This window comes from Corvus moneduloides, chromosome 3, assembly GCF_009650955.1.
Source record: "Corvus moneduloides isolate bCorMon1 chromosome 3, bCorMon1.pri, whole genome shotgun sequence".
Taxonomy (NCBI): domain Eukaryota; kingdom Metazoa; phylum Chordata; class Aves; order Passeriformes; family Corvidae; genus Corvus; species Corvus moneduloides.
In genome coordinates, this window is record NC_045478.1 from 76,826,734 (window position 1) to 76,898,260 (window position 71,527).

Below are 71,527 nucleotides of genomic sequence, written 5' to 3' on the forward strand. Positions count from 1 at the left end.
AAGAAGTTTAGCTGATAGAAGTAGTTTACCCACAGCAGTGTATCTGTCAGACCATTGTACCTGCCTGCTGTGATTCCTTATCCTGTGCCAAGCCCTGTTTAAAGCTGTCTCTAGCCCACACTCAGGACTCTCTGTGCAGCAAAGGCTTGTGCTGCAATCCTGACTTCTCTGCAGCCACCCACTGATGCTCCAGGACCTAAATGCCACAGTCAGGGTAAAACATGGGTTTGGGAGCTGGAGTCCTGCCAGTGCTTTTGCAAACGTTTTGTAGGGCTGAACCCACATTCACTATTAGCAATGTTAAATGCTTTCCTGTTTTTCTCTGTCCACTTGAACTCACACTGCAGCCCTAACCGACTATTGCATTTTGTTTTTAATGACAGAGCAAAGGTGCCAAAATATTTCAGTAGCTCCCTATGGAACATCTGCAACTTCTTTAGCTAGTATTTTTACAGCTGGCCATAACTTTATTTTATTTTTGAATGCTAATAGTTGTGAATCTGGGACCCTGAAGGAAAACAATGGCTAATTTCCCTTGCCTCAGGATTTAAAACTTATAAAAAGCTACTCTTGTACCTTTGAATAAATCACCAGGAATGGAGCTAAGGGGTACTTTGTCATTTGACAGACCAAGTTTCTGAGCTCCAGACAGAGCTAAGACCAGCCTTCAGGCTTAGGATAAAGTCTGTGTTTGGAGCCACCAGGATCAAATCCTACAGACCCCTTAGGTGACAGAGCTGCTGCTGCTGCTGCTATTGAGGTTCATGCTGCCATGTGGCAGGAGAGCCATCTGATCGCTGCCTCCAGTGCAGTTTCTGTCATCTTTGATGAAAAAGGGAAGAATAAAATATCACACCCCTAAAATGATACCAAAGTCTAGGAACAGGAATTAGGTTTGGGAATTCAAACTTCCATCTAGTAAGAATGCTGCAGACCTTTAATTGCAGCTCAGATTTATTACGTGCTAGCTATGCTTAGTTGGTCTAACGATGAAAATAAGCCTAAGATGTTTAGTCATTGTATCAACCCATCACTCATAATCTTTGTGTGGCATCTCTCTCTCCCTCTACTGAGCTAGAAAAGCATGAAGAGAAAAAAAAAGCATGCTGCAGGGCTACCAATTTTATTTAACTACTGACAAAGAACCTTTAGACTGAGTTTTAGACTGATATTGTCTTTGACTCCTGCTGCAGTGGAGACTGTACCTGACCTCACACTCAGATGCAGCACCAGGCAGCACTTCTTGAGTGTGGCCCCCACCCACCCGTGAGAGCTGCACCCTGTTTCTTGAGGGCAAAATGCTGGGGGCAGGCAGGTCTGCAGCCACAATTTGAACAAATGTACCAGTGGCACTTGCAGGCTGGTGACACAGGCAGGCTGCAAATCAGCACTGGGTGTATCTGCTCCTGGAGAAGTCCTTGATGGTCTGCCTTTCTGGGGAGAGCCAGAGCTGCCAGGTGAAGGATGCCAGTAGTGGAGGATGGTGTTAAGTGTCACTTTCTGAAAGCCACATTTCTTCCCAGTGTAGGTGGACCCATGCCAGCATCCTCAAGCACCGGTGAGATCTGACTGTGAGATTTCCCACAGCTCAGGGGAAATGCTGACGTGGAGTAGGATTCGGGGTTCCTGTTGAGGCTCATTCCCAACACAGACAGGTAGCTCTGGTGGGCTGTTATGGTGCTCCCCTGGGGACAGAAAAGACAATACTCCTCTCACTTGCACTGGGACCATGAGCTTGTCATTCCCTCAGATCCAGCAGTGTTTCTTTCAATGTGCTTCTAAGTGGGAGGGGAGGTAGGCTAGGAAAAAAGTCTTGATGCTTTTTTCACATTTTCATGGACCTGCCCTGTCAAACTGAGTGGCAGCTTTGCTGTTAATTGCAACTCAAGCAGACACAATGTTGAGTGTGCTAAAATCCAACAGAAATCTTTAAAACTCCCCAGATTGCCTCCAGTGCTGCAGTTAATTTTTTGTCCGTGACTTCTCTATGAAACCAGATACATCTCATGCAATTCAAGAAGGCTTAGTGCCTTGACCTAAGTGCTAAGGTATTGCATGATCTGCCTGCCAGATACCACAGCCCCGCTGCTACAGACAGGTAATTGGGTCACCACTTGTGAACTTTTGACACACACAGACTTATGGCCTGATAGCACGGATGCCCTCAAGCAAGTACAGGCAATTCACCTATCCCCATGAATCTAACAAGCACTGAACTCCAGTCATTTAGAATAAGGTGGCTTCAATCCTCTCCGTTTCAATCCTACCTGAAGGCACAGAACTTGTCTATGTGGATGTCTTCCAGGAGATGCTCAAAGGAGCTGGTGGAAGTGCTGTGCTGATGTGGTACCATGCAGGGACTCTCGCTGGGTGCCGTGCAGCTGTGTGTGCAGTGCCCACTTTGGGACCCTCCACAGGGGAAAATGGTGTCCTTTAGCACTTTAACACCACAGAAGGAGGTGTATGTGTGTATCTCTGTGCCACAGCAAGCCCACAGGAGTAATGCTGGACTGCAACAGAGGAGCACGGCTAAGGACTGGGCTTGGCAATGCTGCTGTTTCAGGTGTGTGTGAGACAGGAGGTGTCCTAAAAATGTCCTAAAAATCCACTCATCTTTCATAAATGGAAAAAGCAGAGTTTGGTCAGTTCACCCCCCTCTGTCCCTGCTGTATTTGTGTATTCTGCATATTTTTTCCTCATAATAGATCTCAAGACACTTTCCCATCAGCTCATGCTGTTATGTCACTCTCCAGTGGGTGAACTCAGTATGACTAGGAAACACTGAAGGAAAATGAGATGCAGATGTGGTAACTGTATTAATATTCCCCTTCAATGCAGTTGCTGTTGGGGAGCTCAGGCTGTTAATTTGACTTTGCTCCTCCACAGAGCATGCATACATCAACGTGTCAATCTTATCTGCCTTTTGTTTCAGCCCACCTGCCCCCATGGAACATTGTTCAATGTACTTGCATCCTCCCTGGTGATTCTCCATGGGTGCAGCACATCTGGCGGGGTCCACAGGGGACACTGGAACCTGAGAGGGGCTTGGATCTGTGGTTCAGTTATGTCATGTCTGAGTGGTGCTTGTTTGTGTATTTTCAGAAAACCCAGAGTAAGAAAGGTTTTTCCCCATAAATTAATAGTGACCTCAAAGCTCCCATGGTGGAAAAACTGCTATGTGATGCAATGCCAGTAAAATAAAAGCAACTGCAGCTTCATAGAAAAAGCAGTGATATTCTGATTAATTGCTCTGTTTTCTGGGGTTTCAGTAAAAATGTCTGCTGATTATTTCTGAAACTTATGATGACTGTCTAAGTGCATAACCCCTTCTTAACATCAATTTGGCAAACATAAAAGGAAATATATCATACAATATTCCGCTTGTAGGGCCAAGTTCTGTCATTTATCTGCTTGAAAAGCCTCTGTTGAGTGCCTTGGGATTTCTCCCTGCAGAATGATGGCAGGACATGATCCAGACCCAATATAAATGTAACGTATGAACCAGTATATCTTCAGATGGAGAAAACGTGTGTGGAATTTCCCTGCGCCATCATGTGCATATTTTATAGGCAACTGCATGCACAGTTATTGAAAAGAAGCACAGACGTCTGTGGTTAGACATCAATGACTATTGTGGGAGGGAAAAGAGGGAACTGGAAGGCTCAGAATTTGTGCTTTATTGGTTTACTGAGAAATACAAGGCGAGAGAAATGAAAACAGTTTAGGATAGAACTGTAAGGAGGGGAAATTGGCATTGCTGGCAACACTGATGAAATATAATGTCCTTGCCAGAAGAGTATAAATAATGGGTTTCCTGATAGAAAATGTTGATGAGGCCAGTAGGGGGGAGAGTATGAGGAAAATGTATGCATGTGGAAACTGAGTTTTATTTTGGCAGTGACTGAAAATAACCATGAAGCCTGGCGCTTGTAAGCCTGGGAATCCTGAAATTAATAATTTTCAGAGTTAACTGTTGGAGAGTGACAGCCCCATGAGGACCATTTTCTTTTCAGGTCTTGCATATCCTTGCCTATTTTAAGTCCCCAGACTCACTGCTGGCCACATAACAGCTTGTGAACCAGTAGTTAGCCAAGAGAGCAGCCTTCATTTCAACAGCAGCCACGGAGGCTGCAGAAAGTGCTGAGGGCAATGGGCTGTGTGGTTAAGGGCTCTGCTTTGGGCAGGTTTTACATTGCACACACCTCTGTAGTACCTGACTGATGCCTTCCTTAGGTGAGTTATATACCACCTCTATCTGTCCTGTGCTGTTCTGTTCTAGTCCTCTCTCCACGGGGAGGAGGATGTCCCACATGGTGCTCCGTTTCCATGGAGCTTCTTGCTTAAGTCTACACTGTGGAACACACGGAAGCTTTGGAGGTCTCTTGTCCAAACTCCTGCTCAGAGCTTCACAGGGAGATCAGGTTTTTCAGGGCCTTGCTCAGGCACATTCTGCATGTCTCCAAGGATGGAGATTTCACAACTTCCCTGGGCTGTAGGCCTGCTTCATCAAGTAGGATGATCCTTCTTTATGAGTTTAAGTGATTGGTGCTGATCCAGGTTTTAGGCCTTTACAACAGAGGATGCTGCTATTCGTTGCCTTTGGGACGGGTTTGGGCTGCTTGAGTAGAGGCAGATGAAGGAAGATTTTCTTGGCCTGACAGCAAACCTCAGTATCAGCCCCAAGAAACTGGATCTAAAGAAGTTTCCACAAAGGCAAGCCTTAGGCTACCTGGCAGAGAGAAAGAGGATCCTGCAGGGAATAGTTCAGAGCACCTCTGTGAAGCTTCTCTTTTGAAATGCCCTCAAGAAGTGCTGGCCTATCTTCACTGATAACGGCAGGCATGTAGGAAGATTAGTTTCCCCCTTGCTTCCTATATGCATCTGCTGTGCACGAGCCTTTTTACAATCAAGCCTGGAACCCTTTTTTCTTTGTCTGGACAGAAAACTAAAGAGGTCTGAAAAGCCAGAGGGGAGAAAGGTGCTGCTGAAGGGCATTGATTCAACAGCTTGGTTTTGTATACAAGTAATGATAATGCTGATGATTCATCACCCCTTCACCTCCTTACCCTGTGCATAGGTTGCAACTGCCCTTCAACTGACTTGGGAATTTCTTGTAATAGAGAAGTATTTGTGATCAATCACTATTTTCATCACCTGGGAGCTGGAAAGTCTTGTTCTTATAAAGGATCTTGTGGCCAAAGTCCCAAACTAAATCTACTGCCTTTGAACCTGGTGGCTCTCCTCTACAAATACAAAGGTATTGGTGGTTAAGATCTCAAAACAGCCCATCAAATACATCCGCACATGTTTAGGGAAAAGCAGACTGGTGATCAGTTAATAGACTTGCTACACTGTGCCCCCAGTCCCCATATAGTCAGACCCTGGCAGGTAGCAGAGGAAAAGTGTTCTCCGTGGGTAGGCTCCTAAACTCTTCCTCAGTGCCAGGAGCTGTAGTCTGAACAGTCAAACAACAATTACATTAGATAGGGAAAACCAAAAACGTTAACAATTGTCTAGACCAAGCACAGCTCCATCAATTCTACGCCATGGCATGAAAAAAAAATGCCAGAAGCTTTCTCAGAATTTTGCTTTCATATGCAAGCATGATTCTCTGCTTGAGGATTGCCATTGGCCGAGGAGACGTGTGGTGCAGTGATCCCCATGGTGTGCTGCCCAGCTGTGGTTCAGGCCTCTCCATCCTGGGCAAGCTTGTGGCTGGGAGGATGCTGCAGAAGTGTTTGCTACGTCCTCTTTAAACTTCATCTGTGCTTAGTTTTCCTGGCAGATAGGGCTGAACCTCCTAACTATTCATCTTGAAGGAAAAATATAAATAGTGTGCAATGGCAAGATACTGCCACAGGATGTTTCATTTTGTGTGCAATTCTTGCTTTGGTCCTTTGCTCCACGTTGGGATTTGATGAGGTAATGAAAAACCACAATGTGCTGCCACGTTATTGGAAAACAGTGCAGGTCACCCAAAGATGGTGGGCTACAGGTTACTCCTAAAATTCCACACATGCCTACAGGTTGCTGGGTGACTGGTGAGCCTCTCTCAGACTGCCAGTGCAGCAGCATTCCCCTTGGAATAGTGCTTCCCTTCTGCTGCACTTACAGTCTGGCTTCTCAAGAGAGCAAGGCTCATGGGGTCTTGCTTCACATATGTGTGAAAGAAAGTCCCTGACAATATCTTTCAGTATTTGGCAGATTTCAATCAAATTCGTCAGGAGAGTGGAGACCTCAGCAACTTTATGCTCTCTTAGCAAGTTTTGTGAAAATAAACAGCCAGGTAAAGAGGAGACAAGTCCTCATGGGTATTCCTATTGTGGGAAAGGCTGAAGTATGAGCTTGTATCTCCTTACAGCATCTGGATGGGAGACACAAAGCTCCAGGGTTTTCCCTGGTTATGAAGCTATGTTTTCATTTCCTCACCCCAAGCCCAGGCGAAGCACTGCATTGCGAGAGGCGGGGCTGGGGCTGGTTTCCCATCTGCAGTAAAGATGGAAGTGCTGCAACCTCTGCACTTTGGGCTCAGTCAAGAGACAGCCTCTTCCTGGGCCCCTTTGGATCACTGTCCACTGTGGCAAAGGCCGGTGTGTGAAATGTGTGCACGTCTCCTTCTGGCTGCTGGACATTTTTTTTACAACGGAGCACAAATGCTTACCCAGAGTCAACTGTCTCTGGCCTCCTGTCTGCAGAATCTCTTTTATGAAGTAAATGTTTATGCTTTCAGACTGCCTCTAGGCCTCTATACTCATTCAGCACATGGCTGCAGTATAAATCTGTTCTTGTAGTTAGCAAAGGAGTAAATGCATTCTCCAAAATCCTCAGTGAAACCATGAGAATTGGAGGGACACCAAACCCAAACATTCTTCTCATTTATGCTGTTAGAGCTGCTGGGAAACTGGATATTTTGCAAAGGAACTGGCTTTTCTCCCTGCCTTCACTGCTCTTTTTCCTTGAAGTCTGCAGCAATGGAATGAGTGAATTATTTCCTGGGGCAGCTGCTGTGTAACATCCAATACTTTATTCTTTGAGCTCATAAAAATAAGCGCATCAAGAAGAAGGAAGTGGCAAGTTGCTCAGTGTTCCAGAGGATAGGGCGGCTCCAGAGATTTCATGTTTGTTTTCTTGACATGTGCTAGATATGTCCATCTTTTCTCTTTCAGCTTCTGCAGGCACCACCTGCCCCTTGTTCTTCTTCAAAAATAGATGAAATAAATCTGAGACACAGGGCCTCGAGGGAGTGCCTAGGGAAGGAGAATAGAAAGTAGGAAGAGAGAGGCTTGCATCTCTCTTGAAGGGATGGAGATGATAGATTTAAAAAAGCCTTAAATATCTGAACAGTTGTTGGTGAAAACTGTCAGCCATCACGCCTTACTTGCATACTTACATACCTCTACAGGCAAATTTCCATCCACAAATTAAAGGAACTGACATTATATAAATGTATGGCCTTGGCCCCTCTTACGGCTCCGTTCCTCTCCAAGCCATGCAAGGTGTCACAGTCCCATAGCAATGGCCAAAGCTTATGGCAAACAACTGGCCGTTCCAAATTGCTTTGCTCATCTTACAGGATCCCTAATCCAAGCTGCTGGGGTGGAAAATGCAACTTCTTTCCCCTGGAAACAAAGGTTGAGCAGGCAGTAGCCAAGGTCTTTGCTGTGGGATCTGAAACATCCAGGCTCATCGGAAGGAGAAATCTCTCCCTGGCTTCTGCCTGCAAGGCAGGCTGGAGGGAAGGGGAAAGTGTAACCAGCCAGCTGGGGAGATCAGTTAAGATGTGTAGAAAAGGAAACCAAAGCCTGTGTGAACCGTGCACATCAAAGTTATCAAGGCATAAGCTCATAAGCTTCCTTTCATCCGAGGCACGCTTCTCAACCGGCTTCCTATCATAAATGTTATTGCAACATGCCTATCCAAACAAATAGCAGAGGAAAGAGCAAAGCAGCTCTTGGCTCAAGGGTCACTTTTTAAGGAGCTTGCACCCAAGAGGCACCCAGCACCACTGGGGTCCCACCCGTGGTGTTGCCTGAAGTGCCGAAGACAGGGGATCCACATGCAGCACCTGCCCAGGGCAGCATCCTTCACCTCCTCCCCTCCCTCTCTGCAAGCAGACACAGCATCAGCTGAGGCAAAGCTGTGCAACTTGTGAAAGTCCACATTGCTATGCTGATTCACACTCTCCAAGGATGTGGCCTGTCCTCACTGCCTTGCTAGCTGGTCTCCAGATCGATATTATCCTAGGGATTTTGGACACTCGTGCACAGGAAGCGGCTACGTGCTGCAGCTGATTGCACTTCAGAGGAACACTTGCAGGCCATATTTCTCTGCTCCTTGAAATACTGGAGTGGCTTCCACTATTTCATACATTTTACAGCAAAAAAAATCGTTCCCTCCTGCTTCATCTTAGATGCAGGAGTGGCAGAACACACCCTTGGAACATGCTTTAGGCAGTTGAGAAGGGAACAAACTGTACGGGGATCTCTTTCATCCATCCTGTGCCGTTCTTTAGGCCTTGATACACCCTGATCTCACTGGGACCTTCTTGGGCATAGAGAAGGGTGAGTGTGAGACCCCATGAGTGTGTTGAGCAGCAGCAGGGTGTGCTACCCTGCAATTCTCACAGAGAATTTGGGCCCTCACCCCTCCCCAATCTCTCTGCTCCTCATCTTCCCTTCTGTGAAATGAGACATCTCTTTGCCTTTGGAGAAGGCTCTGAGATACTTGGAGGAGTTGTGCTTTTTTCATTGCTATGTATTTCTGTTTATGGGGTCTTCGGGGTTTAACGGTGTCAAACGGTATTTAGTATTGTCCTAGTTATCTGTGGAGGTTGGGAAGAATGAGAAGGACATTATTTGAGGTGAAGAAAGTCTGTCTGTGACCTTCTAAGGCCATAGCTCAGAGCACATTAAGAAAATGTACAGACAGAAACTTTCTGGCTAATATATTTTCTTCCTTATAACAATATATGTGAAGTGTTTTGAAGTAGGAAAAATACACACATGACAAAAGTGATGAAATCAATAAATTAGTATCATATTAATGAAAAACCACTTCATCCACAGAATGAAGGTTTAAACAAACATTAAATAGGAAAGAAAGTTGCCTGGGAGGAAACCAGTGCTGGAATTAACTGTAACCAGATGCAAACTACCATTATCTTTCTGAACAATGTGAATTTATCTCCAGCAACAGTCCAAAGTGCTGCCACTTACTACAATGCTAGCACAATTGTTGGGGAGTCTGCTTTGGCAAGCTATAGGCTTTTTTAGTTATAAAAGGACAAATTCTTACATTATGGGAGGGATATGCAATGAGACATACGTATTTTTTAAATTACGAAAGTCCTTTCTTCTCTTCGTGTGGAATTAACAAAAAAAAAAGACAAACATGGAAACTTTCTTGCAATGCAAAGTCCTGAAAAGCCATGTAGAGGAATTCAGAATGTCCCAGTTCCTCACCATGGGTCTGCCACTGCTTTACTGAACAACCTTGAACTAGTCATCTGCCAACACTGTCCTTTTACTTCCTCTGCAGAAGGGATAAACTATCCTGAAGCAGATGTTAGTATGTTAAAAGTGGGATCCAGAACTGGCTACAGCAAGGAAAGTACCATGTTATTACAAGAGGGTGACCTCCTCCAGGACAGAAGCATTAGTGATGGTCTGTGTAATGAAGAGGAGGTGAAATAATTAAGAGGGAGACCAAAGCCTTACCAAGGACACTGTCAGTGAATTTGCATGGGCAACTGTCAACTGAGACTGATTTGAAGATAAAGTTCACTGGTTCAGCATCCTGGTAGACTTCCTAATCACGGTTTGAGTCTCCCTCTGCTATTTAGTTGTCCTCCACAAGTAGTCCCATGAACACTGCTAGTGCTCCTGGAGCACAGCACCACTCCAGATGTGCTAGGTTGTAAGAGTCTCCTCCTAAATCAATCTTCAAAACAGGGATAATATGCCAGAGACTTTTAGTGTATTCACTAAAAGTAATAGTTTTCAAATGCTTCCATAAAGTGGCACAGCTGGAGTTTGAGAAGGCTTTTTATGGCTTGGTGTTTTGCTTTATAAGTAAAGAGCAGGAAGGAATACACGCTATGTATGGCTGTGTTTATAGGAGTGGAGAGATCTGGGTGTGTAGATTGAAATCCTGTGTGGAAGTGTGTGAAGCAAACCAAGTATGTCCTTGGGAATTAAAATAAAAATAACCCGTGACCTTTCCCTAATGAGCTGTGTGAAAGGTTGGTAGTGATGGCCAATAGACTGCACTTGTCATAACAGCATCTCATCTGCTGTTTCACAGTGGGAGTCACAGCAAGAGCTCACTACTCCTGATTTCTCCATCCATTTCCAGCATAGCATCCACTCTGTGCCAAGTCCTTTAACTACACTCATCCTTGCAGCTACAGATTGCTTTATGTGATATACGAGTGCTCATGGTATGCTCAGATCCATTTTCTTTCAGTGTGTAGTTTGTCCCATCTGGTTTCCTTTCCCTATCCTGCATTTTTACATGGAGATGTACGTGCCATCATGAGCCTTCTATTCATGGAGCAGTTCATTCTGTGCTGCCAGAGGGGCTGGAGTTTTAGGAAACATTGTGTGGTTGTCCACTAGCTTCCAATTCCCAATAAGGGAACACTGCGAAGTCTGTCCTTGTGCATCTAATTTAGGTTAGAGATGAGTCTTTGACCCACTTTCAGACGTCAAGCAAATCACCTCCAGTGTTTCAGACCAGTGTTAAGTGAAGGAAATCCATGCAGTCCTTATGAAGGTAATATACTGGCACAGCATCATTAATAACAGACTTTTACCTAAACTGCCAACGTGTACTTGGTTTTCATTCTTGATAGTAATTCTTTCTCTCTCCACTCCAACATGGTAGTATTTCATAACTGTGAGAGCAGTAGTAACTCCGGGGCCTTCTGGCTTTAAAGTAAATGCTTTCCTCAGTGGGAAAATGCCCTCTGGTTCCACAAGAGCATGCCTACCAGACTGAAAACCAAAACAAGCACTCATCAGATCTTCCTGCAGAAATTTGGGAACTTGGGTTCTCATGTTTGTGTGCGTGTGTGTGTCTCTTTCTTTTTAAAGACTGATGAGGTTTAGTAGGGAGGAAAATGGCCAGTGTGAGGGATTTTGCTGTTTGCTCAGTGTGCCTGTGGGAGGGTGTGAGAAGAGGAAGGAAGAGTCTCCGGGCACAAGCACCAAGTCTGACCTCACCCCACACCATTGGAGGTGGATGGGGTGCCTGTTGTAGGAGCAGAGCAGGGTGGCTGTGCTGGCAGCACCAGTGACAGCAGCAGGTTTGCTGGAAGCAGCGGCAAGCAAGGTGGCTTTAAACAAACTGAGCAAAGAAGTCTGTCGGAGCAAATGCAGCTCTTTTGCTGTGTAAGGAACTGCGGTCCATCCTTGTGCCTCTTTGTTTTTCTTAGTGCCTGTTGAGTATATTTGCACTGGTGGCACCTAAATATGTCCAATTCAGAAGGCAGTGTGATCTTTTGTCAGATGAGCCAGGGGCACCGTGCTGCCTCATGCAACCTCTACATTCACCCTCTCCCTAGCTCCCTCTGATCCCCAAATCCAGTGTGTTTTGCTCTTCCTGAGGTCCTGGGGCTGGTGAGGAAGGGGCCTGTGACCAGGCAGCCTGGCTAGGGCTGGCTCCTGCTGGCATCCTTGGATGCTCAAGGCTGCCCTAAGTTGTCTGAATCCTAGCCTTTGATGTGGGAGTCTCTCTGGTCCCCTCGGAAAAGTTTCAGGACTTGGGTTTTCAGCCTGGTGTCCACAGTATGGACCCTGGTGCCACCAAGTCCCATCTCCTCTGTGGATGTGCTTTTGGAGTTCTCTGCATGAACAAGCTATGTTTGACCAACATGGCCCAGTTGTTCCTACTTATCCAAATAACAGGATTTCAGTGTTTCAGCAGTGGCTGTGTCTAGACAGTCAATTACTCTCTGCTCTCATGTCTCTTAAGAAACTTCAGTGCAAATGTCTTCTTAGACCTTGCATGTATAATTATTTGTCTCCCCTATAAATAATGGATTTATTTGTTGCTGGTTGGTACCAATTCATTAATATTTTGTTACCTTCTTGAGTTTCAAACACACTTAGCATCTTTCCAATCTACTCTTGCACCAAAGCCTGGTCTTTTGCATGGTTCCTAGCCCTTCTCCCAGATGCTACTTCCAAGTTTTCTATAATCCCATTCAGTTTAACAGTAGATCTTCCACTGATGTGTGCTATGACATCATCCTATCTTAGCTTTTTTCATGCAGAATGGGATGATGTTTCCCTCTGCTCATGTATTCAGACTCAGAGTATCTCCTCTTCATTTTTATCATCTCCATATCAAACCCAGGAATCTCAGTTTTGCCCAGTGAGGGAGAAGGAAAGATATGGGGCAAAGTGGGACCAAACCTTGGGGGAGTGCACTATACATAATACGGAGTAATTTCCCAAGGCATTTAGTAGCAAAGCCCCACGGAGGGCAAACCCAAAATGAACCTGATGAGCATGTGGAAAGTAAATTCCTAGAAGGGTTGCAATGACACTGGCTTTGCTTCCCAGGTGATAGCTGGCAGTCACGGTTCTTCAATTTTCCCTTTTGAAAACCAAGCCAGGTCAGGTTAGCGCTTCTGGGGGCAGGAACAGCACACACGAAGCTTGGCGCGGCAGAGCTCCAGCTTTGGTTAAGGCCCCCTCGGGCGCTCCTCTAATTGAGATGCTTAGCATGGATAATTAGTAAGGGCGCTAATTGTCCGTTTTTAAGATCTCATCTTTCTCGCAATGCGATTTGGCTGGTAGAGAGGAGAAAAGGCACAGGAACTGTCAGTACCTCTCTGCAGCCAGCTCACTGCACTTAAGGAAATAGTCTTTGAGAAGTGCAGTGAGTTTACTGTAATCTGCCCAAAGGCTCTGTTGCTAAGTCAGCACCTTGTGAAAACGATAGCAAACCACCCTTTTCTCAGGCGGGATAGGAATTCACAGTGAGCTTATCGAGAGGAACTACAAACCTGACAAGGGCTATACCGCTCGGACGGGATCAAAAGGGCACGGGAAGGGGGATCAGGGCGGGCAAGCGGGGCCGTGTGCTCTCAGATCTCTTGGAAAGATCTCTTGGAAAGAGCACCAAGACTGTGCTGTTAGGATGCAACTCACTCATGCAGAGCGAGACGTCCTAGCCCCACGTTTGCTTTGAGTCCGCTGCTCCACTCCCCCTCCCTGCATTTGGAAGAAGAGCTAGGTGACTGCGTGGTAAGTGGCAGTGAAGGAACCCGCATGCTCAGGTTGCCTTCCCAGGGTGAGGGACCCAGGTGTGGTGTGTGCGAGCAGCCAGTCTGTGTACACAGCTGACAACATTCAGGATGGCCCAGGCTCCCCACCCTTTCTGTCCCGGGTGCCTTACCCTTGGCGATGAGCCATCCATCCCTGCTTGCCTGGGGGCATAGGGGCAGCACTGCAGCACCGGGCAAAAAAGGGCAGAATTGGGTTAAAGTGGTTGGGGCAGGGATCTCACTGGCTCTGCACGCTGGTACCTGCTTACCACAGCGAGTGTGATGCACCCCAGTGCCTGTAGTGGTTCATACTTGCTCCCACCCTCCTCGCACTGCAGAAACCAGGAAATCGGCTCTTTGTGGCTGTTGGTGGGGGTGCTGGAGTGTTCCTCCCACTGAGTTTTGCAAAATCACACAGCACTCCCACTGCTTCCCTGGGAGTTAAAAGAAGCTGAAATCTGAGATTACTGAGATCAGCAGGAGACCAATACACAGAGCATCAGCGATGCCTACCCTGCGATGCCAATGAGTTCGGTAGCAAGGAGAGCTGTGTCAGTGGCAGTCATGTGCTAATCATGTGTACTCCCATCAAGATATGGAATTTCCTCCCACCTGCATCTTGCTGCTTACTTGGGCTCTCCAAAGCTGTTGCTGTTTCCCACACTGTGTGTGCAGCCCCGATCTTATAAACTGTCCAGCTTGCAAATATCAAAACTAACAACGGTGGGGAGCAGTGAGTACTTGGTTCTGAGCACTGCTCACTGGGTCCACATCCCTGATGAGGCTGCTGGACTAGCTGGTGGCTGGTTCCCTTCTTCTCCAGGGATGGTAGGAATAATTAATTTTTCCTGCTTCTCCTTATGCTGAGGTGTTGGTAGGCTGATGGGGGGTGAACAGTGCATCACTCTCTGTTTGACATGAGCTGTGTGAGAATGTAGCCCACTGGCAGACAAGTAGTCTGATGTCTTGGGAAATAGTCTTCATTTGGCTCCTGCAGCTGGCTGGCTAGTCTGAAATGCTGATGTTTGCATTGCTTACAGGAGGCCCCAGCTGCAGACTACAATTTCCCAAGATTCAGGGTATTCTAGATTTGTGGGTTTGGTTTGGACTCTTGTTGAGAGGCAGTGACCAGTTGTTTTAAGTGGAGAGCTGACTTCACATGATGAATCCGCTTCCTGCAGTTTTGGGCAGTAGCTGGATTCATCCAGTGCATTTGTGTACGAAAACCTAGATTTCAGAAGTCTACCAGCTATGGAATTTAAAACCCCCTTTTTGTTACACATTTGTGTCCTTGGTGTTCTGCACCCCCACTGAAATATATTTGCTCTGCCATATCCCCCGTGGCTTTCTCCACCATTTAGTATTGTCAGCTCCTTCCCATGTCTCTGTCTCCCTCTAACTTTTAGTTGTCTTCTACCTTATAACTGCTGTCACCTCAGCTCTGTTCCATGCTCCCATGTCCCTGTTCCCAACATCCCCTGGCACCTCTCACGACCTATTCCCTTGGGAAATCTGTCTGAAAAGCAGATCAAGGCTAAGCACTTTAACTGGATCAAAATTGTATTTTTACATTTTCTGCAGCTGTGGCAGTGTGGATTTTACTGGGAACTAAGCATGCTTCATAAGTCTTTGCAAGGCCACGCACCACCCGGATCTGGTGCTGCACCACTGCAGCAGGGACAGGGCATCCTTTCCCATGTGCAGGCCTCAGGCTGCAGTGTTGGGCTACAATCAAGCTCACTTAAAACCATGCTGCCATCACCAGAGGGTCTTTCTGCATTTTCCCTGGTTCACGTGCCACAGAGTGTGGGTGAGCACTCCTGCAGCCACACCATGTGTTGGAACAGTTTGTTGTTCCAGGTGGAAATGAGTGACTTAGTGGGGCAGTACTCAGTCTCCAGAGGGTGGGTGAGCAGAGGCAATTCACCCCACAGCTTCAGGAGCTCTTGGTCTGACACCAGGCAGGTGGCAGGAAGGTAGAAGCAGGGATGAGAGGCAGGATAAGACCATAAGCTTTCAGCAGTGATGCTGTATTAGGTCAGTGTTGGGTTAACCATGACAGAACACACCCTTCATTCCAGCAAATGTGGGAATGACAAGTGCTGAATGCAGTAGGCTAACATGAGCTTAATGCTTGTGGGGGGAGGAGGAATAGGACAGGAGGTCCCTGTTTGGGGGCCTGTTCAGGCAGCGTAAACTCCCTCCTCAGAGCAGGGGGAGCCACCACACTGTAGATAAGCTACTGCATCCTTTTAGACCCATGCAGTGCCAGGAGATATGTGCCCTTCACTGTTAATACTCTCTTTGTTCCAGAGCAGATTTCATCAGTGCCACTGGATGCCTCTTTTCTCTTTCAACAGAAGACACCCAAGTAAACCCAAACCCCCAAAACTTTCATTGAGCAATGGTATCATATTAAAAGAAAACAAACCAGGGTGAAGAAAAGCCCAGTTATGGCAGTTTACATCAAGATATGAAGACATATCTCCAGAAGGTTGTGTGCACAGGGATTGCAGAGTGATTTGGTGAGCAAGCCAGTGCTGTCAAAATGGGAGGCAACGGTGTCAAAACTATTGATGACAGGAGCTGTGCTCACACAAGGGAGCAAATCCTTCCTAGTGCAAGTCCAGGTGCCTCAGAAATGTTCTCAGCCTATACCTCTTTTCCTCCACCTTGGACCAACTTGTTTTTTCTTTTCTACTTCTACAAACCACAGAGAGCTCATCCAAAAACCTGTCATCCTTTTTAACAAAAGGGTGAAATAAACATCCCAGCATCATCCTCGGCAGCCTGCCACAGAGAAACTGCTGCAAGATATGACAAGATGAATACTGCCTTTAAATGTGATATGGAGAGGAAATGAATGACACCCACTTGGAAGAAGCAACACTGAAGCCCTGCAGAGCTGATCCGATGGTGGCAGGATGGGATGCCAGGGTCTCCTCCCTAGCACAGCATGTGGTCCTCATGACCGAAAGAGTCCACTGGTCACACCTAGGGCCCTGTCTTGGCTGTCCCCATCAAATCAGGATGGATTTATATTGGCCTGGGCAGATAGCACTGCCAGGGCTCTCCCAAATGGTGTGGAGACAACATCAGGGCAGCTGCACCTTGTTTTGCTAAGTTGGCTGTAAAAAAGCAATGCCCAAGGCAAGCTGATTTTTTTTTTTTTTAAGAAAAAGGTAACGCTTGTGGATCCAGACTGAGGCAAAAGGAAAAGGCTAACTTTAAGCTTGCTAAAGAAAACTCCTAGAAGAAAGGGAGCCACTAGGGAAATAAGTGCAGTAGCAGGGAATGAGAAGAAAAGGTGTGCAGGGCTGCCAGTCTGGAGGCCTTTGAGCCTCCCAAGGGCTGTACAGGTGCTCTGCACCCAGGCACTTGGCCTGCAGGAATTTGGTGCAGAGCTGTACCCACACATCAGCAGCAGGAGACACTTGCTCCCAGAGATGGGTTTAGGGGTGATCTGACTGCTGAGCTCTCTGCCAGCAGTTACCCTGCTTGTGTCTGTGTTCTGTGCAGTGCAGCTCCTTCTAAGGCAACAGAACAGCAAGTGTAATGCACCAAAATGTAGCCATTTAAAGGTGATCTATGGCTTGTCCTTCTAGTTCTTTGCTTTTAAAGCTTCTCGCTGCCAGGGACCCACCATAAAACACAAAAATGTAGCATGCTCTTCATGGACAGACTTGAGTTATTTTGACTCAGTCTCTCTAATCTCAAAAGCACATCAGACAAATGTATAAAGGATGTAGTCTTTGCCCCAGAGATATGATCTAAACATAGATAAAGCATAAGTAGAAAGATGACATAAGAGGAGACTAGAGGGAAAGGCACTGAGATGTTGTATCTGGGGTATTGCAGCCTTTGCTAAGCTTATGGAGACCAGCAATGCAATTCTGTGTGTGTCTATGCATATATACACACATGTGCATATGTGTATTTGCAACCACTACTTTAGCTCTAGTTGCTAAACATTTATCCCATAAATGATTTGAAGTAAAAAAGTCCTTAGTGATGCATGGTGGTCAAAGGGGATGAAGACAAAAAGAGGTTAGAAGTGTAAGAGTTTTCCATGGCCACCTTGTTTTCCCTCTGAACCCTCCAAATGCTGCTGAGCTCTGTGTACTGAAATTGCAACTCCCACATACTCTTACATGTCTTCCAGGAGCTCAAGTCCCTATCTCTACCAGTTTGTTAGAGGGCATTAGTTGCAGTGATGGTAAAAATTCTGCCTGGAACATGTAAATCTTTGGCTTTCACAATGTCTGTGCTCTGGTTCACTAACTCAGAGCAAACCTTGGGCAGCTCTTGTAACCATGTCTTGTTACAAAAATATTTCTGTTGTCTGGAGAATGGGGATAATGCCTGGCTATATTTCTGCCAGGAGTTCTGATAATTATTTAATCTTTCTAGAGCACTTAGATACATGGATACCTCTTGATAGAATCACATATTCCCTTAGCTGTCAAACCACAATAGCACCTTTTCAGCCCTACTGGTGATGCAGAGAGAGATAGTAAAACATCCCAAATGCCTGAACACACCGAGTGACTGGCTCTACCTTTATCAAAGTAAACCACAACAGGTTTCACTACTTGAATGAAATAAAGACTGAAAGGAGATATGAGAAAGAGACAGTGAGGAGATTAATGCTAGTCTTGATGGAAGATTTCCTGGCTGGCTGCAGTTGCCCAGGAAGTCCCTTAGAGAATATAATTAGTGGGTTTCATGCACACATTAGCAACATTTCTTTGTCCAATGCCGTTCATGTTCTCTGTGCTCGATTCCTCTCTTGTGGCTCTGCGTGCTTCGTGTTCATAGTTTTGTAGCCTGGGTCACCCTTTCTTTTGTGTCTGTGTGGATGGGCTCATCTGCAATGTACTGCAAAGGTAGAGCAAGGTGGGGGAAGCACATGATACCCAAATGTCACTGCTGTCTGGATGGGTGTTGGTCTGTTGGAAGGCTTATAGGCTGCATGAGAACCTGCAGTGCTCAGAAATCCGGTTTGGTGGCACCGAGGGACATCCCGCGGGCACTGCTGCCATGTGCGCCCGGGCAGCGGGTCCAGGCTCGGGTCAGCCGGGTGGTGAAGCAGCCAACTGGGTCACTTGCTCAATAATTTCTAGTCCTTGTTAGCAAATGGTGATGGTGCAGTGTTCCTCCTGGCTGTGAGCTGTGTCAGTACAGTGCCACCACAGGTGACCTCCACCTTGTGCTGCCACGCAGAACTTGGAGCAAGGCAGGCTGTTTTTTCTCTTAGAACAGGCACAAAATGGCAGATCTCAGCACTTTGAAGCAAAGCTGGATTTTAGTGCAAGTCAGACTTTGCAAACTTCAGCAGATCTGAGTTTGATTTAGTATCTCAAATTCAGGCATGGATCTGTTCTGGATCTTAGAACAGTCTCTGTTTACTCTTTGGATGGATTAGATAAACTGAGATCATTGTGATTTTACCACTAGAAAGAGTCACAAAATCTACGATTTTCATCCAGACCATGCAGAACAGACCTTGATGACTTCAGATATATTGAAACCCAGCTTTAATCTGTTTATGGTTTTTCAGAATTATAATACAGGTTAACTAAACCTGCATGAACTCAATACACAAACTCTTCATCTCATCTTGGTTTCTGTTACCTATCTTAAAAGTGGGATTTTTTAAAAAGTCACATTGAAGTACAGCTTCAATTACATCCTATTAATAACTAATAATTTAATTGCTACTTAGTGCAAGATCCCACCCCACCAAGGATTGGCATTTAAAGGATTATGCCTGCAGGGTTGAGGACAGTTTGGTTTCAGAGTTGTATCTCCTTGGTGTGACTGATCCTGATGGATTGTGAACAAAATTGTATTGTGAAATACATGTCCTTATTGGAATTGCTGTTAACTTCATAATTGCTCTGTAATTACTAAAGAGAGAGTATCTTACACTTCTGACAGCCAGGTGCATGTATTGCTTAATCTGTCTCCATTATTGACTTGGCTCAGTTCCTGGGGGTGCTTTCCTATTCTCTTTCAGTTGTGCAATATCAAAACTGACTAAATGGTTTGTCTGCTGTTTTGTTCCTGCTTTGGAGCTAACAACAGGAGCAGAGATGAACTTTGAAGAAGCTGAAGCGTCTGGCCAGTCCCGAGCTGCCACTGCTGCCGTGAGCTCCTTCCCTGGCTGGAGGCCGTGCTGCTGGCCCCGTGGCAGGCTCCACACAGGGCAGTGGGGAGCAGAGCCTGGCTCAGCCCCATTGCTCCTCCTGCCCTGTAAGCAAGGAGCAATACTGCAGCATCTGACAGGCAGCTTTGCCAGCAGCTGAGAAGGCTACCAGGAGGGAGGTCAAGGGTCTTTCTTCTGGAGATCTTCAAGCTGGAATCTGGGTTAGAAAAAGTTTCATCTCAAACAGTGATTAAGAGTGGGACTGAAACGAGATAAACAGCGAGTTGTCAGCAGCTTCAGAAGTTATTCCTGCCCTAGGGGAAGTGCCATTCATCTGTTTTGCTGTGTACTGGGTCAGAGCTTATGCTAAAATATTGCAGATTGTCAGCTTTGTCTGTGGCTTTGGGAATATTTCAGTGGCCCTCGCTGCATGCACTGGCATTCTAATGGAGCTTTATGAAAGGGCTTTTTTTGGTGTAATCCGTCAACAGATAAGCCCAGGGAGAAGGAGAAGGAGAATTCAGTGCCTCTCCCAAGAGAGGCAGCAATGAAGATGCATGCATTAAGCATCCTCCTCTCCCTTTGGTACACCCCACATAGCAGGGCCTCCAAGGATCTCGTCAAGCACAGTGCTAGCTGAGTGGGTGTCCTGCCTGACAAAAGCTTTTCTTAATAACCTTTTTCACTTACATGTAGAGAATAAAGTTCTTGACTTTTCTTTCCCGGGGAAAGAAATGTTTCAGGTATACATGACCAAAAAACAACAACCCCATGGGGGTATTGTCAATTTTTATTGACTTTCCAGTAGAGCAGAAATCAATGAAACAGGTTACTACAGATAAAACTTGCTTGTTACGCATGTGACAGCCATGCAAAGCTCTGACCAGGCAATAATTTCTCCCAACACTGATGTTATACCTCCAAGGCCACTAGTAGTGTTCAGTTCCCAGGCAGCAGGAGCCCATGGCAGGCTGCAGAACACCTCAGTCCATCTGTGGGTCTACCCTCTCTCTCCTGACAGGCCCATGAGCCTGCAGGGCTCAGAATGTGCTTTTGTTGGCATCTAGCTCCAAGCAGCTGCTCCTCAGGGGGCTGCTTATGCCCAACACCTTTGTTGCCCACAGCCCAGGCTGCCTGTGGCCTGTTTTCTGGGCTCGTTACTGGAAACCTTTTGCATCTCAGGCTGACAAACTGGCTTTGTGCTCTCCTCTGCCAGGAAGATGGAGGTCCCCTTGGGCTATGGAGGCAAAAACTGCCTCTTTTTGAAGATGTTACGAGTGTCATATTTCTCTTCAGTCATTGTTTCAAGGTCAGATGATGCCAGTGTTTCTTTCTTACCCTCAGTGGACTGAAAGCATATGAAGCATCTGGCTTCCCCTGCCCTTTTTTCAGTTGTCTGCTTATCCACATAGAGTAGAAGTTGTCTTTCTAGGAGCAAAGAGTGCACTTTGTGTTATAATAGATGAACTTTTCAGCTGCCACAGCTCCCCTTTTCCCATTTCCTCTGTTGTTAGTATCCCTTTTCTGCTGAGAAACTTTTTAGACACGAGACACCCAGCAAAATACTGACGTTTCAGGAGGTGCTGCAAAAAGAAAAAGGAATTTTTAATTTCAGAAAACAGTTGTGTCTTCAAGGCCTCACAGTCGGTGCAGTTCTAGGAAACACTTCGAACTAGAGAAGGATATGAGATTTTTTTGGAGTGACTCATACTTTTTATAGATTACCAGTTTCACAGCCTTGGAGGCTGATAAGTCTGTCCACAGAGCAGGTGCAGCAAGCACCCTGTGGAGGCCTTACCGTGCGTGCAGGGGGGTTGTGCCAGTGTTGCTGCAGGGAGATATGGTTGTGTGGATACCCTTGACTTCTCAACCCCGTTGTGTGCTTGCTGTGGGGGCTCCCAGGGCTTTAGGATGCACAGCCATCTATACAGGCACTGCAGGAGACTGGAGAGGATGGATGCATGTCTCATGCTGCAAAGTTGCACTCTTTGAGGGTGCAGGGAAGAGAAAGTCGATGTGGGGAGTTTTGAGGAGAGACCTGCACAGAAGGAGCTGCTTGCCATGACATGGCAAAATGAATTCCAAGCGTCCACAGGTGCATCGTGGCAGTGGCCAGAGTGTGTCTGAGTGGGCACTGAGCTCTGCCCCTCAGCATCCCAGGGTCTGAAGGGAAGCTTGAATGGGCTTTACATACAGCCCACCTTGTTCATGGTGTGTTGTTATTGCTGCTGTACCTTCCTTTCCAGCAAATTTACAGCTCCTTTTAAGACTTTTGCCAGTAAATGGAAGTTGAGGAGAGATGTAAATGCTGCATGACTGTGCTTTATTGGATACAGGCACTAAACAGTTACTGGTGCAGCTTGGGGTTAAGGCCTGAATCTAAATGTGAATTTGCAGTAATTCACAACACACTAGCTTTTGGAGCTGCAACACTTTGTTGTCTTTTCCTCTGGCTGTGGCATGTTCCTAAATGTCCTCCCTCCAAATACTGTGTCCAGGTGCTTTCTACACATATGCAGAGCAAATGCAATGTCTGTTTTATTTCCAGGAAGGCATCTTGGACCTTTGATTCTGTCATCAGTCAGATGAGAGTCAGCTGCTCTAGGCCTGCTCCTATTCCCAATCTGCTCTGGAATTCATACTCTCCCAGATGTTTGGTTCTCACTGGAAACAAATTTTACATAGAAGCATTTTGTAATAAGGTCCTGCCAAAATTTGGTCCCACAGGTGGGCTAAGTGATGGCACGAGGTCTCCTTCTCCCTGAGTGCTGTGTCCTGTGCTGCATGGCTCTGTGGGGCGTTGTTGGCTCAGCATTACCCAGCAGTGATGCAACTCCTGGTATCAGGATGCACCTTGGCCCCGGCAAATACAAAAGGCCCCATCCTGCTGGCCTTGGGATGAGTTACTGGCAGGTAACTCTGTCTTTATAACTTTCTTTATAATGTTTGGAGGCAGTGGCTTGTGTGGAGGTGGGAGGATGGCACACATTTGTCACTGCCTCTCAATTATCTTGAGGCAGGTTAGCCAGGTTGTAGATTAACTGTACACAAAAGCCTGGAAAATACAGAGCCATTATAGATACGCCATTATGTATATCTTTATGTTTATGACTTCATTCTTTCTTAACCCTGTTTCTCAAAGACAAATACATTGAACGTGTGGTGTTTTCTCAGCCTGGGCTGACGCAGTCTTTGTGTGTCCTGCCTTACTTCTGAACGAGATGTGCACTCCTGCCTGCCCTGCCTGCTATCTGCTGATCCACCCTGGGCCTCAGCAGGATGACTGGGACTGAGAGAGATCAAGGATATGCCCATCAGAGCTGCTGGGCATGGGCTGTGGAAGCAGAGGGCCTTGTTTGTGCTGCCTGCAAGCACCACATGCTTCCATGCGCCCTGTGAGCTCAGCTGAGAGCTGCCTGCCCTGCTATGGTCACAGGGGCTCAGCCCCACTGGGGCTTGTTGAAACCAAAACACAGCTTGGTGTCAGGAAGGAAGGCACAAGAATAGACACTGTCTTGAAACTGCTGAGCACTGGCTGCGGAGGAAGAAGGGAGTAAACAAACCCTGGGCAGAGGGAGAGCAGGGTGAAGCCTGGATCCTTGCATCCTCCCCATGGAGGTCCCCTGCACAAAAGGCAGGCAGAGTGTGGTGTGGGGATCTGCAGGCACACCATGGAGGTATTTAGATTCCCCTTTGTCTGTGAGCTGGCAGGCTGTGTGCATGAGATTCATCTTGGCTTGACAAGGGGAATAGCCACCTCTCCTCCCTGCTCTCTGGCTACCATGCCTACTTTTGCTGGGCCTGGCTTGCTGCAGGCAGCTGGGAGCAGGGGCAGACTCTGGCCTCACAGGGGGGGCACGGGTGTCCTGGTGTGTGGGGTCACTCCTCTTGGCTGTCAGGGAAACCAGCGCACTTCAGCCAGCAGAGCTGCTTCCAGTGCCTTCTCATTAGCTGACTGATTTCTCTCTTAATGCACACATTATATTGGCATGGCTGTTGAATGAATGCAGAAAGTGCTGGGAAATGCATTTTGACTTATAGACAGCTGGAGATTTAGTGATTCACAGAAACACCCATGGCTGAGAAAATACTCATAAAAGCAACCAGCCACTTACTCTAGCTTAACGCTTCCACTTCTGGCTGGGACGAGGAAGTGCCAGCTCCTCAGGAAAGCAGTGGGCAGGCTCATTCAGGTGTGTCTGAACTGAGGGAGGAATTTGTCTTGAAAACACTTCTGATTCAGCCTCATAAACCTAGTCCCTCAGCCCTTGTGCTGGCTCAAGTGGCCCAGGTCAAACCCATTGATGACATCAGGCAAGGGACTTTTGGCATGCTTGGGAGAGTAGTAAGAACAAAAGGGGAAAGACAAATCCAGACCTAGATTTTGCAACACTTTTGAAAAACCCCACCAAACCCCAGAGCCAAACATGGCTAAGCTGGGGAATACCGTGAGCACAGTTTGCCTTTTGGGCCTGTCTCCCATGTTCTTCTTTCTCTCCAAAGGTTTGCCACTGAACTTGCAAACAGAAAATAAACTCAATGTCATTGACTTCAGCAAGTCTCTGTGGATGTGGCAACGGTCCCATGTGTATCAGCAGGACTGCAGTGCTCAGTAAAAGTGGCTCTGACATACGCTGAGGCTGGGAGGCACTAGTGAGCCCTGGGCAGGGTAACCTCCTGGCTGTCTTTAGTGCCAAGCTCAACCCATGGCTGCCCATTAGAGTGGTAGACAGGGCAGGGCAAGGGGGGCTTCAGAAAAAATAGCTTTGTGGGAAATCCTCTGTTCTTCTCCCTGGTGTTGTGCACTGCAGTGGGGGCAGGCTAGCAGATGTTTCACTGATGATAGCCTTCCACGGTTTCAAATTGCCAAGTTCTGCCCTTCTTTCTCCCTTCTCCCCTTCAAAACTAAAAAAAAAAAAGTTCACCTACTTCCTAAAGTTTAGAGATTTTTGAGAGGTGCAGAGTTAACAGGGGGGATTTTGAAATAAGATGGATTTTAAGCTTGAAAAAAAGCAGAAAACACAGGACTGAATACTGAGTGCAGCCTTTCTGTGGCCCATCCTCACCTGCATCAGGGCACCCTGCTGTTAGAAGGAAACACTCCTGCGCAAAGCATACACTGACACCCTCTACCTTTGCAAGCAGAATTAATCATACTTATGTGCCATATTCCGTTTTAATTTTTATTGCACAGTCCAAGATTAAAGGTTAATGTAGTACATCTCCCCATCTCCACTCCCATTACAATGGAGTGCTTTGAATAACTATTAACTTCTCGGTTAACCGAAAGAAAATTGTTAATCATCTACAAGCTTATGTTGCATAAAAATCGTTCTCTCCAACTTTCTCCTGACTGTGGGAGAGCCCTTTCCTCAACTCTGACCTTCAACGACACCTGGTACCTGCAGCCTGCAAAGCAGAGGAAATCATGCTGCATGGGCTTATCTGCCAGCCAAGGTCATAAACTGCATGAATCAGTGGAGTGTAACTTATGTTTCTTGGTGTTGATGTTGATCCAATATCCAGTTCTTCTGCCAGGAAAGATACAGCTCTCCAGGTCTTCAGAAAGCACCTAAAGAGTTGCTTTGTTTTGTTTTGTTTTTAATTTAGCAAATTAAGGCTAATCTGCGGAGTGCTGGGTGTTTCTGGGACACACACAGGGACAGTACAGGCTGTCCTTGCTGCTGCACGGGACGTGTGCAGGTCGGCAGGCGTGTGCACTCTGCATCCCCCCGCCAGAGGAGCCTGTTGGCACCGCAGGCAGGGGGTGGTGGCTTCTGCTCCTTTCTGCCTCCTCGTGCAGCTCCTGCAAGTGGCCAAGTTTGGCTGCAGAGGTGCAGCCTCCCTGTTGAGCGATTACATGGAGGAGGCTTGAGTCCAGCCATTTGGGAAATAAATCACCCGCTGTTTGTGAAGTAGGAGGGAAGCACTTGGGACGGTGAAAGATTAGACTGTAAGCCTCACAGAACTCCCCTTCTGGCTGTAAAGATGGGCTGTGGATGTTGTGTTTTTCAGCTCTTTAAATGATTATTTCTGTGCCAGACTTATTAGGCAAGATATTGTTGGGATCTTGGCAAAGAGATAAATACGGCTGCAGGCTCCGCAGTTGCTCCTCTCCACATCTGGTCACTGTCAGGCCTTCAGCTAATAGGCTGAAGACTGTGTGCTACAGTAAACAGCCTCTGCAGCTGCTAGGGGCTAAATGTAACTATATATTGCTCCAAACACAAACATTTCCACATTAGGCATTGCATGTCCTCCCCCGGCATAGAGCTGCAGCCACTGACCTTGGGAGCCTGCACTGCATCAGCTTGCCCTGGCTTCGCCTTGGCCAGCAAATTCCGTCTCTTTTTATGGCTGTGGCTCATGAAAGTGAGAGCAACAGCCCCTGCTCGGGTCAAGCTGAATGTGGCCAAGCATTGTGCAACCTCCTGCAGATGGTCTCAGTGCTGAACAGCCAGGAGCTTGGCTAGGAGAGACTTGCTGGGGACAGAGGGAAAGATGGGGAGAAATGGGTAGTCCCAGCATCAGGGAGCTACAGAGGGAAGGGTTTGGAGGAAGGCACAGATAGCTCCAAGATCTCCTGGGACTTTCTAGGCATCTCTGACTGGGTGTCCCCCCTGCTCCCAAGCCCTGCCGAGAACTGGGAGCTGCTCTTGGCTGGACTTCAGACAAGTGGCCTTGCATGCAAACATGAGGTTTCTGTGTACAGTGGCCGGCTCCCCCAGTAGTGTGCTTCCTCCCCTCTTCCTCCTCCTCTGTACTTTTCTGTCCAAGGCTGGGAGCAATTTGGTCAAGACTGCTTTCAGCAAGGTGTTTGCGACACTTGTCTCGTGAGAAAGACAAACATGTCTCATCAGCTGGAGCCTTTGTTCACCCCTATGATAAAAATAAAATCCACTTCCATCCAGTATCTGCAGGAGAGCTCACTCACACGTGAGGGAATCTGTGAGTGGAGGGGGTTTGGTGTTGCTGTTTTCAGGTCTGGCCGGTTCCCAAGTTGTTGCAGAGTTCAGTCCCTCAGTGCCTGCTCTGGTGAACTGGATAGATGACAGGGCTCAGGGAGGCTTTGCCCTAGTGCAGCAGTTGGGTGTCTAAAGCAATCTTTCCAGAGAAGACTTTTCCAAGACCCGGCATCCAACACAGCAGGTGCATCCCAGGCACCAGCCCCCAGTCTGGAAATTCAGCATTGCTGAATTTCAGTGCTGACCAGGCCCTGCTTAAAAACCCTCTGATTAATTAAGTGTTAGCCTATTTACAGCAGCCCTCCAGCCTGCTTGTCCACTGCACAGCACTGCTTGGTGCTGCCGGGAAGAAAGACGCCTTTCGCTGTTTGGTTGACTCCAGGCTGGATCAGCTGGCCAGGTGCACAGCCAATTTCCATTGCCACTTTGAAGCTGAGAAGTATTTTGAAAAGAATAGAGCCTTTAGCCTTGTAAGTAAAAGCCATTTATCTTATGATGGAAAAATGCTGGCATGGAAAAATTCCAATGCTATGAAAGTCTCTTTTCCTGAATGTCTTGGATACTTGCTGGATTAGGTTCACTGGTAAGGAGCTCCGAGTTATGAATGTGTCTTTTACAGAAATGAGCTGCAGAAGGAAAAGGCAAGCACTGGCATGTAAGTGGGACAGAGCGAGATTCCCTGTGGACCAGACATTTCTGAGATTGCTTTTAGACGTTCAGTATTGCTGCAGCGAGCTGAGGTGGTAGTAAATCCCCTATTGTAACCAAAGCTGTTACCATTTCCCAAGGGCATAGTATCAGCAGAATACCTTGCATAAACAAAAGCGAAGCACTGTTGGCTTTGCTCTGCGTGGCTGTTTAACAGCGCTTTGTGCTCCATATGGACAGCGTCAGAGTGTTTTACAGACGCTAATGAAATTAGCCTCATGATGCTCTGGCAAGGTGGGGATGTGTTATTAGCCTTTCCCTGGGCTCAGTGTGTGTGTGGTGTAGGATTCCCAGCAGCATGGGGTGCTCACCTCTGTGCCTTCCAGCAGGAAACACCTCGTTTGGATGGGACCTTCTACAGCCCTTGTTCTGCTCCACCACTCCCTCTCCAGATAGTTTCTGACTCCTGGTGCCAAGGGTGAGTGTGAGGGGAGGTGGTGGCAAGTGTGCTGCCATGTCAACCCCTGCTAGGCACAGACTTTCTCCTGGGTCAGAGCAATCTTCCACCACTCAAGGTCTGCTGGCAGGGACAGAAAATTCAGATCTTCCTCTCGAGTCACTCAGTGTGTCTGATACATTTCAGGACCTTATGTCAGTTTGCAGTGGCTGAGCTCCAGGACTTTTCTTACGTGGCCAGTGTGGGATAGTGGAGATGCTGGAGAGGAGCTCTCTTGCTTGCATTGTGCATGGCTCTGACCTCTTTGGGTGGAACGTGGGATGTTGTCTGCAACAGCTTTGCAATGATCCAGCTCTCCTCATATGCAGTAGCCCCAGTTTTGTCACAAACACCAGTGCTGACCCTGGGGTTGTATTGAAGCTACCACTGATGCATTGCTTTAAATAGATCCTAAGCAAACCTCTTTGTTTGTTTTTCTTGACATGGTACTGACTGGTGCTTTCCAAGAAACAAGGAAAAAAAAGCTGGATTCACAGTGGTGACTTTGACTCCATCTGGCAAAAGCAAACTGATCTCCTAAATGAGAAAGGCACAGCCATGAATAGAAAAAGTAAACAGGTCACTGTGAGAAGCAGCTTGTTCCTTTCAACCCAGTGGCTGCCAGTGACAAAATTATACTGGTACTTGGTTCGAAGATCCCCTCACTTTAGGATTTTCTCTGTCACGAGAAAGCCAAAGGTTTTTCCAGATACATGAGATCTGCATATGGAGTTTAGTATTGGATTTCATAAAGCTTGCTGCACTTTACCCTGCTCTGCTAGGTAAATATTTTGCTTCCAAATCATCATTTGCTTTTCTGGGTCCTGTGGCCTGTGAGGCTGGACCAGACTGGGGAACTATCATGCATTCTGCATGGAATAAACTTCTGTGAACCCCTCAGAGCCTTACTCAGACACTCCTTTGCTGTGTTACTGTCTTCTACCTCAATGTTCAGCCTGCAGGAGCTGAGAAACCCCCCTGCCTGTGCAGTAGTAACACACGGGCCACTGAAAGTGGTCCCTGTAACTCAGAGTGGAGGGAAAATGCCGTGTTCAGGCTGTGAAAACACTGTGCTGGAGGTAATTATTTTAATGATGGGCAGAGCCAAACCCCATATTGCAACACAGGCTTAAATATGGATGTACTTGACCACTTTGTCAGGTCTTGAAGACTTTGACAGGTCTGCATCTAAATTTCGTGACTGATTCTGTCTTAATGACTGGCTGGGCCGTGCATTCCTGAAATCCAAACTGATTGTCCACCTTGTAAAGCTCCACTTCTGAAGAGAAGTTGCCAACAGCATTCCCTATACACAGCACATTGGGTGGGCTTCTCGTTGTGGGGGTGGTGGTGAAAAATGCACTTCAGTTTTATTTTATGGCTATGTCCACACATCTTATTAGGTATACTAGCACTGAGAGGGAGAGCTTGGGGCAGGTTTTGTCTTCCATGCCAGCCGGTGAGCTGTGGAGAGAGCGTGAGCACCCTGGAAAGGCTCTGCCCTACTGGCCCTCCCCTTCCCTGCCTGTTGCTAATTAGAGCTCAGCTTAAGCCATGAAGCTTGAGTTTAAGGACCACTTCTACAACACTCTTATCATGACATATAACATTGACACCAGCAGGCAGTCTTGGTGTGTAGGTAGAAATTCCATCCGCGTCCGAGCTGACTGCTGGCCTTTTGCAACTCTGCTTGAAATTTGGGCTCTTTATAATCTGAACGATAAATCTCTGGTGCTTCCCACTTGGGTTTTTTTCTGCTGCCTGTAGTGCCCAGAATATATGTTAACAGTCTACTGATGGAAATGATAATTAGGGGATTTGTCATGAGAAATGTGCATGAACTTTTCAAGCTGTCATTCAAAAAAAGATTTTTTACAGTCAACTCTTGATTATCTGTGGGTGCATTCTCTGAGCTGCAGATTAGATGTGCCATGTTTAAAAAATGCAGAACTCTTTCAGAGCCATTATAAAGTATAATGTACAATGTTTTTTTCTTTTTATTTATAAACTCATGCTGCATCTTTAACTTGTTTTTTCAAAGGTAAAGGTATTAAAGTATTACATTCCTGGGGCCTTATTTACATATATTTTGTATTATTAGTTTTGCTTTTCTTTCTTTGCCCTCATTACCCCGGATACTGAGAGCTGAACATATCAGCTTATAGCATCTGTGGAGGAGGGCATGTGACATGGTAACCTTTCCCCAGCTGTTTTCTTTTCTTCTGGTGCTGCATAAGAGTTTCTGTAGTGTGATGCTGCACAGCCAGATGGGCTGGAGAGGAAGAGGAAGTGCTCTGCTGTGAAAGAAAAAAAAAGGTCTGTACCTGAAGGAACATGAGTGAGTGACAAACAGCTGAAAGAGAAGGGATGTCTTAGAAACCATTTGTCAGGCTGAAGAAGCGTCAGCTTGTTAAAAACATGCCTGTTCAGTTAAAAGGATGAATTGACAGACGAAAGCTCTGTGCAAATTCAGCTGCCATCACTTCAAAAGCCCTCACAGCTGAATCAGCAAATTTCTGTTTCCATACGTAATGGATGCAGCCAGCGTGCCATTATGATGCCCACAAGAAAACTTGTGTTAAGCTCTTTAAATTAGCTGTTTATGATAGTCACACTCTATAGCTGTAGCTTATTTTTTCCTGGGCCTCCTTCTCATCTCATGCCTTTTGTTTTTGAAGCCCTGGGAACAGATGCCTAAGCAAGGGTTTAGGGAAGGGAGTGGTACTGACTCAGTGCTACCATGGCGAGGTTTTCAGCCATGCCTTTCATCTCACTGGCCTGTGCATTGCCTGCACATCCCCCTGACCCCTGCTGGTGCTGCCGGTCCCACCGTGAGCCAGGGACCAGGGTCCAACAGCGCCACTGGACCGACCCGCAGGGAGCTGGCCTGCAGGAGCCTGCAGCTGCAGCACTGGGCACTTTCTCCCGACACTCGTACCCACTCCTTCCTTGGCATCCCTCACTGCCTCTGCTGCCAGAAGCACCTTTCCTCTGCCACCACCTCCTCTCGAGGGTCCCTGTGTCACCCCAGCCTGGAGCTGCTGCCCTGCCCCCCTCCGGCTGGCTGTGGCTTGGGGCGTGTTCCCCTCCTGCCTGGCTGAGCCCTGTCCATGTCAGCATTGGGTACAGCTAGTGCTAGAGGAAGACCCAAATTAACCCTACCCAGACTTTGACAACTTTTGGGTCTGGATCCCTGGTTTGGTTATAGAGTTCTCTAAGGATTGAGACCTGTCTTTTTTCAGTGTTGCTTGAAGAGTTTGAAAGTAGCTCAGGATCTTCACAAAAAATCCTGCTGAGTAAAGTATTATTGAATGATTGTCAACATTAATCCAAAACCTACTGCCCTATGATAGATTTACTCTCCCATTTTTGAGGGTTTTTTTTAAGCTGAAGGAATGAAGAGGAATAAAGAGTAAAAAAAACCCAAAAAACAAAAAAACCCCACTTTTTCTGTGAAAACCTAAAAAAAAAATATCAAGTTAGCACCTTTTTATTCGAATCAGAAGATTTTCTGAAAGCAACTTCTGGCTGAATTTTTTTCTAAAGTGTTGGTTGAGAAATGTCAACCAGCTCTAGTATCTGATGAAAGATGTTGCACTTAATAAAACTGCAGGCAGGGAGGCAGAAACAATATACCCATTCATCTCCCTTAGCCCCTCACTCCCTTCCCCTGCTGCTCCACTCGCTCTGGAACACACGAGCCCTATCAGGTGATGTGAGCCCTTCCAGTGGCTTCGGTGTGATTTCTAGGCTAAGCAGGCATTTTGTAAGCCACAGCTGCAGGGCATCTAAGGGAAGCACACATCCCTGCCCGGGGGGATGCACGGCATCTCTGCCACGGGGCAGTGCGAGCTGTGACACCTCCCGTGGATGTGCTGTGTGGAGGCCAGCAAAGCACAGTGGAGCAAGCAGCTGTGCTGGCTAATCCCCGTTTCCTTACACAGGCTTTTTTCCTTCTCTTGACCCTGGGGAAGTGTGAAAGCTGTGTTGCTGGTGGAGGAAGGATGGAGCAGCGGGAGCTCCATACAGCACCCTTGCAGTGCCAGTAGCAGGGCAAAGCTGCCTCCGGGGGCTTCTCCTTGCTGTCCCTCTCCAGAGGTGGGACCAATGGGGACGGCAAAGTGCTTATGGACCCCGGAGGCACAGACAGTGTTTCTGTTTGCTGTGCTATTTCGGGAAGGTTTCATAAGGTAAACAAGGGCCTCCTCTTGATTCATTGAGGTCATTAGTGAGCCATAGGATGGTATTTACATTGCTAAGGTATTCGCACAGGCTCTGTCCCAGACGGCAAGTTCACTGGGGAGGAGGTGACCTTCAGCATGTCTTGTTTTGCCCTGTATCTGGCATGCAGGGGGCCTGCCTGTTTGACTGGAGTGCCTGGGTATTGTAACCAAAATAAATCATCCTTATCGTGGCTGGTGGCAATACTGCAATGGAAACAGATATAGGCACCTACTTTGCAGTTTGTGAAAATGACATCACTGCGAGGAGTGGGATGGGAGGTTGGGGGATGAACTCCAGGCAGCTGCAGCCACCACCTGTCCTGAGCAGGGCTCTCCTTTTTGGGGCCAGCCTCCCAGCTTGGCATGGATGAAGCACTGTGCATGACAGGGGAACTGATCTGCTGTCCAAATTAAAGCAAATAACAACTGGGGAGTATTTCTAATGAGAGAAAAGGAGAGAGTGTGGTGATGTTCTGGTTCTGTCTATCACAAATTGACAAGGGAACCCCCCCCCAATCCTCTGTCTCCCCCCTCCCTGGGCAAATCACAATACACAACTTTTCATTTTGGTTTCCCAATCCGTTTTGATGAGTAGTGGAACCATTTAAGACTGTTGGGTTTTTTTCTTTGGATTTATATGGTTCTCACAGTGCTGAGAGCTGACTGACTGGACTGTCATAGTACTGAAAAAATGAGTGCTTGGAGAATCTACTCAGAGCAACAGTGCTATGAAAACCATAATCATAGGAAAAAACTTTACAATTTGCATTGCATAGAGTTGCATGCAAACCCAGCAACTCCATATACAAGTAGGCCATGAGCTGAGGACTGAATTCTCTGATGCTTAGTAATGTGTAATAATTCTTTCCCTTTGAAGGAGGATTTGTAGAGACCCTGTCCAGCTGCATATTTTCATGAAGCTTGTAGCAGCAACTTCCTATCTCAGAGGCCAAAATGTTTCAAAGATGATTTTTCCGGTTGGTGTCAAGGAAAACAGATGTGGGAAAGGTGGGGAGATGTGCAGGGAAGAAAGGGTTTGTGCTTGAAGAAATGCCAGGTGAAGCAGGTCCTGCCTCCTACCATGAGCAAGGCACACACTCTGCTTATGCCTCCATCGCCTGGCCACAAGGCAGGATGAGCATGAGTGATGTGGGCATTCAGGCTGTTGAGCACTTTGGTCTCCTTGGGGATGAGATGTCACTCCCTTGCTGCAGGCCCTTCAAACCCCAGGCAAAGGCTCTGGCTCCATCACCTAGGAGATGGAAATCATGGGCATGCCAGCTGCAGGATCAGCCAGGGAAAGTTTCCTCCTTGAGCTATCCCATGTGATATCCCTGGTGATGCTCTGCACCCTGGCAGAACTAGGCAAAGGGCTTTAAGATGAATTGCTTTAACGCTTCCACACTCCTCCTTCTCTCCCTGCCTCAAAGAGACAAACCTTAGCTTTGAAGCCTTTGAAATTACATCAAAGGATGAGATTTCCAGAAGAGCTTAAGTGAGTTGGGTGCATTTGTCCCATTGATGGTCAACAGGAGATGGGGAGATGGGTGCTTAATCCCTGGAGGCGCTTTGAAAATTTTGTCCTATGTGTACATCCTTGCTGGGGAGGAAGTGAGAAGCAGCTGGCAGCTCCTTGGCTTTGTAAAAGGCAAATCTTGCCTTTTTATTTGAAGATAAAACATGATGGATTTGAAAATGATGTCCAAAACTCAAGTTTGCTGTGAAAACTTCCGACTGTTTTTTAAAGAAGAAGGATCTAAAAGCAGCCTGTGATTTTGCCTGATACAAAAGATGGTGTCTGTTGATAACTGAGGTGCTGTTACTTTCTCTCCCTTCGCATCACTGCGGGCGTTGTGTAACCTTGCCGGAATCCTCTCAACATAGAGGCTGTTACCCATGCAGGTAGTGCCACTTCCCTGCCTCTCTTGATGTCATCTTTCAGCAGTACTTTAGTACTGTGTTATTTTTTGATGAGTGTATCACCACCAGTTTGCTTCTGCTGGTGAATATTAAACCTGTGTGGTTTAACTCGTAACACCCTGGAGGGGAAACTGCAGGAGCAGCATGCACTCTTGCGGTCTTCTCACTGCTGCCAGCACCAATGCCAGCTGTAAGTCCTGTTTTGGCCAAGCCAGCTCAGAGTGCTGAGCCACCAGGCAGACATGGGAGGTGTGGGGCTACTGCTGGTGCCTGTCCCTGGGGCTGGTGATGACCAAGAGGAGAGGTGGTGGGAGGAGGCGGTGGCTGGGAGCTGTGGCCAAGGGCTGGTGTTGACAGACTCTTGCAGAAAGGCAAAGGAAACTGGGCTGCAGCCTTGCTGTTGTGCTATTTTTGTTCAAGGTAATAACAGGAACTCCACCGTAAATAAAAATAGACATGTGAAGAATTTCCTGAGTCTGTCTCTGCTCATTTCTTTCCTGATGAGGAATTATCCCACTCCAGAAGAGTAAATCCTTTCTGTCTGCTCCTTGGAAACTGGGACAATAACACTGGAAGTGAAAGAAGAGATTATGGAGTTGTCACGAGGGCAACAGCAACATATTGTACACTGGGTGCCAAAAATGCATTCTTTAAAGCAAATAATAGCCGTGCTCTGTGTGGTTCATCCTGACAGCGTGAGGGCAGGCAGAGCCAGTCTCTGCCGCTCTTGGTGCCAGCCGCCTGCCAAGGCTGGGCTGGGTGAGGGCCCCATCTCTCATCTGCCCGGAGGGGCCCTGCCGTCGGTCACTCTTGGCTTGGCTCCACCACATCCCTCCCCGCCTGCCTGTCACCCACACTTGGTGGCACCTCACCTTTGGAAGCACATAGCATTCCTGCATCAGCTGACAATCAAAGAAGGTGTGGGGGGTGTGACCTTCTTTCCCTGATGATATCAAGTGCCTTTTTCACAAAAGACAACATTTTGCTGCAAAGTCTGAATTTCTGGGGTGCTTTTTTCTTACCATATGATCCTGGGCTCTGAAAGTCTCCCACTCTAAGCCACTGAATGTGTCTTTTGCTTAATCATAAAAGTGCATTAACTGCACTATTCCCACAGAGTCAGGGGACTCTGACAAGGATTGGACTAAGTGACCTTTGTCACAGTCTTCCTGCCCCTTTGATGGTGCTGAATGGTGCTCGCTTGCTCCTTTTAAAGTGTCCTTCGAGTTTGAGGAAATCCCAAGTTGTCAGGAAATGCAAAGGCATTTTAGCAGGAATCCCAGCAGATGCTTTGGGGAACCTGCAGATGTGCTGCAGACCACAGATGGGATACGGCAGAGTCGGAGGCAGTATCACACAACCCTAGGTAAATTCTCCCTGCCGGAGGGCTCTGAGCAAAATGCGTGCTCATGCTTCCCATCCCAGACGGGGTTTGTAGAGAGAGTTAGTGACTCACTAGGAGTGGGAGTCTTGTTAAAGCTGTCATATGGAGGGAGCGTCAGAAGCTCACCCAGTTTCAGATGTTGATTTTTCCATTCTCAGCTATTCATGGCTACAATAACGAGATGGATAAGCCCACTGTTATTGTCTGTACAGAAATTGAAGGACAAATGACATCTACTTTCAGAAGCAAATGCAGGAATGTTGTCGGATTTTTCTCCCCCAGATTGCAAGCAGTGAGATAGTGTTTTCAAACCCCTTATTTTTGAGAAGTTTGATTATGCTTTAACTAAAACCAAAATGTCAAAACATTGAAGGCGCTATGTCTTCTCTGAAAGTGTGTTACCCTTTTTTTTATGAAAACCAGTCACTGATATTGATGGATAGATGCTTTGAAGAGAGGGGAGGTTCTTGTTTCTGCCCCCAAATCTCAGCCATCCTATGATCAAACTTCTGATCAAAGTTTACAAAGTTTGAAACTGCAGAGTAAAGAGAAATGCAAAGCAGCTTGTGAATGGAGAGGTGTGAAACCGAGGGTGTGAAACAGCAGATCTGATCTGCCAGGTTAGCTTTCGCTCTCTACTGAGAAGAAACCCACAAAAGATCAGGCAACTCTGCCGTACAGGATTTGAACTTGAGAAGATTTTTAAAAGGCCTGTATGAGGTGGATACCCAGAGAAAGTGGGATTTGTGTGCGTGTGAAACCCTGCTAGCAGAGATAACTAGTTCTGGGAAGCTGAATACAGCCTGAGAAGCCCAGGTTCTGTCCTTACTTATGAATACACTTTTTGTTGACAGCTGTAGATGTTTGAAGGATGAAGCGCACGGATGGTCTCACCCCCTCTCCACCTCCTGCTGTCTACATGACTGACAGAGCAGATCTGGGGCTAAAGTTTTTTAAGCAAACATGAAGCTCCTCCGTGCCTCTTACCCATGTTGCCTTACTGAGGAGCAGAAGATAATTGAGACTGACAGTAAAAGCTGCAGGAGAAAAAGTGGGTGATGGTTCTAATTTAGGGATGCTCTCTAATTTTACCCTTGCTCTCTAATTTTACCTCTTTTCTCTCTCAGTTAGGGATTCAGTGCACATTGTTTGGCTAAAGCTCAGTAGAGACTATGCAGAAATTTGCTGTATTCATCCACTACCTTGCTGAAGCCTGGATTTTCACAGCAGCCTGCTAGCAGCACTACTGAGGAACAGGATACTTACTCAGAATATTACTTCTGTGCTTGTCAAGAATTTCCAGAAAAAAAAATTTGTATTTTAAGATTTTTTTTCTTTTTTCTTTATGATAAAAAAATATTTTTACTTCAAAGTTTATCCCTCTGATGTTTTTTCATCATGGCATTAGTCTAGCCAAGAACTTACATCCACGCTTAAGTGTAAATGCATAGAGTTAAAAGGAGCTTCAGGAGTGTCCCTTGCTGCCCTGCTGAACAGACATAGGCAATGTGTAAATGTAGGTGTCTTGCTGAATCAGAGCTAAGTGGTAATACGCTCTCACTAGCTGAGACAGACCAGTGAACTGCATGTGTTAACAAGATGAGACTTCGGAGTGGAAGTGACAATAGAGGACAGGGGAACCAGTTTTTAATAGCATCCACTGCACCTTGACATTGCTGCAAGACAAGAGTCTGAGCTGAAACAGTAGGACTTTGAGACATAACTTGGAAGTGGTCTGGACATTTTGCATCTCTGTTGGCTTTCTGTGTGGGCATACAGTGGGGAGGATTTCTTCTGTTCTCATGTGTGGAGTCACACACCTTACTTTCTCATGGTAGGACAAATAGGCCACCAAGAAAGTAGGACACTTGGCCTCTCTCCTCTATGGGAGGTGCAGTGCAGATTGGCTTCTGAGAACTAGGACAGTGCCTCCAAAAGTAGAACAGCTGGTCACCCTGTTCGTGTGTTTGTTGACTTACAAATGTATCCTTTAAAGCTCAAGATTTAAGAGACATTTTTGGCCTACTTAGAGAAATGTTTTCTGAAAATAGGGACAGATACACTGGAACAGACCCAAACCTATGCTTTTCTTCTGGAGCACTGAGCACAGCTAGCAACTGGAGGATCCACATGCTGGGCAAATAAACCCAACAGGTGCTCTGTGTCACTTCTTGCATATCGAGTGATACCACAGTGACAAAGCCGCTCTCCTTGTCTAGGAGGTGTTCACTTTTCAGTAGCTGAACATGGGCAGAAAGACTTGCACTGCAATGTGAGATGATGCTTTGCTGCAAGAAAACTGTTACCAAATCAAACTTGTGTTCGTGTGGATGCTATATATATGTGGTATCTATTAAATCAGAAACAAAAATCTGACTTCCATTCAAGTACATAGAAAGCATCCACAGAGGGTTTCCTTGTCCTGCACTAAGGTCTAAGTGTAATTAGGTCCAGGATGTCCACAGTCCCACTGGAGTTCTAACAATGCCAGTGGGATGGTAGCATGTTGTCCTGGTCAGTAGAATGTGCCCGGGGACCATGCAGCAGCCTGTGTGGGTAAGCAGGAGCAAAGAGTACAAACCAGGTCAGCTGACATGGTTCTTGGAAAGAAGCTGCTGTCCTCACTGGTTGAGAAAACCCCCTCCATGTCTCCTGTAATGATGGCCATTAATATTTCCACCTGGTTGCGACTTGGACTAATCCTGCGTGAGCTTCTCACCTTGAGCCAGAGGTTACTCAAAGTCATTGTGCTGCTCTGAAGTCTGGGTTCACTCTCTTGGGACTCATCATTAGTCAAGTCAGGTATGAGGCTGAATCTTAATAGTTAGAGAGGGAGGCTAATAGAAAGGGAAGCCTTCCATTTTTTTATATCCAGTAAGTGTGCTGTGGTAATGAATTTGGAGCCTAGTGGCTCCAGTTAGAGTGGGAAGCTCACTGCCTTGAGAGCAGGTCTTTAATCCACATAAAGAGGTGTTTCATAAGCCATATGTGATGCCCTGCTTTGAATATTAATACCCAGAGTACTTATTCAGCTCACAGCCATTTCATGGAAATGCCATGCCTCTATGAGGCCAGACAGAGCCCTTGGGTGCTCCAGTTCTGGCTTTTTTTGCAAAGACAGTTTCAGGTTGTTCTGTGCTCTTAATTCAAAATTCTCATTCAGCTTAGAGTCTGTGAAACCACTGCATTTATATTACATAATATTAACTGATTTTAGATTTAATGAAAATGTGAAGGAGACTATAGGACAGCAGGTTTGGTCTACTTAGCCAAGTGACCTGTTAGTTATACTTCATGAAGTTACTTAATCTTCTACTGGGCAGGCTCTTCTAAAGTGAAATAACACAGGAGGCAGGGACTGTTCTGGCAAGCACTCGTGTTTTTAAAGGCCTTCTGCAAAAGCTGGGGAATGAATATTCAGTGTGAACTGAGCTGCATTCTAGCTGTGTCAGCCATGCAGCTTTTGTTTTTTACATTTATACCTGTGGGCAGAGCTGGGGAAATTACAGCTACAGAATCCCTGGTGTAGCACTTGCTGCCACCAAGTGCCACTCATCCAGACCTGGGGGCACTGCACCTATGGCAGTGGCAGGCTCAAAATGAAGTGGAGCTCTTAGAAGTGGACATGGACAACCCTGATTGTTTTTAATAGTAGCATATGCCTGTGCTAATGCCTGGGGAAGATGGTTTGGGCTGCTATGCTGGGCCTTGGTCATACTCCAGCTCAAGCAACCAAGAGTGGAGCCAAGCCAGCTGCCTTGTGGGGGATCCTTCCCACAAAGCCAGACTTAGTGAGCAATGAGGGGGTTGTCACTTCTGTGCATTGATTGTTACAACTGTTTTTCTCTCCCAGTGCTGGAAAGGGAGGATGTAGCACGTATTGCTTTTCTCTGCGGGTGGTTACTGCATTTAAATGTGCTCCCTATTAAAGAGTATCATTGTTATTTGCTAGTTACGGCTGCAAAGCGCTCTTGTTCTCTGGTGACCAGCAGGACACAGCACATACTTGCAGTGCAAGAATCCTGCTCTGAGGCAGGGCATAAACTAATCCCAGTCTTGACATTGATTAAGAAAATAAGTGAGAAATAGTTATGGAAGGGAACATTTGTGTGCAAAGCTCAAGGACATGGACCGTGCAAACTGTGCGCATCAGCAAACCATCTCATCCTCTTTACCGTATTCATTCATGCATGAGGCAAGAGGCTTACTTAATGCTTTGGACCAAATCCTTCTGGATTTCAGTTTTGTAGCCTATGATAGAAGTGGTGTACGTAGGATCACGCAGATCAGGTACCTTCCAGTGACTCTTCCAGATGACTGGGAAGGGCACAGCCACACCACTGGCCTGAAAGACTTGTGCCTGGGTGGGTAAGTGCTTGCAGAGATGGGGGCCTGGAGCTCCTGTGTGAGCAACCACAGCATTACTCTGCTAAGCCTGATAAGAAGTCCTACCTGGACCAAGGACAGCCACATAATACAATAAGGAGAGACAGGAGTAGCCTCCGGGAATTTCTAGGCACACAGCATGGTGTGGAGTTGTCCTGGGTATCTTCATTTCCTAAGCAAGATGAAGCTGTAACTTGCAGAATACTGTATGGGGTGAGAAAGCAGAAAATAAAGAATGAAAATGTGTACCCAAACCATAACTATGTGCTGATGAATTCAAGGAGCATCAAACACCATCCTGAATTTTTAAAGCATGTCAGATAACCCAGGTTGAATTTCAACAGGACAGTAAGTCATTCACAGCAGAGAGGGATGAAAACCTCAGGTGTGCTGCAGGCAGAGGGAGTTTCAATGCCCCTATACCTCAGGGAGGCAGGTGGGAAGGTGAAGTGGGTGCTGCGTGTCATAACCTTTGGAAAATCCCTCTCCCCTACCTGCCACTGCCTTGGATATGATCCTCTGCCCCAGCAAGTCCCTTCTCCTCACCTGGAGGGTGTATTTCAATTCTTTGCTCCTTGGACTTGTCTGGGAGATAGACCAGCGGTGCTCTCAGGAGGCAAGGAGACTGTGCAGAGACAAAAAAGAGGCAACGGAAGTTTGAGGGAGAGGGAACAGTGATCAGAGACAGCTGAAAGGCTGCTGACGCCCTGAGAGGGAGGGTCTGACCTCCTGGGGCTGAGAACTGCTGGAAGGTCAACAGCTGTGTTCTTTCTCCCGGCTCATGTGCTATCAGCTTGAGAAAATAGCCAGGATTGTTTGTCTTATGGCTGTCCCTCATCTGGACATGCAGAGGAAGCCATATCAGGTGGAACAGAGACGTTGCCCCCAGATAACTCCCCCTGCCTGCAGTGGGCCAGTGCCCCTGTGGCTTTGCAGCACCACATGGCATCCAGAAGCTGAGCCTGGGGTGGCTGCAGCATGAGCAGAGTGGCTTCTCTTCTCTGTTACGCCCAACTACAGAACCTGTTCCCCCTTCCCTGTCTGGGGTTATCTGTCTCTGTGAGCTTTTTCTGGGTTTCAGGGGGTTTGCTCAGTTCTGACCACAAAGGTATTAAAAAGAGATGGCTGAAAAGGCTGCTCCTGGTGAAGGAGAGAGTAAGGTGCTGGAGGAACTGATGAGCAAGGAGATTGAACTGGGTGCAACAAACAGGTCTAGGATGGTGAAAGGATCACCTCTTCAGTTAAAGAGAATTTGAGGTCTGGGAGCTCATTTAGAGGGTGTGGGACTGCGACAGGATGGCTGTAAGCCCAGCCTTTAGACTGGAAAGGATTTAGGTCTTTCTCCCTTTACTGCTCCAGGGATTGTGTGCCATGCATAGGGTGGGACTGGCAGTGGGAGCACTGGGCAGGGAGGAGAGAGCATGGATTTCTAGCAACTTGCCTCTGCCTCTGTGAAGGCAGTGATGGAGCTTCCAGGAAAGCAGAGGCTGTGCTCATGGTGGCTGGATGGTGAACTGGGAAGTGTCAGGAGCTTACGAGAAGCAACAAATCTAAGGAGAAGAATTCATTTTTCAAGACTGAAGGAGGCACAGAAAGTGGCACAAGGGTGATTTATGTACTTAAGCAGGGTTTTGGCATTTGTGCCCAGCTTTGTGGTTCATTTCCTCATTCACTCAAATGCATAAAGACTGAACAAATGTTTGGTAAACAGGAACCCAAGGTTTCAGTGATGAAAAGCTTTAACTCTCACCCACAGAGCTGCTTGCAGCATTGGCTTGGAAATGTTTTTGAGAAGATGATGATGATTTCCTCCTCCCCACTCTCATGACTGGGGTAGCTGCAGCTGTGACCCCCCACACTGCCTCACGGCTGTGCCCCACCAAGCTGCCAAGGGCTGCAACGAGCAATAAAAGTGTGTGGTGAGGTGGGGCCCTTCGGGTCAGCCTCCATCGGTGCTGGCAGGGCCAGCTCGGAAACTTGCACAGCTGCTGCCCAGGCTTGATTTGGGCTATGAATAACTGGAGAGCTTTCCATCACCAGGGCTGTCGGTTCAGGTATTTGCAAGCACTTTCTTTGGTGGTTTCTTTTTAGTGTGGTTGCTGGACAGGGAGGACAGGATAGAGAGAGGAACCTTTCATGCTTCAGCTTCTACAGCATCCGGCGTTTTCATGAAACCACAAAGGACGTTAAAGAAAAAAGAACAAGTGCTCTGTTTATAGGGATTTAGACCGTCAAAACAAAGAGGGGGCTGTGTTGTTCAGTGATCACTCGGAGTCAAGGAGCCAGAAGACATAGGTTCACAGGAGATGGGCTTCCAGGCTGAAGCCCACCCTCCCTGGGCCACAGTTTGCTGCCCCTCGCTTGTGCCGCTAGAAAGGTTGGCAGAGCTGGCTGGCACTTCGTATCCACTCTGCTGCCCAGCATTGCCATGCATATTAAAAGGTCTCTCAGGATGATGAGTCTAGCTTTCTGCAGCTGTCTGGGAATTTGTCTTGTGCAGGGCTTTTCCACTCAGAGCCCCTTGCAGGACATGTTGGACGCAAAGGAGGAGTGTGCAGCACTCAAACAAGGAATGCATGGGGAAGGGAGTCAGGCAATATGTAGTCCACACACTGACATCTGCTGCTGCACTGGTTGAGAGCAAATGTTTCTTTTCACCACCTGTGTTCAGTGCAGATTTTTGTGCAATCATGATAGTAGGAGGTAGCACAGAAACAGGTCTGATGGCAGAAGCAGAGAGACTTCTGCTTCCAAAGGTAGTCTGGAAGCTTTTTTTAGGAGCATTGCACCAGGACAATGGCAGTGGGAGGAGAAGGGTGATGACAGCCTGTGATTCTTAATCCCTTGTTCGTCTCTCATCAGTGTCCAAGCTGACTGAAATGCAAAATGAAAGCAATTGTGCAGTATAAATCAGATGCTGGAAGTCCTGTTCGTGATCTACACCCAGTGTCGCCTCCACAGCTCCTGGGCTCTGTGCTGAGGCGGCCAACAGGGTGTGAAGCTGCCCCAGCCCACCACTCACCCACCACTTCAGCCCTTGGAGGAAAAATTTGCAAATCAAGAAATGGCCTGTAAGCATCCCAAGCCACCCTGTGCTCTTTGGTAGGTATTTGTGGAGAAAGGCATTTTGGAGGGATGCAATATGAATGGCTGTAGTGCCATTGCAGACTGAAGGTCTGTCCAGTCAGTCCTGGTGGTGGCTACAGGAGCCTGCCTGCTCCTGCATCCCAGTGGCTGGCATAATTCCCAGAAAAACAGTGGCAACACAAGGGTGGAGCATGAGAGAGGCACAACTCTGCCCAGGCGTGGGTGCCCTGCGCCAAGGAGCATCCACACTCTGCCTCCAGCTTGGTGCGTCAAAACTTTCCATCTGACTAAAAGTTGCTCTGTGTTCCTAGATAAAGAGACCCCTGCACACTGCCAAAATTCCTGGTTTCTCCTCGCTGCTGGAGTGCTGGTATCTCTTAGGAGAAAGAGCTGCAGGAGGCAGAATAAATAAGTAAGTTCTCACGCATATTTTTTAGTCACCTGGTGGCCACTGGCCACCTCGTTTAAGTATATTATTAGCAGCCCAGGCATTTCAAACACAAACAGCAAGCAGGATGGTGTGTGTGTGCTGCCTCCAGACGCTGCTGGCACGTGTCTGATGCATGGGTTCCACTCATCCCAAAAGTGCCTCCCAAGCCAGTGGGCAGGGACAGCCAGGAGGGTGCCATGCAAGAGCCCTCCTCTGCTTTGCAGGGAGGGTGAGCACCCACTTCTGGACTTCCCCAGTGCTCAGCCCCCTTCCAGGGTTCAGACTGCCCTGAGTCAAAGGGTTGGCCATGTGTGCTGCCCTGTTTCAAATGAACTGTGTCCAAATCATCTCCTATTAACCTGCGAGGAAAATATTGGGCTAAGAATATTTTAGAAGCCTTTGGAAGGGCAAGGGCTGACTCAAATGCTTCTGTTTCATTATTCAATTTTCTTTTAACAAGCTGTCCATTCATGGAGTGCCAGTGAAATTTGGAAGTCCTATTTTGGGTGTGGAAGAGACTTCATAATTTCTAGTACTTATGGAACCTGTGAAAGTTATTTTCTTTTTGGGTTTATGTAAAAACATCCCCAGAGTTAAGCATTTGGGGATTTTCTGAGGAAAAGGTGTGGAGATGAAGTATAAGTAGTCTCCATGGTTTTCATCATCTTGGTAGAGAAAAAAATCATGTGTTTTACAAGGGTATTTTTTCCAGAAAGTCTTGATTAGGAGTCTCCACATTACATAAGTGACTTAAAGCTGAAGATTCAAGCCAATTAAACGCATTTTTGGTGTACCATGCTGTCTGTACAGATACTAATTGATCTAGTCTAAGACTTTTCAGCCCCTTTGTAGTCAGGTATTCTTGCCAGGTGATTTTAGCCAATCAGATGTGAATTCTTTTCAGCACTGATTTTGTGAAAAGTTTGAATTTGCTCCTAGAGGTTTCTGTTAACTCATGGACAGTCATGCTGGTCCACAGTACTTCCATGGAGCTATCAGAGTAAATGTGCAAGTGAGTTTTGGATGTGTACCCCACACAATTGTGTCACCTAAGTGCATGACTTGGAAAACACACATAAAGGCAGAATCTTTACCTGAGGTTCCTTTACAGTTAAATTTCCTCATTAAATAGCAGATATTCCTGTCCACCAACAGCACATACCAAATCATCAGCCAAAGGAATTCCTAAAAGGCTGTGGGACTGACCACAAGGTAGCCAGAAGGTCAGTGAGGTCTCTCAGGTTAACACCAGGATGGGAATGGTAACTCCAAATTCAGCAGCATCATCCCAGACTTACATGCTAGTGAATCCCACCCAACTAGCCAATACTTCCAACAGATTAGTTTTCCAGACTTTCCCACCAACACTTTTCACAGCTAAATTTCTGTGGATCACATCTTTAGTGTTATCTTGAAATATGTTTTGGTGTCATGTAAATGTGTTATCACTCAGAGACAACACAAAGTGCCTTCAGACACTAGGCAGAGAGCCAAAACCTGTCCTTGGGTGACCATTTGCAATTCTTCTTGGCTCCATGTTATCTGAAGGTCAAGTTGGACCCAGACTGAAATGCTAAGTCAAAGCCAAAGAAGTTTTAGGAGGACAAAAGTAGTTATCGGCAGTTTCCACTTGCTTTTTTTCTGGTGATGGGGAGGTAAAACATGAGTAAGAGGAGGCAAAAGGAACATCCCAAATGCATCTTGTAGGATTCTATGACCCCTTGGTTTCTAGCTGTTAAAGTGCAAGGTATTTTGCTCTTACCTTATAATTTGTGCTGAGCTCTTCCATAGCCCTTTTTGCCAACACTGAGCCCAACTGTGTCTTCAACTGAGTGCATATTTTTTGTTTCTTCTACTGACTTTCTCTGTTTGGTCCATCTTGCTGGGTGACACTCCTGTGCCAGGATAAGGGTGCTTGCAAGAGGCATTGAGCTGGGTGCACCTCCTCTCTCCCAGTTTCAGGAAGGCATAGCCAAGTGTAATCCTATGTGCAAACATCAGTGAGGCAGTGGCACTAAATGCTGTCTGCTAAACACCGATGCTGCGCTTGGCCAACATCTTATGGGACTCAATCCTGTGCATGGAGATTACAAACTAGAGAGCTGGGGCTGCCCATGGTTCCCCTTCGTGCAAGCCCTGACAATGTGCCTCTGCCTGGGGCTGTCACAAGGAGAACCCCACTGCTTCTGTCCCCATTCATGGCTGGGCTTGCTCCCGCACCCCATGGCATGCCAGCTGGGGAGGGCCTCTCTCACCGGGAAAACACCTCCCTACCAGTTGCTGGCCTGGGGCCACCAGCATGTTCCTCACTGGTCTTGAAGTCATCACCAAATGGCAGTGACTCCTCTGGAGTGCACTAAATGAATTTGCTCTTTACAGATAACTGGTTAGCACTGGGACCTAGAATATTACCTTGTGGTTGCTAATAACCTGGGTCAGAACTGAGCGGTGATTTATTCAGGAAAGGCTTTATATCTGCCTCCTTAAGTGCCTGCCTTGCTGCTTTGCCTCTCTCCCTGATCTCTCTTCCGATCCCCTTACTCTCACATTCTGGGTATTTCCAGCTACCTCTGAATGAGGCATTAATGCAGATAAATATTACTGCAAGGAAGTAATGGCCAAATACTCTCTGCATCATCTATATGCATTGGTTGGGGAGTGATTTTTCATTTCATACATCATTTGCTATTTCAGCATGTGGCAATTCTGCAAAATAAGGAGGAGAATTAGAGAGCTGAAGAGCCCACCCTTTGTTCTTGCTGTTCCCAGCACTTGCAAGCACAGGCACAGGGTGACTGCTGTGCATTTACTGGCCTGAGATGCCTGGCCTGGCCTGAGATGCGTTTGGATGAGCTCATGTGAAACTTGTCTGGACCTTGTATTAGACACCCTGCACAACTTTATTTTTGTTTTCTTCCCGTCTTTCTGCCTCTCTCTCTCTTCTTTTCTGGGCTTTACCACAGCCATGTAGTTTTAATCTCTTCTCACTCCCTAAACCTCCCCTTCGCTGTATTCTGCATTTTTCAGTGTAATTGGTCCCAGCATATAACACACAACTATCAGCTCTTCCCCCTAACTCCAATAAGAGCTCGTACCCCAGTGAAGTAATCTTTCCCACCTGGGCTGCTCCAGTGGTTTCATATCACTTATTTCTCCCTCATGAGCTGAGGACAAGTTCAGGGTAACATCTGCTCAGCTTTATGTTGGTTGTGTTTATACTGGGGGGTCCGTCGGTTCCCATTGTCAAGCAAGTGAAAGGAATGGCTTTGCTGGAGGCCCACATTTTCTGGGAGCATTTTCTGGAAGATAACCAACTCTGCTGGGCTCACCCTGCTATTAGAGGCCCCATTAAAATCAAGGATGTATGTTCAGTAAATTTATTCTGCTGGACTGCTGTGCTTGTTCCACCTTCCTACTTTCCCCTTGAGTTTCTTTGTGAGTTCATTTCTTGCCCGCTCTGTCCCTGTTGCTGGTGGCACTGGGCTGTGAGACAGGAGCTGAGCTGCCTTGCCCTTGGCAAGCCACAGGCTTTGGTGGCCCTGCACCTTGCTGTGGTCCCGCAGCTGGCAGCATTGGCCTGTCGGCCATGCTATGGAGTCTCATTTCAAGTCCTCTGCTGGAAAGAGATACCAGATTTGCTTTGTGGTGACTGCTCCTCAAAGGCAACGTGCACCCTCACAAAACACTCTGCTGGCAATGTCTGCAGTCCCTGCAAAAGCTGTGGGCAACAGGGTTCTCCTGCAAAGCATTTCAGGTGCCTGTTGATCCTGGGGATGTATCTGAAGGTCATCTCCTCTGCCATATTGCAAGTGTGGTGGGAACTAAGGGGTGTCTATCTGAAGATCTCTCCTCCTCATGGTCTCAGACGCCATGCAGAGCTCATTCATGTCTGCAGTGTGCTACTGAACGCCTTGAAGTGAGCCGTCATTTCATTTTCAGTGACTTCCTAATGTGTTTGTTCCTTTTTTTCTCCAAGCAACAGCAGAGGCATTGCTGCGTTTGGCAAAAGAACAAAGCCTTATTGTTCAAAGCCTGTGCGCTCCAGTATCAGCTGGGACAAACACGCCATTGCACTCTTAGACCTCCATCTCAAAAGCCAGCCGGACAAAGAGTGAAAAGGCTCAAAATCACAAGTTAGAAAAGCCTTTACCTGTATTTTCTCACTAAAGGACTCCGTCAAGTGCAGTCTTATACCTGTGCTTTCTTTTTGTAAGTAATACCTCTCTAGAAACCTGAAAATAGCATCTCTTTCTCTATTGATTTGTCCCCCTGAGCAGCACAGATTTCTCCCCCTCCAATCAACATGGCTCATCATGTTGATTTTCTTATGCAACTCTGTTATCAATGAATGTCAGTGTGGCTCTGGTCACACAAAGTGGACACGTTATCCTTTTCTTTGCAATTGCCTGGCAGCAACAGCCCTTCCCAGGAGTCGCCCCTGCCTCCTGAGGCAGGTGCTGGGGTGATGCCTCAGCTCTCACACAGCTCAGTGCTAACCTGGACCCTGGCAGCCAGTGGTGGACAAGCCCCAGGGGGCTATTGTATAACTCTGTGCCTGCTTTGTGGCCAACCAAAACGTGCAATGCTAGTATAACATATCTTGTATCGATACAGTGCCCAAATTTCCTATCAGGATTATGCCTGGTAAAAAGGGCACCTTTCCTGACATACTTATCTACACCTTAGAAGTGTGAACCTGATGTTGCTTTGCCACAGAGTACCTATATAATTCTCTCTCCATAAGCCAAGCTTCTCAGCTTTCAATTATTTTCGCTGGTTTTCCCAGCTCCTCCCCCAGCCTGGCAGCCACGCTGGTCAGGAGTCACCCAGAAAGAAAGCTTGCACAACAGCGATCAGACGGTTGCTTATCTCTCTGCCCTGGGGTATGTCATGCAGCCCAAAGCCACACTGAGACTTTTTCTGTTGACGTGACAAATTGTAAACTCCTGCTCAATTTCCTGTATGCTAACCCTGCAAAGTGTTTCATTGCATTTGGGTCTCCTTCTCCCATACAGTGTCTTAATTTTGGACTACTTCTTTCCTAGACATATTATTCTGTGTGTCCTTTGAGCTAGGTAATTTTCTCCCCAGGTCACATATCTTTTTTTGTCCTTTTGTGTTATTTTCCACTCCTGGCTGGTGATTGCATCTCCTCCCCACTGTAGTATCAGTTGCAGTTTTAATAAACACACTGTCTAATGCTTTTTCTAGATCATTAATGAAGATGGTAAATAAAACTGGAGTTAACACCAGTTTCTAGTAATAGCCCTACTGGATGCCTCCCCACAAGCTGACAGTTTTGTCGCTGATCACTATTCATCACCAAGCCCGAACGTCAGTGTCCCTGTGTGAGGTAATTTATATTAATTTAACACCATTCATCACAAAATTGGAGAAAAACATGGCTAGAAAGGACCTCATGAGGCTGATTTCAAAAATATTCCAGAAGTTTCCAGCCTGCTTTTAAACACCGGCATGGATAGAGGTTTTATATCCTTGCCAGGCAGGTGGGTTTAGTGTTGGTTCGCCTTCCCCTTTGCCAAGCATCTGACTTTAACCTCTCTCTCTGCAATCCAGGCACGTTGTTTCTTACCACACTCACAATGGATATAGAGAACTGTCTGGAGGACGTTTATTCCCTCCTTCCCTGAAGATAGTATTGTCTCTCCCCTTCTTCCCTTCTTTCTGGAGTAAACAATCCCTGTGAGTAAGTGTTTCTTCCCAATTCCTCTTCTCTAGACCACTCATCCCACTTCCTTCCAGACTTCCCTGAACTGAACAAGGATTGTAGCAGCACTGGGTAAAACAGAGGGCACAGCTGTGTGTTTTACAGACAGATCTTTTCTCCGAGTGCACTGATACGGTGACTGCCTTGCGTATGACAAATGGCACTTTTTATTCATTTCTGGTTCCTGCATTGCTGCACTGCTCCACACCTGCCTAATCATCTGTCTCTCATTTTGTCCCTGTGCAGCTGACTATACCTACCTCTGTGCACAACTTTGCTTCTCTCCTTATTGAATTACACCCTTTTTTTCAGACCTTTTCTCTAACACGCCAAGATGATTTTTGATTCTAATCCTCTTCCAGGTCTTTGCAAATCCTCTCAGTTTGGTGTCATCTGTGTATCTGATAAGGATGCCCACTATCTCATAATCCAGTGGCTGGACCTCTGTTGAACCATACTCAACCCTTTCTTGTATTTTTACGAAGACACTTTCTTTCTGAGCATGTTTTTCCAACCTGTTTCGCACTCCTTACTTAGGGTAATTTCTCTAGGGCATGTTTCCTTAAATTTACCTCTTGTAACATAAAATGAGATGGTACCAGAGATGTACCAAAATCAAGATACAAGAAGTATCCTGCTTTGTCTCTATCCACAAGACCTGTTGCAGGATTAAATTAGGCTGATTTGACATGATTTGCTCCTGGCAAATCAGCACTGGCTGTTCCTCTTCTCCTGGTTGTTTCCTAGGTGCTGATGATTAATTTGTTTAATTATTTGTTCCAGTGCATTTCTAGGAACCGAAATAGAGCTGACTGGCCATAGCTGCCTCACTCCTCTTGTTTCCCCTTTCTGCAGCCAGGCAGGGTGCTGCTCTGCCAGGAGCCTCCCTCCCACACGTTGCTCCTGAGGGTTCACGGAGGGTCCCAACCTGGGCTGACCCCTGTGTGGGGTACTGCTGCAAAGCCATCAGACTGATGCTTTCCTCAGCCTCCCTCTGACCACCAATCTACAGCCAGAATGCTTCCCTGCTCGCCTTCCTGTCCTGGTTACGTTTCCTTTATGTCTGTCTCAGTTTTATCCACCATAGTACATGCTGACCTTTGATGTCAGCCCTGAGCCATTTGCATGTATCTCAGCTTTTCTGTCTGCTTCCTTCTTCCCTGTGAGACCCTTGAAGACTGACTGACACAGCCAGTTGATCTTTCTCTATATCTTAACTTTCAATTTTGCATCAGCCTGACTGAGGTTTGTGCCATTGCAATTTGCTCCTGTAGACAATTCCAACATTCCTGCAAGTCTTTGTCCATATATCCCTGAGTGGTTGCTTATCAGTGCTCTGTGTTGCTGAATATCTGTGGTGCTCAGCACAGCCTCTCAGTGGGGAAATGCAGAAACTCAGACTTTCAATGAAATGATGAACTTCACCCACTTCCAACTGGACTTTCCCAACCTGCACAAGACTTCTTGTTTTCAGTAACTTCCTTATCTCTTAGCAAAACTAAGCACAGTGAGCCAAATTCTGACCTCATTTACACCAGTAAAATCTGGATCTGTGCCAGCAAACTGCTATAGTTGTTTTGGGCTTACAGTGATGAGAATAAAAGCAGCATCTGCCTCATTAATTCCCCCAATCCACAGAAAGTAAATGATTCCAAGAGGAAATAGCTCCACAGAAGGGAGCCCTGGAAAGAATTAGAGACTGACTTAATGGGATTAAGGGGGAAAAATGCTTAAGCAAATTCAAATTGATCCTCTCTTCAAAACATTCAAGGTGCCAAAATAAATACAAACACTATTTTGGGAAGGAAGGGTTAAAAAGCTACAAAAACAAAATATCTCAGCCTCTTCTAATGATGTCCTATAGCAGAATGAGCACAACCCAGAAAGGGATGCTGAATCAGCAATACCTACCTTCTGCTTGGTGCTTATCCATGGGACTCTGAAGATGGAGACTCATTTCCCACTATATCCACGGGGCTCATTCTGCATTTTCATGTTCGATAACATACCCCTGGAAACCAGATGGTGTTACAAGCAGGGTTGGGTGAACAGGCCTGGCAAATGGAAGCCCCTCTCAGATGCCTCACCCACCTGACATCCAGCCCCTAGTGCCATCCTCCAGTTGTTGCTTTGGCTTTTTGTTCTGCATTTAATTACCATCTTTGCACATTTCTTCACCCATTCCACACTGTGCATGGCACTAGGATCAGATGGGCCAAAAAATAAATAAGTATGTGCAAAGACCCTGCTCCTGATGTGTTGCTAGATATACTAAAGGTGCACTCATTCAGCCTGCTTTTGTACAGTGATGTGGAAGGGGAAATATCTTGAGCAACTGGCAAAAGCCAGCATGATTCAGGCAGGCAGGTGGCCCTGCATGCTGGCAGGGAGAAGGGCAAGAAGGAGTGCGAGACTCACGCTGCCTATTAGCAGTAGCTGGAGGCAAGCAGGAGCTGTGACCCATACATGCAAACTGCCTTCTTGCATCTCCTGCCAGCAAGGTGCTGTCCCCATTCACACAGCCACCCTGATCTATTTGCCAGAAGAGCTGAGGGAAAATGATTAGAGAATGGTCAAGACCTCTGAGTGACATGGACATTTCTTCTCCTTTTAGAGATGAGAGCACACCATTGCCAAGGGCAGTCAAGTACCAAGGACACAGACTGTCTGCTCTGACGACTTTTGAGGGAGAACAGGGCTTCATGCAAAGACCCCTTACACTGCAAGGTGAGCTTGGCTAAATGGAAGCACATAGAGAGAATATGTGAGAATGTACAAGGGCCATGAGGCACTCCCTGTGATGGGAGACTACAGAGTGATCTACTTCACATAATTCAAAAATTATAAGGCAACTTGTTAACAGTGCTGCAGTAGTAGGAAAGAGATTTCTGAATGGGGACTCCCATTTAGGGAAGTTTACATTACAGTCCAGTGGCTAGAAGCAGAGTCAAAAAACAGATGCAGAAGAGAAAAAGAGGGTCTAAATGTTATATGAGGGTAACAAAAAAAACTAACAACAACAACAAAAAAGGCTTTTCTAACGTCCTAGTTAACTCTCCAGACCTTTCAGTCTTTATGCCAAGACTAGGTGACATTCTAACAGATGCATCTGCAAATCTGAAAGAAATTGCAGGCAAGCCTCAGAAATGACTGGAGTGGTACCCTGGATCTCTTACGCAATAGGTTACACTTGATGATCATAATGGTCTCTCCTGACCTTAAGCAATGAATCCCTGACATTCAGCTTTATTGTACAGCATGTTCAGATCAAAAATAGCTGTTATCAGTGAAGTAAACAGAAAAATTAACAATGCCGTTGCTCCAGCACCCCTTGTGCTCCTTAATTTGTTGTTTCTTTATTTTATGTTGTCCTTAAATTTTTAGTGTGCTGTAGATCTACGTACTGGATATGCAGAAGCACATTACAGGGGTAATTATAAGGCAGCTGGAGGGTTTTGGCAGCTGGGAAGGGGATAACAAGCACTCTTGGCTCTTTGAGAGGCAGTGTGGGTTTGTGGGAGAGGGATTTTAGCTGAATGATAAGATTGTCAGCAGGGAGAGTCAAAGGGGCTGACAACAGTATTTGTATCATTTTGGAGTTAACCACTTCCAGAAAAGAACATCAGTTTGCAGCGAAATAGAAGCTATTGTTTACCCTGCAGACTGGTAATCTCTTGAATCTTGCAGCAAAGGGCTTTTTTCAGTGCAGCTTTAAACCTGAACTGTAGGGTGTTTACAGAGGTTTAAGGCCAAATGCTTCAGGAAAGCCACTGTCACAACACGCGGCTCTCGGTGCTGTGTGTGCTGTAGGAGTCTGCCCTGGTGCAGAACCAGGGCCCACATCCATAGCAGTGCACAGCTGAGGAAGACCTTGCTTCACTGGCTTCACTTTGCCACAATGACTCTAGCTTGGGGTGTTTGTTCTCCTCCTCAAAGCATAGATACCACTACTCTGCTCCCGTGTTGCCTGTGAAGACTTCAACCTTGCACCTAGGGAAGGGTGGTCCATGTAGAAACCTGGCTTTAGGGAGGGTACAAGCAAAGCTGGGTCCAGGGAGGCAGGACCAGGACACATAAGGTGCCTCTCACTAGCATTTTGATTTGGATGAAAGAAACACATCTCCTGGTCAGGCCACATAACTTTGGTTTGATGATTCATACCATGAACGAGGATTGCAGCAGGCAAGCTGGGCTCTTCTGTGCTGGCAGAGGAGATGCAGGTGTCCACCTGAGGTGTTCCAACCTGCGGCTGCTCAGTCACAGGTAAAAGGGACTGAGAGCACACCAGCACTGCTCTTGTGCTGCTCTGCTTGCTAAGACTCAGAGAGCCCTTACCCTCTGTGACTGTCAGACAAAACACCCTAATGTCTCTTGTTCCCCAAGATCAGAAGTGATTAAGTTAATTTATATTTCAGAAGGACCCATCAAAGGAACAGTCTTGGTCATGATGTGATCATCAGGAAGGCCAGAGTGTCTAGCCTCTCTTCTGTGACTGAGGATGTGAGGTTGGCTTTCTACTGAGAACCAACTCATGCCTCTCTCTCAAGTTTTCCTGCTTAATATCCCTGCCCTAAACCAAGGCTGTGCTAATTTTTCACTAATATCTGAGTAACAATGTACGGGAAATATGAAGTGTTGAGGTTACAGAACAGTCCTGGGCTTGGTTGTCAGAAGCCAGCATAATCTTTCACTCTCCCTGGTCAACACTGCCACGGAGCTGATTTCCAAGGTGTGCCTTAACTTCACCTTTGTAGGACCATTAGCTCCATTTATTTTAGCAAAATCCTCTCTAAGATGATCATACTTCTCCAAACTTAAATTTTCCCTTTGGTTTTATGAGTATAAACTGTTGTTTGAGTTGCTGAATGTTGTTGAAGACTGACCCTCCCAATTCATGACAATGATTGGCAAATCAGACCCTAAATTGTATGTCATTTCTCCACCAGAGAACAAAGTGCTTTGGCAGTCTGGATCAAAGGCACTATGTAAATTCAGGATTACTGTTGTTATAGTGAAATGAGTTCCTGGAAAATCACGTTGACTTCTCTTTTGAGATTGCCTGCAATGTGGAGACGTTGATGTCTAATGGCCTGGCACTGTACCTCTTGTAGGTATAGCCTATAAACAGAAATATATAATGAATAAGTAAATTATTATTGTTTTTAGGACCTCAGAACACAAGCTTATACACATGACACAATGTACATACAGGGCCCAAAGGTGTTAGAAAGAGACTAATAGGTGAGGTGTTCTGTTTAATCCAGCATGGACATCTCTTATATACTCTCCATCCCATTGTAGATGGACATTCAGTCGGGAAGATGAGGTGTTAGTTTGGATGGTACATCTTCAAATTTTTTGTTGTTGGCAAATCAATGTGAGGAAAAATGATGTTCTGTGTGAATTCCACAAAAGGGCTAGGGATTATGGTCGAGGAAGAGTCAGGACTCCATGAAGGCTCTGAGGGAAACTTCCAGACATCCAGTATTTGAAGGGAGGCCACAAGAGAGCTGGAGAGGGACTTTTTACAAGGGCATGTAGTGATAGGACATGGGTAACCACTTAAAACTGAAAGAGGGCAGGGTTAGGTTGGATATTAGGAAGGAATTCTTTACTGTGAGGGTGGTAAGACACTGGAACAAGCTGCCCAGAGAAGCTGTGGATGCAGCATCCCTGGAAGTGTTCAAGACCACATTGTGTGGGGCTTCGAGCAACGTGGTCTAATTGAATGTGTCCCTGCCCATTGCAGGGGGCTTGGAACTAAATGATCTTTCAGTTCCCTTTCAACCCAAACCATTCTACAATTCTGTGAAATTCAGTTAGCACTTTACATTATTCTTTCAGGCCACAGGAAAACTCACGTGAGCTGTGAAATGCCCTTACGTATATTCCTGATTCCTCCTACATCTGTAAAAGACTTGGGGAAAAGAAACTTTTTAAATGGGTTGTTTTTTGTGATCACTCTTCTGTGCAAGGTCCCAGCAATGGTGCTTCTGCCCTGCAGCAGCTCAGCAGCCCCTGGTTCACGGTAACCTGCCACCAAAAGCCATGCTGTGGCTGGCCAGCTGTGGCTCCTACAGGGACAGAGCCAGAAGAAACCTACTTCACCTTCTTGCTTAGTCAGGCTCCCCACCTTGTGACTGTCACAGTGTGCCATGTCCTCACGTTTGTCCTTGTTTTCTGAACCTCTGTGCTCCCCAAATGACTCCAACAGGGATGAGCATATTGCCATGGCAACCAAAATACAGAAGCTGGGCAAGGTTTGTTCTCCTGACCATCCCCAGTCTGTATCTGTGGGAGCATCTCTGGCACTGGTACAGGGAATGGCTCTGGGAGGGGACCTGTATGGGGTTGAGTTTCCCAGCAGGAAGCAGAATGTGCAGTCCTCATGAGGCACCTCTCATTAACTCTCCAGGGTGTACAACAGATGAGAGGATGGAGAGAAGGTTTTTTTCTCTGCCTCTGTACGTGGGCCAGCATGGCACAGGTGCTGCATGCAGGACACAAAGGCTGAGGCCAGCCTTGTGCCTGCCATCAGTACTGGGGCACTGGTGGAAAACACAGCTCAAAGAAGAAAACCAGCACCAGCATGGGGTTCCAGGAGGGAACCAGATACTCTTGCAGGGCAAGTTTCTTAGCCCAGGCTGATGGGGTAGGTTGGATCTCACATCTCATTTGTTTGCTCGCGACATGAGAGACAGTGGAAGGGGCGTCCTCCAGCACTTCTGGAAGCCTCTGCAGACCCTTCATCACCAAGGCTTTGCTAGGAGGTTGATATGCCCCCAAAGGACTAAAATCCAGGCTTGGGATATGGCTGGAGCAGCCCTGACCCTCCCTCTCCAGGACCAGCTGCCACTGCACATATGCACGTCAGGAGAGAGGAAGTTAGCGGGGAAACATCGTGAAACTTCTGAAGGTGCTAATTAAGCAACTTTAAGTTATAAACATTTTTAATTGGACTCATTTTTGGTGTCACATACTATCTCTTGATGAGACAAGTCCTAAAATTAAAGCTGTTTTAATCTCTCTTTCTCTGCTCCTCCTCTCTACCCTGGTTGTCTTTCTGGTTGCAAAGTAGAAAGAAATCACTGAGGCTTCTGGGCTTTGCTGAAGACTGCTATTTTTAAGGTGTTATATTTGATTTACTTTAAATCTGACCAAAAATTCCACCTTGGGATCAGGCCTCCTTTATCAATATTATAGCTAACTTTCAGCTTCTGCATGTAGATTTTTAAGGAGGAAAGACGGAAATTGGGCTTGTAAGAGATGCTAGCTCACCACCTTAGTGATGACAGCATCATCCTTTAGTGTAACCTTTGCCCAGGGATATTGCAGCATACCACTGTCTGCTTTTGATAAATGATGCGTCATCATCTCTTTCTCTTTCTTTATTTTTTCTTTTTTTTTTTAATTATTAAATGTTTCTTAAGTTACATAAATGGGTTTGTATTGAATTACAAGATCCAAACACCATCAGGTTTTCCTGCGTGCTCCTTTGTCACTGTCATGGGCCAACCAAAACTCTCCAGCCTTTAAGAGAGTGGAGACTGTGGTCCAGGCTGTGCAGGTCATACCCTGTTCTGCCCTGGGAATAGCTAAAGACATCAGATTTCAGCCCGTCTCTTATGAGCCCATTGCTGCTTCACATGTGATCTCTATTGTGCAAGACCAATTTTAAACCCAAGGTCTTGAAATTAATGACTCTCTATGAGAACCTTTCTCCAGGGGCTGAGGAGGACAGAGATGGAAGGGGCTGAAGATTTCACTATCAGTCTCACCTTTTCTTTCCTTTCCCTGCAAGTGCTCCTTAATGTGTCACTCTGCTGACAGCAGCGCTATTTTGGTCAATGTGCATGTATAGAGATGTCTGTGCATCTGCTGAGCAGCCACCAGCCAGGGATGTACAGGTCCGAGTGGATCTATACTGGAAGGGTGCTTGAGCATCCCGGTTGGTAGCAGCTGGTGCAGGTCAAGGGCTGTGCTCTCCACTGGGCAGCTCCTGCTTTTTGGGGGAGGTGGGAGGAGTGGACAGAGCTGCCCTAGGACTGCCCTGTGCTCAGGCTCCGCTCTTGCAGCTGAGGTTTGCTACTTTTACTTCCCCACTGATGGGGTCTGTACACTAAACTTCAGGGGGTTTATAACCTGTCCTGCCAAGAAGAGACAGATATTTCTGGAAGCAGCAAGATGTGGTCCTGGCAGCTTCCTCAATTCAGCATTGAGGCTCTTTCATAGCTTGCATAACCCCAATTTGCTTTGGGATTTTTGCTGAGGGGATGTGATGCCAAGGGCTGCACTCTAGAAGTTTTATTTCACTTCCAGGAGGCTGCCTGCCATTTCTATATTATCTCACATGGTCATGGAGCACTGCAGGTAATAGAAACCTTTAGTTTTCATTGGTTATTCATGGCACAGTTTGCTTTGCTAGGCATCCTCATAGGCCACAGAGCCCGCAGCCTCCCAGCATGCATGAGGGGAGACATTTCCTTGCCGCAGACAATTTGGCTTGAAAATATCCTTGAAGTGTTCCCGTTCTGCAGATAATGAACACTTGGGTGACTTTGACTTGGGTCCACTCCTCACCAACCGCTTGTGCCAACTCTGGGCCTCCTGGATTCCCCTGGCCCAGCTGCTGCCCCCTGAGAGGGTTTGGTAGCCCCTTTATGCTGGGACCTTCCCTCCTTACATCCAGCCATGAACTCCATTTACTAATCCTGATCTCTGCCCTGCAGGGAACTGACTTAGGTCCCTGACAGTGTGAGCTGGGACCTAGTGAGGCCAGCAAGGAAATGTTGAAACTCAGACATCTCCATTTCACTTCAAATTTTGGGGGGAAATCCTGAAAAGCTCTTTATGGAGATCGTATTTTTGCAGCAGCCTGTTTCCTCTTTCCCTCTCCTTCTTTGCTTTCCCCACCTCTCTGTCTGCTAAATAAAACAACCTACATTTTTGACCTGAATTACTTTATGTGTCCCTGAAGGCATATGCAGCTCCTAGGACTGTAGGAGGGTTTTCTTCTATGGTGTGGTCAGATACCATCATTAGAGATGACAGTCAAGCTGGATCTCTGCCCCCCCCCCCCCCCCCCCCCCCAGTCTGAACACTGCATTTTTATTTTGCAATACAAACAATAACCCCCTGCATTTCTGCACAGCACCAGCTGTCAGGGAGAAGCCTGGGCTGTTTTACAAACAGGTAGGCATCAATCCTGTGGGCAAAATACCTCCCTGTTTCTGCAGGTGAGAACCAGAAAAGTCAAAAAATTGCCAGCATCGCTCAGCAAGGACCTGAATCTGTCTGCACCTGGATTCACTTAAATCAGCAATAACTCCAATGCTGTTAGCAGAGGAACCAGCAGCACACCCAACCCAGGACCACAATGTGAAGATGGTTCCTCCAGCCCCTGTGGCATCTTCCCCTCTGTCCCACTAGTGCCTCTCTCTGGCCACCAAACTTCCCCAGGCTCCCCCCCTTGGAGCAGCAGCAGGAGAATGGGGTGGGGTGTCCTCTCCTTTGCCCTCACCTGTCTGCTGCTGGAGCTGAGGGAGCAGCTAAACTCCTGCAGAGAGCCTGTGGGTCAGGCCTTAGCAAAGCCCCACACAAACCACATGTTCCTAGTGGCGGGTTTTTTGAAAGGACAATGAAATTTCTCATTCTAGCTCGTTTTAACACTCTTCCTATAACATGCATGGCAGACTTGCTGAATTAAACCAGCCATGCTAATTTCTCTTGTTACAACAGCCCTGCGTAACACACAAAATGCTCAGCTTTGGAGGATGATATTATAAAGAAGGACACTGTAATTTAGTGGCTCATTTAATGTGAACCAGGAGAAATATGAGGCATGCCAATGCCGCACTGGGGCTCTATTTATATCCTTTTTGGTGTGCAGTATGATTTATAATAAAGGATCATTTTTATATAGTATTAGCATGGTAATGGAGCTTACTGGGTTACCATGTCTGAAGTTAGAAAATATTGTATTAGAAGAAGCTCTGCAAATGCCGTGTAAGAATAGCCCTTTCTACAATATTAAATCATGATTCCAAGCTTTTAAAAATAAATATTAATGCACTCTATTTACCTAGGAATTCAGGCTTTTATCAATGCAGCAGGAGGATCTACATCTTTGGGCTCAAAAGATGTGTGCAGCCTCACAGAGTTCATCTCGTGGCTCCCAGCCCTGCTGCTCAGCACCCTGTGGCACCCTCTGGCACTTGGGAGCATCCTCCTCTGCCAGGAGCCCATGAGGGGGGCAAAAGGCAGAGAGAGCTGAAAAGCCATGGGGAGCATGGTAGCACAGCTTATGAGAAGTAGATGAAGCCCTTTGTCCCCCCGCAAGTGTTCCCTGCCTTGGGGATATTGGTGGGGAGGAGGAAGGACCAGGATTTAACCCCTCAGAGTTTTTTTGGAGGCCACATAGTAAGTGATGGAGCCAGGATGAGAGCAGAGCCACTCCTGGCACTTTGCCCTCTACATGATTCAGAGCTTGTTTCAGAAGCAAGAGGACTGCATAAAATTTCATTTGTCCATCTAGACAGCAACATGTTCTGCTTCCCATTTAAAGCTCGGGAACCTCATGATGATTCAGAGCACATGCAGGAATGCGCCTCTACGCTGATTTTTAGTGCCAGGTAGCATAATGTGTGCCAGTGATTAGTTCTGCCATGAAGATGGGCAAAAGAACAAAATTTGGTTTAGAAACAAGGGGGGAAATAATCAGCTGGAGGATGCCAGCGAGAAGGAGAGCTCGCACAGGCAGAGCACTGCCTTGGTGAACAACACTTCCACTGGAGCTGAAGTGCAAGGTGGGGAGATGTGGAGGGTTTTCTTTAAAACCTGTAGGTTGCTGGTGTTGTTCACCCCTTGAAGAAAGATGCCCAACCCTTCTTCTCTTCCCTGCTGGGCAGGAAGGGGCTGCAGGAGGCCGAAGTGCCCCTGCTGCCATGTCCCAGTGCCAGAGTGCCTCTGACCAGCTGCACAGCTGAGGCTTGGCTTTTGGGGCACAGGGTGACAGTTTGATTCTTTTCAATGCTGATGAGGCTGATGGCTACCCTGGACATCCTGGACCAACCTGCAGGAAGGGCAGCCACAAGGAAACCACCTTTGGTGCCATTCATAACACTGCATGCAGCTGGCAGACTGGGCAAGCACGTGCTCCCAGTCCTTGCTCCCTCCTGGTTCATGCCAAGATGGATGTCACCCCGCAGCCGCTGGCACATGCTGTCTTGCTGGAGGGAAGTCCTCCTGCTCCCCGTTCTCCCAGCCCTGTGGGGACACAGCCACTGTTGCCAGCCAGGAAGGTGACATGCAGGAGCAGACAAAGCCAGAGCTGACTCTGCTTCCCGCTGAGCCAACCTCAGGGAAATTACCCAGCCACTTTGAATAAAAGTGAATTAAGCAGCCTGGCAGTAGCTCAGACCATATTTTATTAACTTGGACAGAACCAAGTAACATTAATCCACCACCCTGAAATTTCTTTTTTTACAGCCATGTGCTAATATATGAAAATGTGCTGGCAAAATTTTCTGTAGGTTACAACCCTCCAGTTAGCAACAATCCTGCAGTGGGAGAGTTATCCTTTACAGAGGGGCTGAGATGCAGTGTGGAGCCCCACAAAACCCACCTGAGCACCAAAGAAGCAAGTGATAGCTTCCCCCACTGCTTGCTCTGCTACCTTGGGGAAAGCCCTAGTGGCTCATCACTTTTCAGGTGAGGGTTGCCAGGTGTCTGAGGGGCCTTGGTGGCCACTGGTAAACAGTAGGCACTGGCTTCAGCCCACAGGAGTGAACTGCTCTGCAGAGGTGCCTCCCTCCCCCTCTCCCTTGCCTGTGTAGGAAAACAGTTTTTCTTGGCTCAGCAAATGCTATGTCTGAGTTCTGCAAAACTGGGGGTGCATCCACTCAGACTGCTGGGTATGATGCCTCAATGCTGGCCCTTGCTTTAGACAAGGTGCACCCCAGAAAGAAGTCAGGCATTTAACGAAAGTCAAAAATCACCTCCTGCACAGGTTTCCCCCTCAGGGCCACCCACAATACGTGGTGGAGTTCAGGACAGTGCTGCAGAGCAGGCCTCTGCTCGCCAGTGGCCGAGACCTCCTGCCACTGGCCCCACAGGGGCTGCCAGGGGGTCAGCACCCCTGGGGAGATCTCCAGTAGGCTAGTGACCCACCAGGATCCCAGAGGGTTTCTCTCTGTGTTTTACAGATGCTGCCTTTAAGCTTAGCACTGGCGAGGGGGTCACCTCTGGTACAAATTAACATCTTCCCCAGTCTCTGCATTCTTGTTCTCTGTGAAAGCCTACCAAGAAATAAAATTGCCCTGCCTTCCTTATTTATTAGCAATAATAATCCTAATAATACTTCACACATCAGTAGGAGCTTCCATCTGAGGAAATGAATGCACTTTACAGACATTAATGATTTAAGATGCTTAGCCCATCTCTGAGATACAGAAGAAAACCATCCTTTTTTTTTTTTTTTACAAATGGGAAGCTGAAGCAAACCGTAGCTAACTGACTTATTGCCATGCAGGAAGGCAGCAGTGAGGCAGGGTGGGAGCCCAGTCTCCTTCATTACTGCCTGTGACTGCGGCTGCCTTTTTCTGCATTTCAGCCAACCTCTTCCCCATGCCCAGAATGCTGCAGTGGTGCCATCAGAGGAACTGCTGAAGGCTCCTGGGGACCAGACCCAGCTTGCTCACGGTTCTGTTTGGAGGCCGTTTGCCTTCTCAGTGCTTGCTAGCTCAAGGTGGGCTGGTCCTTGAGTGGCTGCAGCTGCTTGGTACTGCTCGGACCAGGTTTGCTCCAGCAGCTCCTACATTTTGGGGATGCCCTCTTAGTGCGGCATCCTACACTCTGTTAATGTCCTTAGGGCAGGTGGGTAGCCTGTCCGAGGGTTTGAAGAGGATGGCACACAAGGAATGGGCTGGGCATTGCATCCCATCCTGGACAGTGTTATCTGCCCTTTCACTGCAGCCTCGCCTGCAAACACACTGCGGCTGTACCGGCTGCTGGGCTGGCTGCAAACACGGCCACCATTGCCCAGCGACTGTCCTGGCGCCTGTAGGGTGGATGTGGGGAGAAGAGACACAATTATAAACAGTCAGATGAACTCCAGCTCACTGGGCAGTGAACTTTTTTGTATGCAGCCGCTTTGTAAAATGAAACTAGCCCATGCTTCTCAGGGTGGAAAAAGAAAGCGAGCAGGGACCACACCTCTTCTATTATATGCGTAGATCTGCCCATCAGGGTCTGGCAGCACTTGCATAGTTATATGAAATGCTTGCTATAAACATGGGACTACTGGGTGGTTGGTTGTTAACTGTTTAGAGCACAGCTTGAAATAATACCATTTGGCCTGAACCAGAGGCTGAAATGGGATTTTCTGCCTTAAGACGCCACCAGATCTGGGCTGTCTGCTTCCCTCTGCTATGCAGAGCTTATAAATAACCCCCTTCTCATCCTCAGAACAGCTTCTTCCTTTTTTTTTTTTTTTTTACACATGAGAAGGAGAGGGGGAAAAAAAAAAAGGCAAGCAGGCAAGCAATAGTGAAAGTGCCACCATGTTGTTCTATTTTAAACCCTGTTTGCCTGCAGTTTCGGATGCAGGCAGGGGAGGAGACCACTGGGTCAGCCCACTGCCGCCTGCCCGGCTGCTGCGGTGTGCCTGTGTGAACTTATTGTTTTATCCTCACGTCACCTTTCAGCCTGTGCCACCCGCCCTCCCTCCGTCCCCGAAATCTTTGATTAATAAGTTTGCTTGCTTTTTATACCCACACATGTGGCGCATCTGGAGCAAGGCGTGCCTCTGCTTCTTGTTGGTTTTTTATCTCCCTCTCTATCTATACGTGTGCATTATTTTTTTATTTTTTTTCCCTACTTTACTTGCGACTGCCATGGCAACTGTTACATGTTTGGCGAAAAGCTTACGGAGAAGAAAAGGGGCTCAGCGCTCAGCTGGCAGATGTCCAGTGTAATCATGCTGCAGCGCCGAAATGAGGCCTTTGGCCGGCTGCCGAGCTGGGGAGAACAAAGATGTCAGTTCCCCGTGTTGGCGGCGGCGCTTGTTTGGCACCCTTCTATGGTTTCCCAGAACTCCTCGCCTTGGCGGCTTTCCATTCCCTTTAGGGCAGCAAACAGGATTAGCACACACAGACTTGTTTTTCTCTTTTCTCCTCCAACTGTTCCAATGACATCATCCCTGCTGCATTCAGCTGCCAGCAGGGTGACTTTGGGGGTGGATTTTTTTCTTTCCCCTCTTAAAAAAACCCACCACCGCGCGCACACAAGCAAGCACGATGATTTAGGTAATGCTTGCACACCTTTCGTGCTAAATTAAAGCCCCCAAAGTGCAGAAATCTCAGGCTAAGCAAGCCAGATGCACTGCATTTTTTTTCCTCCTTTTTTTTTTTTTTTCTGGTCTCATAATTGAATTCCTGCAAGATAAAAATCTCCTTTTCCTCAGTAGGCTGTAATCAGTGCTCGAAGAGCTGTGGTTTCCAACTGCCCTCGTCATGTGCTTCCTTATGAAATTCCACAGAGAAATCTTCTTGGCTTGGGCACCGATTTAAAGGGCCCTGGAGTGGGATACAGCCCCTGTTGGTCCCCCAAAATCATAGGGCTGGGACCACCCAGCTGGGCCAGCAGGGGTACATGGGGGTCCACAGGGCTGCTGTGGGGTAGTGCAGGAGGAAACTCTGCAAAGGAAGGACTTTGCTTAGGAGAGTTTTTAGTTGCTGCTAGCCATGGGGAGTGGGGACAAAGACGTACAGGAGAAATCGTTGAATTTTCTGCCTTTTCCTTCAAAGTCCCGACCCATTCTCAGCTTCTGGACATTTTCTATCTTGGGCATTTTCCTCTTTCCACCTGGTGTCTTTGCCAACCAAACAAAAGAATCATGTCCCGTTCCCAAGGGAGCACCAAGGGGTGCCAGCATCTCCCCCCACCAGGAGGTGGGCAGCCCTTGGCAGGGAGGCTGAGGCCAGCTGGGGCATCAGGGCTGCCTCCCCACTCCCACACCTCCTTCCCTCCCGGCAGCGCTCCTGTTTTCCTTGGCGCAGGCCACAGGATGTGATGCTTGCTTCCTCCTGTTGATGCAGACGCAGGGAAGGGGCCCAAAGGGGATGGTGGGCTTTGCATGAAGTGTTGCTCAGTGATGGAAAAGCTCCCCAGCTCAAGGCTTGCCGCAGACCACTGGATGTTAGTCAGCATGGGAAGAGCTGGCCAGTCCAGTTCCTCATTGGGTCGTTCAGTTTTTCCACTGCAGAGGTGGACAGACAGACAGATGGACAGACAAATGTAGACGGCAGAGCAGGGTTGCTAGGAAAGCTTTATGTAAGCGGCTCTCAGCCGGCAGCTGACAGTGCAGCAAGTGTTCAGCTCCCAGAGCTCCACATCAAACCTGGCAGCACATCAAAACCTCTGTTTCATAACCCACTAGAAATAGGATTTTCTAACAGCGCCAAGAGGACTCTCCTTGTTGTGCAGGGACCTGGGATTTTACCACTTGTTAATGGTTAACTAGTCAATGGCCTAAAAAATTCTGTAGTGCCCTTCTCCATGATGAAGCACATGGGTTTTTTTTACCAGGCGCTGCTGTGCCTGGCATCAGCCATGCCACCCTGGTCCCCCTGTTAATAACATAACTCTGGAATTAATTAGCAATTAACAGCCACCAAATAATTACAGAATCAGTTGTCAGGAGAGAGGCTATGATGCTATGAGTGGCTTTCCCAGGATGGGAACTGCCCTCCATTGGGTGCATAAGCCTGGCTGCGGAGCGACCAAGGCTGAAGGCGGGGCTTCCCCAGGGAAGCACAGATTTCCAGAGGCAGTGATTTCATGGGAAACAGAATGCACCAAGAAACAAAACCGATGTACCTCAATCCTGACAGCTTAACCCCCATGCAGCGGCAACCCTCACCTGCCCACTCCAGCTGAGGAGGCTGGGCTGATATCTGAGCTCCTCTGGCACCCTCCTCTGAGGGAGCAAGGCAAGACTCAGCCACGCTTTACAGTGCAAGACAAAGCTCCTCGAGTGCTTTGCAGAGCAGGGTTGGGGCTTTGGCTGTGGGCAAGGGGCTTGCTGCAATGCTGAAGGGCAGAGAAACCAGAGCGAGGCTTGCATTCCCTGCCTGCCTGCAAGAAGCCCCAACAGCTGCTTACCTCCTCTGCTCCCAGGCACCAAAGGAGATGGTTGTGTGCTCCCACACAGGCCTCTCCCCATCCTGGCTCCATGCTGAGATGTGCTGATGGCCCAGGAAAGGCACTTACATTTTTTTCAGACGTTGAAAAAGCAGTGAGTGCATTAGATACATAGATTCATGGAGATGGAAACCACTCAAGTATTCATCTTATTCACTACTCTCTTCTTGCTGATGAAGAGTTATCCCCTCTTGGACAAGATCCAGTACTTTGTCCAGCCTTGTTTCCAGTGATTCAAGTGATGTGGCTTCCTCTGGGAAACTTCGTCACTGCCTAATGCACTTTGCTGTTAGGAAGCGCATCTTGCCCTGCATTTGGCTTCAGCAGTTTGTCTCTAGGCTCTAGGCTTGCTTCCCAATGTGCCAGCTGCTTGTGGGCTCCTGATTCCTCTAGGCAAACTAGATGTATTGGACTCACTTCACTATCTCCATAGGTCAGTCTTAATCCTTTAATAATTTACTGCTTTCCTCCTCTTTCTGCCATCTGCCCCACATTGGCCTGGTTCTGCCATACATGGGCGAAGTATCTCTGAGTGGAGAAAGCCTCCCTGGTGCTGGACTGAGGCTCTGTGGGCTGTGACGGCGGTGGCTCCCTGACAGCTCTGTGCTTCTCCAGCTCTGGGCCAGGGAGCGTGAGCTCAGTGGCTGGCACAGGAAAACACAGCTGGAGGGATGCTCTATTTAACACCAACTACTAATGGCCTGAAGGGGTTGTTCTGGCCAAGTAGGACTGCTGAGGCATAGAAACACCCTGGCTACACGGAGCCTTTCCCCTGGCCATGCTCCCTGCATAGGAGCAGGCGAGAGGTTTGGGTGAAGGAACTTCTCAGTGCAACTCCAAAAGGGCAAACAGCCAGGTCAGTTTGAGCAGGGCATTCTCAATCCTGTCCCTCCGAGGAGCATCACCAGTGCAGTCACAGGATGCCTTATACCCAGCTGGGTGCCTGAGCTGGATGGAGCAAAAACGTCCTGTGTAGTCAAAATAGCTGGATTGGCCCAAGTTATATCCCTGAGGGTACCTCATGTAAAGCAGTCTCATTTCCTCCATCACATTCACAAAACTGGTGTGAGCACCCCTTGTCTTTCATGGAAGTTATGATCTGCAGCTGATTCTCATGCAAGTGTCCTCCTCTGTTTGGAGGTGCAAGGGTGTCCCTGTTCCTCCCCCACCACCTTGAATTGACCCCAGAGGAATACATTTTTGTGGTCATATTCCAAGTCCCTTTTTGTCCTCTCACCCCATTTCCCTTCTTTTGTGTCCCTTTACTTGCAGCTCTTGATATGGAGCCAAAGAGGCCATGAGTGCCTCCGCCCTGTGCTCCCAACCACAGCAGGGGCGAGTCCCAGTCCCTGGCTCCCCACTGGCTTCTCGAATCCCCTTGCACACTGCACCCCCTCTGCCTCAGGCATTTGTCACAGTGCTCAGCACAGCTTGGCCTGGGTCAGATGCCTGCATTCCTCCTCGCCCTGGGACCCAGCGCTCTTCCTCTCTTTTTGTTTCCTTTTGTTTATGGTACTCAATCCAGCTCTCAGGCCATGCGCAAATGCTCTGCTCTTGGCCAAGTTGAATTTGTTTCAAGGAAGATTGCACAAGAGTTCAGGGCTGGTGCTCGGAGCCAGGCCTGCTGGGCTGGATGTTTTGTTCTCTCGGCCCCGGTCCTGCTGGAGGACCTGCTGGCATGAACTCCCGCCAAAGCGGAGTCAGCAGGATGCCTCACAGGCTGCCTGGCTGGGAGGAGCCAGAGCAGCAGTCCTGCGAGGTCAGGGACAGGCTTTGCAAATCCAGTTTAAAAAAAAATAAAAGAGAGCAAGTTGGTTTGGGATGTTTTGCTCTTTGTTAAGACCATGTGGATTGATGGTAAACCCAGCTTCCTCCAGGTATAAATACTCTTGCTCCAGTCTCGCACTGGGGCCGGGCAGTAAAAGCTGTACTGGCTGTGGTAGAGGAGCCAGGCTCTGAGTGGTGAGGAAGGGTCTGACGAGCTGAAATAGCTCCCTCAAAGTCAAAGGGGGTGAGGTGGGGGGGGCCCGATGGTGCACAGCTGTGGTTGTGTCGAGAGTCTGAACCTCCTTGCCTTGGCTCAGGGCTGGGGTACCTTGCAGAAGCGGCTTGCTGGGTTGCCATTCGCAGTCTGGCTGGCCTTTGGTGAGGGAAAGCACTTACTACCTCTCCTCTCTCCAGCACAGCTTGTATTTCAAGTGATGTGAAAACCTTGCTCCATGGGTTTAAAAAAGCTGCAGATGAGTAGTAAAAAAAATACTTTTTTTTTTTTAATGGTTCCTAACTTTTTTTGAAGGCAGGTTTGTTACGTTTGGTTGCTTGGTCTGTCTTTGTTGACCTTGTCAACAAAGATATCAGCAAAGAGATGATGTGGGAATACTTGGAAAAATCAAACCTATCTGCACGAGCAGGCTGCAGTAGGGTGGACCCTGTGAGAGTTAGCTGACCTGCTGAGCCTCTGTCAATTATTTCTGAAAAATCATGGGGAACGTGAAGCTTGAGGGCACAGAAGGTTCCTCAGCAGCTTGTGCTGAGATGTTGAAGTGCCTCGGGACACCCATTGCCATCACAACTAAGAAATTTTGTTTACTTTCCTGACACAGGACCTCCCCGCTTTGAAGGAATTTGGAGTGACTTAAAATCCCTTGGCAAATCTCTGTCTTTCTCAGAGGTGGGATTCATCTCAGCTGACTGTAGAAGTGTGAAAGTCATGCAGTGATCCAAGCTAATCATCCTTTCTCTTCTCTCACAGCATAAGGAGCAACAGGCTTCTCACACACACATTTATACATATATATATGTTCAGTGGGGCAAATCTCTTGCTGGAAGTGCCCACCTCCTCTATGGAGCATAATGGGAGCCTGGGAGTTTTGGTTAGCCATAGCTGTCCGCTTGAGAGAAGATGAGCACTAAATGGTATGTCCTGCCCAGGAGAACAGGCTTATTCTTGGTCCTTTGGAGCTGCACAGGAGGTGCTCGGTGACTTACAGTGGCTAAGCAGTGACACACAATTCTTTCTCTGGCTCCTAGGTTCTAGCACAGCTTCTTGGCTGTTGGCAATCTCCTCAAAAACCCCAATGAATGCAAAGATGCAGCCCCTGAATTATTCTCAATTCCACCAGTTTCATTTGAGAACGTGGCAATATTCTTCCCATACTTTACAGTTTAATGTAATGCTGATAAATGATATGACAACAATAAATTTTCATTTTATTTAAAGCTGTTTATCATCCATATCTGTTATGGAAAGTCATCAATTATGCAAAAAGCATGAATGTTTAAAAAGCCTCTAAAGTGTCTCTATTTATGGATTGTATGTTGTGTATTCTTTACTCCCTGCTTGTGCACACACTGGAGAGGCTCCTCCATTAAGTATCATTTTTGCACAAAGAGCCTGAAAAATGGAACTTGACAGGGGGATCTTAGACAAGCTGGAGGCTTGTTGCAAAATGTGACAGAGCCATAAAAATTCCACATTCTTGGGAAAATCCCTCAATGCTTGAAGCTGGGTCTAAGTCAGAGGAGCAGTGAGCTAGATGGATGCAGCGTATCTGGGGTCAAAAAGCCATGCTCTGTGGCTTGCCTGAAGTCACCTTCCGTAGCTTCCAGGGCCTCTCAGTGAAGGGGAAATAAATGGGTCCTTCATAAGCTCTCATTAGCAGAGGGGTCCACACTGTTCATAGCCCAGTGATTTTTCTAGTCTGTGGTCCTTCACAAAAGCCACAGGAACTGAATCCCAACTACTGGTGTGTGTGTGGACCTTGTTGCAGAGACTTGTGGCTTGCAGAGGTGTGCTCCTGCTCTGGAGTGAGGGAGCAAGATGGGTGAAATGGCTGAGGTGTCATAAGTCAGACAGATACTGCTCATCTCTGAGTTTGCACAGCGACCTCTTTGCTACAGAGGGCCAGATTCTGCTCACAGGCAGTGTCTTTGGAGCCACCTTGCATTAAGACCAGTATAATTGGCAGCTTGTCTGGGCATGTGCATTAAATCACAGCAATGGGGAGCTTTTAAAGCAAGGAACACAGGTCAGGGAGCGAATATGAGAGACCCTTTAAAAGAGTTGAAGATGTTGGCATCTTGAATCTCTTCTTTCTTTCCTTTCAAGATGCTGGGGGGACAAAAAGAGTTAAAGCAAGGAAATTAGATCACAAAAACCAAATTAACTAAACAGCGCCGTCCTGGCCTGATGCTGATCTCGCACATGGTGTGCCAGTAAATCCCAAGTAACCTAGCACACATCTGGGTGTTTCTGGGGCGGCTCTGTCTATTCAGGCCTGCCAGGGTGTTGGAGGGGCCTGCAGCTGCCAGAGCACTCAGCAGCGTGCGACAGGAAAGGGAGAGCTTTCTCACACGTCCGACACAAGAGGTTGATTGTGGGGATTGCTGACGGGTGACCTCCCTGTGCCACCGGTGCTGTGGCTGCTGGCTCCTCTGGCACAGGCACCCACCAGGAGACCTTCTGCTCTTGCATTACAATGTCTGCAGTGTTGTAAGCGTCCTGTATCTGCTGAAGACTCAGGTACTTAAACATCTCCCTGAAGTAATTAGTTGTGTTTTTAAATTACTTACAACCTATGTAGTGCTGTAGGGGATGTGACAAAGGAGGGAGCATGAAGCCTGCAGAGTGGGAAGTATGGTGGCATCTGCTATTTTTAAGCACAAGGTCACCTCCACAGTATCCCCATACCCAGCGCCAGTGTCTGCCACCTGCCTGCCCTTCAAGGCTCTTGGTGGTCTTTGCCATGAAATCTTCAATTTTCTTTCATTCTTCCTTCCCCCTTGTTGCCCTCAAGAGATACCCTTTACAGTGCCATGCACCTTTTAGCCAAGCAAGCAATAACGCAAGAGAGGACTTGCAGCCATGGTGCCTTTTAGTGAGTGCATGAAAGGCCTGGGATCAAAGGCTGGCTACATCCAGCACTAGAAGGGTTGCAGTGGCACATTAGTACGACTTTTTTTTCCCTTCCAGTTCAAACAGCCACACAAATTTTCCATTTTCAGCTTCTATTTTTTCCCTAGGTTCATGGGATGAGGATGAATGCCCTCTGAATCCTGGCTTCTTCCATGGCAGACACTGCCTCTCACTGCTTTTGTCCTGATCCAACCTGGCTGTCACAAAGCTCACTGTGGCTCTTGTACCCAGTGCTGGTTCAGAACATCACTGCTCTGCCAGAGAGGGACCTTTTGCTTTACAGTCATGAGCAAGTCAGTTTCTCTTGTGCCATACAGAAAAATATTACTGTGTTTTTATAGCTTTCTCCCGTACATGGTGATGAAGGGAGAGAGGTTCCCTTGGGCGACTCCCCATGGCACTCAGCATCTCAGTACCTATCCATGCATGTCAGCATCTCTGTTTTTCAGCTCCTCTGCTGAACACACTCTCCAGCGCATACTGGGATCATGCTTGTCTTTCCATAGCTGCATCCTATTGGTGCCCAAAATAATGAACTACCAGCATGTCCTTTTCCCCTTCAGCCAGTTCCAGATGAGTTAGTTCCCAGTTCACAGCGTCAGTTCTCACTGTTAATCCATAAACTATAACCTCTACGTTGGGTACTGTTCAACATAATTAGATTTCTATTACAAGATGTTCTTTCCTGCAGTTAAACAAGATTTGCCTTACTTAAACAGCCAGCCCCAGGTGACGTTTAATTGTAACCTTAGTGTTAAAGCCCTGTGCTTGCACGCCGTTCTCTCAAAGCGTCCAGTCCACCACACCATAGCCTGTACTTATCTTGACATGACACATTAGCAATCATCCGTAGCTCCCTGGCAGTGAGACCCAGACTTGTCCTGCAGGATGTCAGCCCTCTTCCAAGGACCCGCTCTTTTCATGAAGAGAAGAATAAAACCAGGATGGCTTTAAGTCAGGTCACCCCGACTGCAGGGTTAAACACACTACCTGCTCTGGTGCAAGCAGGGGTGGAAAACAAAGGCACAATAGACCAAACAAGGTCATTAACAACAATTTGATCCAATTATGCATCTAAAACCAGGACTCTTTGTTTGATGATTTTTATTTTGTGCTGAGAGGGAAGGAAAAAGAACCTTACACACAATGGAGTGGCACTGGGTACTGAAAGGCATCTCCTCTTACAGAAAGCAGCAGTAATACTTCCTAAATCCACCTGTATCTTGGTTGAGCGTTCATTTACCCTCGCTCTCACCACTGCCTTTCCCTGTGGTTAAAAAATGTTGGTATGCAGGAAAAGTTTCCTCCAACAGTGAGAAGTCTGCGGCCACGCCCCTGCCTGAGCCCAGTGGCTGCTTTGATGCCACAAGAGCATGACAGTAAGAGAAATGCCTGGGGAAGTGAATCAATAGCGGCAGGCTGGCCAGCTGCAGGGTGAGGATGGGGTAAATTGCTGGAAGAAACTTTCCCAGCCACCGGAGGAGTTGGGAGAACAATGCGGAGAAGAGGATGTGAGGCACTTCCCGCCTCTGGCCAGCCCTGCGCCAAGGAGTGCCGCAGCCTCCAGTGCTATCTTTGTCCCCCTGTCATCCTCTGGAGGCGGCCGTTGCTGTTGGCTGTGGGTTTCTACACTCGTTGTTTCTTTCAGCTCTCTCTTAGAGATCTAGCTGTCACTGGAAAACAAGGGAACCTTTTTCCCCAACCTTTCTGGCTGACATCCACTC

At 47.3% G+C, this 71,527-nt stretch overlaps 1 long non-coding RNA gene across 1 annotated transcript; it reads right to left on the minus strand.

The window, feature by feature from the left end:
- Window positions 1-29,514: 29,514 nt before the first annotated feature.
- LOC116440914 lies at window positions 29,515-40,081 on the minus strand. The gene is made up of 3 exons (XR_004238799.1): window positions 39,990-40,081; window positions 39,510-39,647; window positions 29,515-29,827 (listed from the first exon to the last, which is right to left on the minus strand). It is a non-coding gene; the product is annotated as an uncharacterized LOC116440914 (long non-coding RNA).
- Between the last annotated feature and the right edge of the window lie 31,446 nt (window positions 40,082-71,527).